Genomic DNA, 72089 nt, shown 5'->3' with positions numbered 1-72089 from the left:
TTTAGTCCCTGTAGTATCTTTGTATTTTATTGCTCAGGGAGGCATTTGTCCAGATGCAAGCACTGCAGCAAAGGGTCTCAGGTTCCAGGTCGCAGATTGTCTTGTTGTAGCCATGTGTTCCGGAAAACAAACTCACTCAGAAGGACAATGCAGATAGTGGAGTGCAGTTTATTACACCGGCGGGCCCAAGGCAGAGTCTCCTCTTAGCCAAGGACCCCGACCAGCATTTGTGAAAACCTTATATACCCTAAGTGTACGTGCCCAAACCCTCCTCCCCAAATTCCCTGAAACTAGTCTGAACAAAGGAAGAGAAAGATACAATCAAAGTTAACCCGTGATTCATATGCCTTAAGCCTAGGTAGTTGAGAGTGGACAATTATCAATAGGCCTGTGGTCATACCCCAATAAGCATAATAGAATTTATTATTCTATTTGGTTACACAGATAATTAGGGTATTCTTTAGGCAATGGAGAGTCTAGGTATGAGCCCTGGGGTTCTTCCATCCGGGGGGGTCTGGTTTTCCAGTTGGTATGTTGTTTCCATAGATACTGGGCATACAGATCAAAGTTCACAGTCCGGCCCAAGATGGAGTCCTGCTTTCAAGATGGAGCCTGTTCTGGTGTTTCCTCCTTCAGTCTCAAGCCCAGAAGATCAGGGCTGCATGCCTTTATTAAGGTCCAAGGGTGGAGTACTTTTTTGAAGTTCCCAGGGCTAAGGCTGGATTGGTCAATTCAAACCAACAAGATCAGGGTTGTGGTAAGCTTTGCAGTTGGAAGAGTCTTATCTAAGGAGGGCACATGGGGACAGAGCTTGAAGGCAAGGGAGACAATTGATCACCCCGGGCTTTGGAGAAATCATATTGGGAACTTACACTTACTTGTGACCATAAAGGTCATGTACTAGGCTTGAGGGAGGGCTGGTGTTGAAATCCCATGCTGGAGGGGTGGGCACACAAAATGATGCTGAGACAGCAATATTATGGAGTGCTGTGCTTAGTTGCTCAGTCGTGTCTGACTCTTTGCGACCCCATGGACTTTAGACTGTCAGGCTCCTCTGTCTGTGAGCATTCCCCAGGCAAGAATACTGGAGTGGGTTGCCATGCCCTCCTCTAGGGGACTTTCCCAACCCAGGTTTCCTGCATTGCAGGCAGATTCTTTATCATCTGAGCCACCAGGGACAGTGATAATTTTTGACACTCATATTACACCCTTGGAAATGAGTCATAAGACAACAGCCCCAAACCTTGGATTAACAGGCGCATAGCTTCCTCTTGATCCTCACATGAAAAAGAATATCAATCTTAAATAAAACAGTGCTAAGGTAAGTGTTGGAGAAGGCAATGGCAACCCACTCCAGTACTCTTGCCTGGAAAATCCCATGGATGGAGGAGCCTGGTAGGCTGCAGTCCATGGGGTTGCTAAGACTTGGACATGACTGAGCAACTTCACTTTCACTTTTCACTTTCATGCATTTGAGAAGGAAATGGCAACCCACTCCAGTGTTCTCGCCTGGAGAATCCCAGGGACAGAGGAGCCTAGTGGGCTGCCGTCTATGGGGTCACATAGAGTCGGACATGACTGAAGCGACTTAGCAGCAGCAAGGTAAGTGTTAGGACCATTAATGCTCTAAGTTCAGTGAAGAGCAAAAACAGTATGGAAGTTCTTTAAAAATTAAAAATAGAGTTGCCATATGATTCTGCAATCTCACTCCTGGTCATATATCTGGAGAAAATCATAATGTGAAAAGATACAAGCACCCCAGAACTGTTTACAGTAGCTAAGGCATAGAAGCAACTTAACTGTCCATTGACGCTTGAATGGATAAAGAATATGTGGTACAATGGAATATTACTCAGCCACCAAAACAAATGAAATAATGCCATTTGCAGCAATATGGGTGGATGTATAGATTATTATATTAAATGAACTAATTCAGAAAGAGAAAGACAAATATCATATGATATCGCATATATGGGTATAAGTGATAAAACCTTAAAAATGATACCTATTAACTTATTTACAAAACAGAAAGAGACTCACAGACTTAGAAAACAAGTTTATGATTACCAAAGGGGAAAGAGAGGGAGGAAGGACAAATTAGGAGTTTGGGATTAAAATATACACACTACCATATATAAAGGGCTTCCCTGGTGGCTCATATGGTAAAGAATCTACCGGCAATGAAGGAGACCTGAGTTTGATCCTTGGGTTAGGAAGATCCCCTGGAGGAGGAAATGACAACCCACTCCAGTATTCTTGCCTGGAGAATTCCATGGACAGAGGAGCCTTGTGAGTTACAGTCCATGGGATGGTAAAGGGTAGGGCTTGACTGAGTGACTATTACACACACACACACCATATATAAAATAGGTAAACAACAAGGTACTACTGTATAGCATAGGGAGCTATACTCAATCTCTTGTAATGGCCTATAATGGAAGAGAGTATAAAAAAAGAATATATATATTTATATATATATATGTATAACTGAATCACTGCTATACATTTGAAACTAACACAACATTGTAAATCAATGATAAGAGTTACAAAAACATTTTCATATAGAAATGTAACTAGCAGCAGCTGCTAAATGAGATGAATCTGAATTATTTGTTGATTGACTCCTTTAGGTAAATGATGGGAATATTTTTGGAATTTTGTCTCACTCCACTGAAACTCTGGCTCATTTTAGAAATTGTTAAAAAGATAATGCAAAATTTATTGTGATTGACATAAAAAGGGAAATGATTGAAAACTTGAATATTTGTCAAAAGATGGAAAATGACGATATAGCACTGAGGTACTATAATGTTGTTGAGCAATATTTGCAATTTGCATAATGTACAGACTTCTCTACAAGTTGCCTGAAGGGTTTGACAATAAATAGCATTTCTGTGTAAATCATTGTTTTAAAAAGGCAGAAAGAAAGGGAAGAACTGGACTATGTGGATATATGTAATAAACAGAGAATTGACAACCAAGTTTATTAGTCACAAAACTCATGGAAGTTGATGCAGTAATAGAGATCAGAACATTCAGTTCAGATTGGCTACACAAAGGGAATTGTTTGGAAGCACTATTTTAAAACTAGGAAAAATACAAGTTGGTGGAGTTCTAGAAAAGTAGTTCAGGAACGTGGGGAGAAATGCAGTTGGAGGAGCACACAAAGGGCAGGCCATAGATCCTGACCATTGCAGAGGCCAGGTGGTGGTGAGAGATGGCTGATAGCTGAGCATGAGGTTTAAGTGGATGGGATAGAATAATTATCATCTAACTAGAGGAAAGAATCAGAGAATAATTGTTGCAAATGACACCTGTGTTTTAGGAACTTGTCTATAATGTGGCACAATAGCATTTTCCTACTCAAAAGCATTCTAAGAAATGCAACTTTTAGAATTTTCTCTTCACCAAAAAAGCAACCCCTTGCAACATTTCCAGGTTACCTAGGAAATGTCACCAGGGATCACTTAAGCATTTAGGGAGGCTACAGCCATTGGTTCTTTCCATGAAACTTTCTCTTTGGGAAATCTCATTCGCTTTCCAATCTTCCTATAATTGCTTGATGGTCCATAAGCTCAGAATTAAATGTTTTGCTTTGATTTAAGAGGTCTTTGGGACACATGACAGAACTGAGAATGGTAGCTTTTGCCATTGACATCACAACTAAGGGATAATAGTTCAATAACTATTTTTAGAATAAATTGGAGAAGATCCGAAAGTAGATAGGACTTTGGGGGCACTACTAGCATTAATCACAAGGTTATTACTCGATGGTGCATGCACACCGGATAAGAGAAGGAGAAGGAGGTGGTAGAACATACACTCTATTGGGAGAAATGCACCATTTTGTATTCTCTTCAGTGTCCCGGTACATGAGATGCTATAATCCAGAGTCATTAAAAAGCAATCTTCTCTGGGATAAAAAAGAAACAATTGCGAATAAGTTGGTAGTGGACTTGGTGATGACCTTAATAGGAAAACCTTTTGTGATTAACCCATCATTTTCACTGTGTAAGGAGTAGCTACACTTGTTTAAAGGGCTTTTGAACTGTGGTATTGGAGAAGACTCTTGAGAGTCCCTTGGATTGCAAAGAGATCAAACCAGTCAATCCTAAAGGAAATCAATCCTAAATATTCACTGGAAGGACTGATGCTGAAGTTGAAGCTCCAATACTTTGGCCACCTGATATGAAGTAAAGAAAAGAAGGAAAAACCCTGATGCTGGGAATGATCAAGGGCAGGAGTAGAAGGGAGCAACAGAGGATGACATGGTTGGATGGCATCGCTGTCTCAATGGACTGAGTTTGAGCATACTCCAGGAGATAGTGAAGGACAGGGAAGCCTGCCTTGCTACAGTTCATGGAGTCGCAAAGAGTTTGACACAACTGAGTGACTGAACAGCAGCAGCAACAATGAAAGGGACAAAAGTGCTCACTGGAAGCCAATACGTAGGATTTTGTCTGCACCCAAAGGAATTCTCTATACCTTGCTGCTCATAGCCCAAAAGGTTGGAAGAAGCAGTAGCTGAGGTCTTCTGTATATCCTCTCTTGCTGTGGATAATAATAATCTAACCTACATTACTTTGCTCTGCTGAAATAGTCTCATGGTTTACTAACATGTTATAGTAATTGACAGACTGTTCATAAGATTGATAGAAAAAAACAGCTGTAATTTCCTTTTCTTCGAGGAGGCTTATATTTTCTCCTCTAGAATACAGATGAATGTTTTTTTTTTTTTTTTTCTTTTTTTACACATTTGAGCAGAAACACACTTCAGAGGTAATAAACAAGAGTGAAAGAAAGAACAAATCAGACCACTACCCTGGTTTTATTGGAACTGTTATTAGCATCATTCTGGGATTAGAGCAAGGTTCTTCGTGAGTAATTCCCATGGCATCTGCTTGGCTAAAAGAAAAAAGAAGTAATGTTTGGGAAGTAGCCATTCTGTGTTAACAAGACATGGGAAGAGAAACGTGTGTGACAATTTCTCTGTTTAATTAAATGTTTGGCACAATGTCGATTGAAGCATTTATGCCCTAATTTGTCCTTATTAGAGCCTTAGAAGAACTATTTTAGTGAGATTATCTTTTAAGGTATTTCTCATATTTGGGGGCCAGACTTGGAAACTGAGATAGCAAAGATTGAGTTAGGGAATTGGGAGTGGAAGAAGAAGGAAGGGGGACAAAGTGATAATCCCCACAGTCTTGGCACATGGCTGGATTGCACTTTTCCTCTTTGCTCCCCCTTAGATGTGAGCTCCTGGAGTGCAGGGACGATGCCCTTTGTATTGGCTCTCCAACCCCAGCCACAGCCCAGGCATAGATCAAACACTTAATGAATGCTCAGTGAGAGAGTGAGTAAGTGAATGTATGACTGTGTGAATGAAAAGGTGCCCTGCTAGCAAAAATCACAGGGCGCGTAGATTCAGTGAGAGTGGAGTTAGGAGGACTTGGTGGTACAGCCAGAAGAAAACAAGGTAATGAGAAAAATCTCTACATGTGTATATTAGTCTGGGTTTTAAACGCAAACCACTCTCACTTTAGGCAGGCTATCAGCTTTGCTGATGTAAATGTTAATCTCACTCAGAAACACCCTCACAGACATACCCAGAATAATGTTTAACTAAATATCTGGGCAGCTGTGGCTCAGTTGAGACATAAAATTAGCAATCACAAACTCTGGTTCTGGTATTATCAGAACCAAGGGACCTGACAAGGTCATGTGTACATTGCTGTATCTCCATTGAGAGACTGTATAAAACAAATAACATTTTGGTTTAAATTTAGTGACTACATTCACTGATTTAAAAAAGAGAAAGAGGAGTTGGACTGGGAGATCAGTCTATTCACTGAAATTCAATAAGTAGATTTCTATGGACAATTTGATTGACATGTTTGAAATGTGTGTGTATGTTTATGTGTGCATATGTGTAAAATTTATGTGATTTTTTTAAAAAAGTGTTGAACAGTTGGGTCTTTGGATGATTTCCTTAGGTGAGATTTAAAGCAGTGTCTTGATTCAAAAAGAAATATTTTTTCTTTTTGTTGGAAAAATAGCTTGAAACAAGTTCAATGCATTTCCCAAGGTCAATATTGACAATCAAGTGTTTTCTATCGGTGTGGGGTTGAATTGTCTTATTTTCTCCTTAATATTACAGATAACATCTTTTCCCACTTTGGTATTTCAGAAAACAATTACACTTATACTATTGACATACACCTTCAACACTGTGTCTTGTACCACTTTTGAGAATAATTTTGAGTTGGCTAACAAAGTTTTCTATCCTTAGGGTTTCCTTCCAAGGATATGGCACTTTTTAAAGCTGTATATGACATTGTCAGTGAAAATTTAATCTTGGAGAGGATGTATGGATTCAGCTAACATTTAATAATTTTTTTGCAACTGGTCCTGTGGGTATGTATACCCCAGTCTCTAGAACATACTCAGTTATTTGCTGCATTGCTTTAAAAAAAAGTTTTTCTTATGAAGAAGGCACTGAGAGAAGCAAAAATAAATAGCTCAATGCTTCATCATGGAGTTTACTCTGATAAAGACTCACATTTCAGATCAGATGAGGGAATATGACCAATTATCTCCACCCCACTATGAATAATCAAAGTCTTGTTCTCACCAAGATATGCAGTACCCTGAGTCCTAACACAGTGATTTTGCCACCTTTTGTACTTTACACAAATAAAATCATTCATAATGTACTTTGAGTCTGTCCTCTTTTGCTTGTATTATATTGAGAGATCTTTCCATGTTGTTGTAGACAACTATGATTTTTCAAACTTATTGCTGCATAATATTCTATTCTATAATATGAACATATACAGTATTCTATCCTTCAGTTGACATACATTTGCACTGTTCTCAGATCTTGGCTATTATGAATAAATTCTATTTTGAACATTTTTGGGCATGCTCCTTGGTGCACCTTTGCATATATTTTTGTTTAGTCTATGAATAGGAGAGAAATTGTTGGCTCCTGGGTACAAGCATTTCCAACTTCAATGGATAATATCAAACAGTTTTCAAAGTTACTTTATAATTTACATATCCTCCAAATGTGTATGAACATTCATGTGATGCCACAGACTAATTGTTATTATTTTCCTGCCTTTTTTCTTCATTTATTTTTTTGTTTGTTTCAGAAATTTAGCCCTTTCTGTGATGAGTAATGATATTTCCTTCTGGCTTCATTTGCATTTTCCTGGTGCTTAATGACTTTAATCATCATTTCATGAGTTTAATGATCATTTGGAAAGGAATCAATGCAGGATTCTGCTTAGTAAAGGAGGGAAGAGGGAGAGAATGCATGGAGAAGTCCAGCTTTCCTTGATCTACATGGTCAGTCTGCAGCAATCTTAATAGGAAGGATCTACGGCAGTAGATTACCCGATCTTTGTCACCTTCCTCCTATCCTTACCAGTGTTACACCCACTCCTAAACTCAAAACATTTTGACTTCCTCAATCAGTCCCAAGGACTTAGGTGTCTGAAATGACCAACAGTAACTGTTTTGACATATAAAACAAAAATCTTAGTTCCTTATTTATGTGGGGAAACCTGCATTTTATAGATCAGATCTTGTCAGTTCATTGTCAGGAATACCCTTGTTGTGCTTCCAAGTGAGCTACTAATCAGACAGGTATTTATTCTGCCAAAGAAAAAGTTGAGTTATTTCTGTGGGGTGATTTATCAGAGTCATGTGGGAATATTATGGATAGTCCATGACATACATTAAAATACATATTCTAGATAAATGCTTGAATCTCTCTTTTTATCTCCACCCTCTAAAAAATCTTGGACAAAAAAATATTATAGTTTGGTTTTAGAGAATGTTCACCACCCTCTCTCTACTAATACATGTTTACTTCAAATACGTTGCAAGGTAGTTAATTAGGTTTCAGCTTTTTTGCTCAGGATTTTCTAGGATGATCCTTAGTTAAGTTGATTGGATTCAAACTTTGATGTGCATTATCTCAATAGTACATATAGAGATCACAAATGTAGGGTGCCACAGTCCAGCTGTGTACATCATGAAGACTTTATAAACCCACTTACATTTTTCAAATTTATAATTTTAAAAATGGGGATAAGAACATTAAACATTTGAGTGTCTCAAGAGTTTAAATTAATTCAAGTGTGATACATAAGTTTACTACTTGGTATACAGCTGACATTCAATAAGTGGGAAGTATTATTCCTTAAACTGCTGCAACTAACATCATTACTAATCTCATTCATTCACAGTGTACTCTTTCTCATCTGGCTCTCTGGGTAACTTACAATGTCTAGGAAAATTGAACTCACATTGTCCATAGGAGATTTTTAGAAAAAGCAGCAAGTAGTATCAGTGAAGAAGGATGGAGTTAAGAAAGGAATTGGACCAGCAAAAACAAGGCAGACAACAAGATACAGGAAGAGAGAGGAATCAGAGGTGGAAGAGAGAGCTGATGAGAACATAGATTCTAAGGAATTGAAGAAGGACAAAGAAAGGCATTTGACAATTACAGTCCATTTATTTAGGCAATGTTGATCTCGGAAAATAAAGTGTCTAGGGCTAAAATAAATTCAGAACTTGATGCTAATTGAATCTACTTGTATGGCAACTGCCAGAGTTCAATGCTCATATATTGAGCATAAGAGTTATATCATCATCACATAATTTATTTAATCTTTACAATAACAGTTAAATTAGGAACAAAAGCTTTCTTTAAATTTGAAAAGAATATGTCCTCTCAAATAACCCCCCCTTTTTTTTTTTTTCCTTTTGGAGCCAGGTACTGTGGTAAATCTTTATACACATTCACTTACTCAATCATCATAGCAGTCTTGCCCAGGAAGCAACTGAGGCTCAACAATGATTATTTCTCTGCCCCAGCCATTATGGCCACGGGAGGCCATGGGTCCAGTGCTCCCATGCTCCTTTGGGAAAGACCACTGTTATTCTCTCTGAGAGTCACAGGAACCAAGATCTGAGCATGGCTGTACCATGGGCACATCATACTCCATGGGTGTTCCCTTCTTCATATATGAAATGTGAAACTTAGGTCTAGTGGCTTTTCAAGTGCTAAGCTTGCCAAACTCTGTGAGGTTATTAGCATCTGTGTATGGTTTTTAGAAATATGAATGATGAGGAGAAGAAGAAGAAGGGAGGAAGACATTAGGGAGAGGTTCTAGTGAGACATTAAGAGTGCTTAACATCTGTCATAAATTTTACATTTGTTCAAAAAGAAAGAAAGAGACCTGTCCCATTATCACTCCTAGGAATGTATCTCAACAAGAATGATATTGTTTATAATTATTTACAAATGTGTGGTGGGGGGGCATTTGAATGTGTCAATAATAAATTCTGATTTTCGCTTGTGAAAAAGATGAAGAATGATGAGAGGAAACCAGGCAATAGAGGGATGCTTTATTTGAGTTGAAGCTTGTTCTAATTTTGTTAGAATAAAGAAAATACAAGACACACAGAGCATAGATTTTTAAATAATTAACAATAATTTATTGTTTACAATATTATTAACTGTATTCCATTAATAATAATAAATTACATTTTTTATTGGTTTAGCAGAACTGAGCTTTTCAAGATGGAAAACAACATATTTTTCAAATGACTCTCTTGATCTTAATATTAGTTTTCACTACATATACACAATTGATAGCTTTTAATATTTTAAAATTGCCTATTAAGCATGTTTCAAAAACTTAAATGAACATAAATAACCCTACAAGTAAATTAATTGGTAATTTACTGTCTCTGTTTTTATTTCATCTAGACCTTTGGGCTTGATTGAGATTTAAAAAGCATCATTTCTTTCAGATGTTAATATTATTATTTTAATCTTGCAGATTCAAAACCAATTTATTTTCATGTAAAGTTAATTTAAACTTAATTAAAACCAGACTGTGCTCTATTCTGTAGCTATTACAGATTCCATTCACTGGTACATATCCTTTGGCATAGATTTTTTTTTTCTGGTTTTATGCTTTAAATTTATAATTTGTTCCTAAACTCTACAATATTTTCCCTATTTGCAAATAACTTGTAGAAAACTAAAATGGTAAGAAGTCTTTGTTTTTCTTGCATTCCAAGTACAGGAATTCATATCTTTGAGAGTATCATTAATTTTATGTTTCTTTCTCCTTAATGTGAATTTCATGGGCAGAAGAATTGTTTCTAGCACTACGGAAATATTTGTCTAATAGTAAGTTCACAATAATAGGTTTTAAATGAGTTGGTATTTTTTCTCTAAAAGCCCAATAATGACTAAATTTTTTCCCTTCCCCTCTTTTTCTTTTCTCCCTTCTCTTTCCTCCATATATTCATGAAGGAAACATTTTGCTCCCACTCTGTCCTGAGCCCTGCTAGAGGAAAGCTATAACAAGGTGAAGTAAGATACATTCCACCTGATGCTATCGCTCAGTGCAGTGGGGAGGCTTGAGGTCACTGCATTTCTAGACTTTATGTAAATGAGGTCTTTTCCTTCAGTATCCACTCCTCACTCCAGGGTTTGGAATTCGACTATTTATTAGATGCTTCCATAATCTGGAGTTTTGCTTCACAGATTTTGTCTCTAAATAAAGGACTTTTTCATTAAGTATACTGTTAATACCCCATTAAAATAAAAATAATAAATTTACTCTGTCACATATAATTTTGTTGAACTGTTAGTACTTCTTTGTAATACAGCAATTGGCTTGGCAGAATGTATGACACAATGATGGACTTCCCTGGTAACCCAGTGAGCTCAGTGGCAAAGAATCTGCCTGCAATGCAGGAGCCTCGGGAGACGCAGGTTTATCAATCCCTGGGTTGGGAAGATCCCCTGAAGGACGGCATAGCAATCCACCCCAATATTCCTGCCTGGAGAACATACTGTCTAGGTTGGTCATAACTGTTCTTCAAAGGAGCAGTGTCTTTTAATTTCATGGCAGCAGTCACCATCTGCAGTGATTTTGGAGCCCCCCAAAATGGTCTCTCACTGTTTCCATTGTTTCTCCATCTATTTGCCATGAAGTGATGAGGCCGGATGCCATGATCTTGGTTTTCTGAATGTTGAGTTTAAAGCCAACTTTTTCACTCTCCTCTTTCACTTTCATCAAGAGACTCTTCAGTTCTTCTTCGCTTTCTGCCATAAGGGTCATGTCATTTGCCTATCTGAGGTTATTGATATTTCTCCTGGCAATCTTGATTCCAGTTTGAGCTTCATCCAGCCCGGCATTTTGCATGATGTACTCTGCATATAAGTTAAATAATCAGGGTGACAATATACAGCCTTGATGTATTCCTTTCCCAATTTGAAACCAGTCTGTTTTTCCATGTTCAGTTCTAACTGTTGCTTCTTGACCTGCATACAGATAGGTGGGTTGGCAAGGCCTGTGAATTATTTCTATATTTATCCTAGAGTTGTTGTCCAATCGCTAAGTGGTGTCGGGCTCTTTGAGACCCCGCAGACTGCAGCACACCAGGCTTCTCTGTTCTTCACTATCTCCCAGAGTTTGCTCAAATTCACATCCACTGAGTCAGTGATGCTATCTAACCCTCTCATCCTCTGCTGTGCTCTTTTCCTTTTGCCTTCCATCTTTCCCAGTATCAGGGTCTTTTCCAATGAGTCAGCTCTTCGCATCAGGTGGCCAGAGTATTGGAGCTTCAGTTTTAGCATCAGTGCTTTCAATGAATATTCAGGGTTGATATCCTTTAAGATTGACTGGTTTGATCTCCTTGCAGTCCAAGGGACTCTTCAAGAGTTTTCTCCAACATCACATCTTGAAAGCATTAATTCTGGTGTTCAGCCTTTTTTATGATCCAACTCTTACATCCTTACATAGCTACTGGAAAAACCATAGTTTGACCATACGGACATTTGTCAGCAAATGGATATATCTGCTTTTTAATATGCTATCTAGGTTTTCCATAGCTTTCCTTCCAAGGAGTGTCTTTTAATTTCATGGCTGCAGTCACTGTCAGCAGTGATTTTGGAGCCCAAGAAAATAAAATCTGATACTGCTTCCATTTTTCCCGTTCCATTTGTCAAGAAGTGATGGGACTGGATGTCATGATCTTAGTTTTTTGAATGTTGAGTTTTAAACCAGCTTTTTCATTCTCCTCTTTCACCCTTATCAAGAGGCTCTTTAGTTCCTCTTCACTTTCTGCCATTACAGTGGTTATCATCTGGATATCTGAGGTTGTCAATATTTCTCCAGGCAATCTTGATTCCAGCTTGTGCTTCATCTATACCAGCATTTTGTATAATGTACTCTGTGTATAAATTAAACAAATATGGTGACAATATGCAGCTTTGTTGTATTCCTTTCCAAATTTTGAACCAGTCAGTTGTTCCATGTCCTCTTCTAACTGTTGCTTCTTGACGTGCATACAGATTTCTCAGAAGACAGGTAAATTGGTTTGGTATTCCCATCTCTTCAAATTTTCTGCAGTTTTTTTGTGATCCTCACAGTTAAAGGCTTTGGCATAGTCAATAAAGCAGAAATAGTTGTTTTTCTGGAATTCCCTTTCTTTCTCTATGATCCAGTGGATGCTGGCAATTTGATCTCTGGTTCCTCTGCCTTTTCTAAATCCAGCATATACTACTGGGAATTCTCAGTTCAGGTATTGCTGAAGCTTAGCTTTGAAGGATTTTGAACATAACCTAACTAGCATGCAGAATGAATGCATTGTACAGTAGTTAACTTGTTTGGCATTGCCCTTCTTTGGGATTGGAGTGAAAACTGACCTTTTGCAGTTCTGTAGCCACTGCTGAGTTTTCCAAATTTTCTGATATATTGAGTGGACCACTTTAGAAGCATCATCTTTTAGGATTTAAAATAGCTCAGCAGAATTCCATCACCTCCACTAACTTTGTTTGTAGTAGTGATTCCTAGGGCCCACTTCTCCTCACACTCCAGGATGTCTGGCTCTAGGTGAGTGACCACACCATCATGATTATTTGGGTCATTAAGACATTTTTTGTATAGTTCTGCTGTATATTCTTGCCACCTGTTCTTAATATCTTCTGCTTGTGTTAGATCTTTGCCATTTCTATTCTTTATGATGCCCATCTTTGCATGAAATGTTACCTTCAATCTTTCTTTGATGTCTTACAGTTTTTCAAGTCCAGGTCTTCTACCTTCTTATTTGGATTTATCCCTAGGTATTTTATTCTGTTCAATGTGATGGTAAGTGGGATAGTTTTCTTAATTTCTCTTTCTGATAGTTTGCTATTAGTGCTTAGAAACACAACATATTTTGTGTATTGATTTTTTATCCTGGAAACTTAACTGAATTTGTTTAGTAGGTGGAAAAATTTTTTGTTGGTGCTTTTAAGATTTCCTACATATAATATCATGTCATCTGCAAAAGTGAGAATTTTACTTCTTCCTTTCCAATTTGGATGTCTTTTATTTATTATTCTTGACTAATTGCTCTGGTTAGAACTTCCAATAATATGTTTAAATAAAAGTGGCCAGAGTGGACATCCCTGTTCTGTTCTTGATCTTAGAGAAAAAGCTTTTAGCTTTTCACCATTAAGTATGGTGTTAGCTCTTGTATTGTCACAGATGGCTTTTATTATGTTGAGATACATTTCTTTTGTACTGGCTTTGTTGAGAATTTGTGTCATACATAGGTGTCAATTTTGTCAAATGATTTTTGTACATCCATTGAAATGATTATACACTTTTCATGACTTATTTTTTTTAAACTGATATGTCATATTGACTGATTTGTGATGGCAAACCATTGTTGCATCCCAGAATAAAATTCCACTTGATTATAGTATAAGATCATCTTAATGTATTACTGAATTTGATTTGCTTATATTTTGTTGAGGATTTTTGTATTATGTTCATTGGAGGTATTGGCCTGCTGTCTTTGTCTGGTTTGGGTATTAGGATAAACTTGGCTTTGTAAGATGAATTTGGAAGACTTCCCTTCTCTTCAAATTCTTGAAAGAGTTTGAGAAGGATATGTGCTCTTTCAGTGTTTGGTAGAATTCACCAATGAAGCTCTCTGGTCCTAGAATTTGCTGTGTTGGGAGGTTTTGATTACTGATTCTGTCTATTCATATTTTCTATTTCATCATGATTCAATCTTATTTGGTTGTATGTTTCTAGGAATTTATACATTTCTTCTAGGATGTACAACTTGTTGGCATATAATTGTTAGTAGTACTATCTTATGATTTTCTGTATTTCTGTGATATTAGTTATAATATCACTTTCATTTATGATATATTTGACTTCATCTATTTTTTTTTTTTTTTTGGTGAGTTTAGCTAAAATTTTCCCAATTAAAAAAAATCCTTAGTTTTATTTATCTTTTTTATTATCATTTTAGCATCTATTTCATTAATTTCTTAGTTTCATTAATACCTAATATTAGTTATTGCCTTCCTTCTACCAATTTTGTTTTTGTTATTGTTGTTGTTTTTTCTTCTTTTCCTAGTTCCTTTAGGTGTGAGGTTAGGTCATTTATTAGAGAGTCTTCTTATTTTTTGAGGTGGGCATTTATTGCCATTAATTTATTTCTTGGAACTGCTTTTGTTGCATCCCATAAATTTTTTTGGCTGTTCTAAGATGGTAAAGTGAAAATCTTTTATATATCCTATGGATAGATAAGCAGGGCAAGGGCCAAGAAGTGATGGAGTGGGTAGTCATTCCCTTCTCCAGAGAATCTTTCCCATATGGGGTTCAAATCTGGGTCTCCTGAATTGCAGGCATTTACTTAACCATCTGAGCCACCAGGGATGATCTGAACAGATCTACATATATGTGTAAATTCTAACTGCCTTTCAAAACTTGAGAAACACTTTGTTTGCTCTATTACATAGCTTTATCTCATTTCATAGATGTGTTATTCAGCTCAGATTAAGAATCTGAGTATGCATAAAGGTTTTTGCAATACTTTTAGAGATTAAAGAAAAATATTTTTCAGTACCAACCATACACTACTTCAATTCACATTATTCTGGGCTCTTAACCCATCCAACAAGAAAATAAAATAAAATTTCAAAGACAATAAAGAAATAAAAGTTAGTAAAATTATCGTTGAACTTCCCAGGTGGCTCAGCGGTAAAGAATCTGCCTGTAATGCAGGAGACATGGGTTTGGAAGATCCCCTAGAGAAGGGAATGGCAACCCACTCTAGTATTATTGTGTAGGAAATCCTGTGGAGAGATGCCTGGTGGGCTACAGTTCATGGGGTTGCAAAAATGTAGGACATGACTTAGCAACTAAGTAACAACAACAAAATTGTCACTGTTCACAAATGATATGATAATGTACATAGAAAAAGCCTAAGAAATTCACAAATTTTAGAGCCAAGTAATTAACAAAATTTCAAATTGCAATGTCAGTATACAGAGTCCAGTTGTATTTCTGAATACCAAGAATAAATAACTGAAGTAGAAAAATGAAAAGGAATCCAATATCCTTACAAACCAAATAACAAACAAGAAACCCTAGGGAGTAAAATGTAGATGGGCAAAACCCAGACAGTGAGAACTGGAATATATTGCAGAGAGGCATTAAAGAAGACATAAATAAATAAAAAAGCATATTATGGTCATATGTTGGGTAACTTGAAATTTTTAGGAAGTGAATTCTTAGAAAACTTATTTACTGAATCAGTGCAATCTCTATCTAAATCCCAGATGACTACTAATCCTTTGTACAAATTAAACAAGCTGATTATAAAATATATGTGAAAATTCAAAGCCCCAAAATAACTAAAACAATTTTGGAAAATAGCAAATAAACTATCTGATTTTGTGACATCCTGTAGGGCTATAATAATCAAAAGAATGTAATACTGACATGAGGATAAAGAAATAGAAGAGATATGGACACATGGTCACATGTGGGTGTCCAGATAGACCCACATGTACATGGTCAATTGATTTTAAAGGCACTAAGGTCATTTGAATGGGAAAATACAGACTTTTAAATAACTCAAGCTAATGTATCTGGTTAATCACTTAGAGAAAAAAATGAAGGTGACTTCTAACAGACATACATTAAACTTGTCAAAAGATACATTATAGGCATAAAGGTGAAAGAAAAATTTTCTAGAGTAAATTATGAGATATTTTTTTAAATTTGGATGTAGGCAAGGATTTCTTGAGCTTCCCTGGGGGCTCTGTGTTAAAGAAACTGCCTGCCAATGCAAGAGACATGGGTTTGACCCTGGGTGGGGAAGATCCCTTGGAGAAGGAAATGACAACCCACTCCATATTCTTGCCTAGGAAATCCTATCAAAGAGGAGCATGGTGGGCTACAGTCCATGGGGTCACAAAAGCATTGAACACAACTTAGCGACTAAACAACAGCAACAAGGATTTCTTAGGCCCCAAAAGCACCAATACTTTTTTAAAATTTGTAAGTTCAACTTTGTAAATGTTAAAAAAACTTGCTGTTTCAAAGAGAATTTGGCAAAAAAAGGGCACAAACTTGTAAAATATATTTGCAAGAAATTTATACAGTATATGCAAGGCATTCAATAATAAAAGCCCAATTCAAAAAGCCAAATAAAAAGAGGAAAAGATTTCACCAGACAGAGATATGATATTCAAATGACCAAAAATAAGATGAAAGAATGTTGAGCATCATTTGTCATGAGGAAATTACAAATTAAAATCACAGCAAAATATCATTCCACATCCAATAGAGTGGCTAAAAAAAAAAAAAAAAAAGACTGACAATACCAAAAGTTGGTTAAGATTGGGAGTCAGTGGAATGCCTGTAAATTTCTGTCAAGAATGTAAAATGGTGCAGTAATTTTGAACAGGTTACCAGTGTTTTATAAAGTTAATAATAAATTTACCAGACAACACAGCAAGTTTATTCCCAGTTTTTAACCCAAAGAGAAACAAAAAATGTCTGCTCTAAGAGTTGTACAAAAATATTTACAGTAGCTTTATTTATAACATTATTATTTTTTTGAATGGAAAGACTCCAATACGTATTACTAGAAGAATGGGCAAACACACTGCTCTAGTGATACATGACTTGACAATAAGAATCAACAAAGTACTGATGCAAGCAACAAGCATGAATGTCAAAAGCATGGTTTTTAGTGAAAGAATCCAGCCACAAAAGCATATGTACTATGTCATTTCATGTACCTGAAACCCTGGTGGCTCAGACAGTAAAGCGTCTGCCTACAGTGTGGGAGGCCTGGGTTCGATCCCTGGGTTGGGAAGATCCCCTGGAGAAAGAAATGGACACCCATTCTAGTATTCTTGCCTGGAAAATCACATGGACAGAGGAGCCTGGTAGGCTATAATTCACGGGGTCACAAAGAGTCGGACACAACTGAGCGACTTCACTTTAGAATAATCAGAACCAAGCTGTGATAGTAAAAGTCAGATCATTGGCTCCTGACATTGAGGATGCAAGGACATAGACTGGAAAGAGGCTTGGGGAATTTTGAGGGTGAGGAAAATGTTTCAAATCTTGATCAGGGTGATAGCTACGTGGGTATACACATACATTTGGCAGAATGCATTAATCTCTATGTAGTAAAAATCTGTTGATTTTTATTCTATGTGAATTATATACATCAATTAAGTTAATAAAATATATATGTTATGTAGAAAATAGAAAAAGAGAGAATGCCCTACCATTGTGAGGTTATTGTAGATGATTAATTTTGAACTTTTTTCTGTATAAATCTATGTAAAGAATATCTATTACTTTTTTTTCTCTTACTGAACTTTGAAAAAAGTGTTCAAAATTATAAAATTTTCAGTGGTTACCAGATATATTTATGAATGTTCCCCTATTATACAACCAAGTTTTTCAACCACTGAGTACTGAGCACTTCACAGCTTTTTTTCTCTCATCAGATATGTGGATAGTCATGTATATTTTCATCCATTATTTGGGGGGAAAGTGAAATAAGTGGCCAGAAGCCAGGAATTATTATTTCCTCTACATGTGCTTGGTTCTTCCTTACATTTCTAGAGCCAATAAACAATAACACTCAAATCTTAAGATATTTTTATCAACCGTTTTGTAAAAATATGAAACATGTTTATTTATTGTTGCTGAAATTTCAATCTTTCTGTTACAAGATTACACTAACATTTTAACGTTCACTCAAAATTCTCCCTGTCTTTCTCAGGTCTGTAGTTTTATTTATATTGGGAAAAGGAATTCTTCTAGGGAAAAAATGATTGTGTCTATGACTGTTTAAGATGTTATCTTTACACATAGGAGGAAAAATGGTTCAGATATGTTTCTGGCTCACAGACTGAAGTTCCATGTGAATTGTTTCTTCATTAACTTTGGGGAAATAACAACAGTAACAACAAAAGATTTTGAGTTCTGAGTCGATTTACTCTAAAGATAAATTAATGGCTTATCATTGATTTTTTTTTTCAGAATAAGGTTATATAAAACTTAGACTGATGAAAATTAAAATATGTAACTTCAGAATTACCAAATAATAGTTCTTCAAAACATGAGTACATAACGTTGTGAGTTAAAATCGACCCTGTTGACATATAAGCATCAGTGAGGCCTTGTAAGACTTGAGAAAGGATTTGAAACCAAATATTATTTAAACTGCCTAATTTAATTAGTATTCAAGGAGCATCTGTGGTTTGAAGTTTTCAGTCTATATAAATAGACTTCTTTTGTATTTAACTGTAGATAAACATCTTTTATTGCCCAAGAGAATATATTCATTCCAAGGTTCTTTCTTTCTGCTTTGGATTCTGTATTTCTAGCCAGTTAGCTTTGCCTACAGGAATTGCATTAACATGGATATGTCTGGTTATGTAAGAGAAAAGATTTAGACTTGATTGAAAAATGGACTCTGCATGATAGATTTTCTGGTTTGATAAGCAAAGCAGCAGGAGTATACCACTGTAATAACGAACTTAGTGCTTTGCAATAAGACACACACCATGCCTAATTTACCAGTGCTGTGATAAAAAACGCATTCTACTTAATCAGATTTTGCAGTATTTTCAACTTACAGCTACGTTTACTATTTGAAACATATAGTACATACAATTTCTTACTTCCTTTCCTTCCTTTTTTTCTTTTGCTTTGCTTTCCTTTCTTTTATTTTCCCTTTCTCTTCTTTTAGTTCCTTTTTTCTTTTTTTCTGGTTAGCAAAGCTTTCTTTTTTGAAAGATACATTTGCTTTTTCATAATTGCTGATAAATAAATGTACTGCTAAATTTTACTATACAAAGCTATGCATTCTCTATACAAACTTTGGGAGACAGTGGAGGACAGAGGAGTCTGGCGTCCTGCAGTCCATGGGGTCACAAAGGGTCCATGGGATCACAAAGAGTCAGACATGAACAACAACAATAACAACAGTGCATTCTCTAACTCAGAGCTAATTAGCGACGGAGGAGCCTGGTAGGCTGCAGTCCATGGAGTCACCAAGAGTTGGACATGACTGAACGACTCCCTTTCACTTTTCACTTTCATGCATTGGAGAAGGAAATGGCAACCCACTCCAGTGTTCTTGCCTGGAGAATACCAGGGACAGGGGAGCCTGGTGGGCTGCCGTCTGTGGGATCACACAGAGTCAGACACAACGAAGCGACTTAGCAGCAGCAGCAGCAGCAGCTAGTGAAGCCACAGGAAATTTACTAGGAGTGCATTCCCCAGTTGCGTTCCTCTCTGTGTTTCACTTGACGCTTTCTGATTGGCATTCCAGTCTCCTAGATTCTTCCTTTAGTTCTTCAGTCGAATCATTTATACATATATATCTAATTTCTATCTTATCTCATGGAGCAGTGCAATGGTATATGATGAGCTATTTTAAAGTCAAAAAACTTTGAGAAATAATTACATAAACCACACATTTTATATTCTCTATTTAACTTTAACTATATTTATGAAAGTTTTAGCACCTATATAAATGCCTTTGTGTTATTTACTTATCTTTTCTGAATGTAAATTATAATCTTATGTAACATAGTTGATTTGAATTATAAAATGAGATATAGTTAATAAACAATGTGTTCCATAATAGTGACAAAATAATTAGAGCCTCTATATTAATAAATGACAAGTCACAGTAATTCATAAATGCTATCAAATATGTAATAATCTGGTTAAAGCATATAATGCAGTTGCTCACAGGGCCATTTTATTGGGCAGAAAAAGTGCAGTACAAATTTTGAATATGACAAGAAAATTTGAAGGCTAGCACTGTAGTTAATAGAATAATTTTTTGAAGATAACTACATCCTAATTCTCAGAATTTATGACTAAGTTACATAGAAAGGGAGAATTAAGGCAGCAGATGGAATTAAGCTTGCTCACTTGCTGATTTTAAAATAGAAGGATGATCCTGGATTTCTGAGTGGGCTCAGTGTAATCACAGGGGTCTTTGATGTGAATGTGGGAAGCTGAAGAAGAGGTAGAAGTTATGAGATTAGAGGATTTGACCCCCTACAGCTGGCTTTGAAGATAGAGGAAGGGTTTGAGGAGACAAGGAATGCAGGCGACCTCTAAGAACTGAGTAAGTTAAGAAAATGGATTCTTCTCTTGAGCCTCCAAAAGGGAATACAACCCTGCTGCCACCTTGGTTTGATCCCTGGGCTGAGATGATCCCCTGAAGAAGGGAACAGCTACCCACTCCAGTATTCTATAAAGAACTGTAAGATAATAAATTTGTGTTGATTTAAGCCAATAAATTTGTGGTAATGTGTTACAGGAGCAACTGAAAATACAAGCAAATTAAAAATATAAATATTAAGTGGACTATTATGAAATAGTGAAGAACAGGGAAGCCTGGCATGCTGAAGTCCATGGGATGGAAAAGAGTTGGATTGGACACAACTTTAGTGACTGAACAACAACAAAGAATGAAATAGAATTTATTCAATAGCTAAAAGTTGTGTTATGCAAATTTTCATAAAATTTGTTAGTGTTCTAACAGTTAATCTGAATTTAATTTAAAATTTAAATTTGATAAGTTACTTTGCATATAAAAAAGTTGTCTCAAGGTTTAAAGATAATCATGAGTAGCTGTGCTGTGCTTAGTTGCTCAGTCATGACTGACTCTTTGTGACCCCATGGACTGCAGCCCACCAGGCTCCTCTGTCCATGGAATTCTCCAGGCAAGAATACTAGAGTGAGTGGCCATTCCCTTCTCCAGAGATCTTCCCAATCCAGAGACTGACCCAGGTTGCCCATATTGCAGGCAGATTCTTTACCAGCTGAGCCACCAGGGAAATCCAGACAAATAGCTAACTTGCTCTACAATAAGTTATTTTAAAAATGGCTTTCTTCTGTGGCATTCAATTGTCAAAACATTTCAATATCATTCTTTATGAGATATTGAAAATCTGACATTAACTATTGGCTAAGTTTGGCAAGGTGTGGGCAAAAGTGACCTCGTTAGTCACACTGTAGTCACTGTGAAAAATTAATGAAATTATTCAGACCAAATTTCTCATAACTAATCATGTGACAAGTAAAGCAAAGAAGATTAAATTTTAGAAGTGGTTTTAACATTCTAATCTAGATGGTTTCAGGGGATCTATCTAATCACACAATTTTGTTTCATCAAATTCTAGCTGCTCCCTGAAAATTATCTTTGATAGGAAAAAAAATTTATATTATATATCTGAATTCTTGTTTTACTCCAATGTGCTGCTGGTTAAGATGGCTGTGGAGGATCTATGTCACAAGGTATGCTGTGACATCTAGAATTATCGGTAATATGTAAAGAAAATAAACTGCCCCTAGACTATAACATAACTCTATTGCTTAATAATAAGCCACTTTAAAAATATAACCACATATATATGCATTATATATATAATTTAAGATGGTGACTTGGGTATATCAACTGACTCATTGTGGTGTGTTATATTATATATATGATCTTGAATCCTTCTAGTAATAACTTTACTCTCAACACCACTAACCTTGGTATGATTCTGCACCTGTTCTTTTTCAGTCCCCTATTCTCTATATGCAACAAAACCCATTTCCAATCTCAGACCACTAATCTACCAGGTGATCTTTGGTTACTTTGAAAAGCAAATTAATGGATTGATTCAGTTTTGCTCTTAACAAGCCTCATCTATTTCTCTGCCTTCTCCTAACCCAACACAGATAAATTCAAAGTTGCTGGAACACTTGAAATCTTCCCTTGGAGGCAAAAGAGGGCAGAAAGCTCCAGGACACTGCAGAGGAACACTTAAACTTTGAAACGTTTCTATTTTTCCCAGTTGTGCATATATGTCTATTTACACTGTGTTTGCTTTAAGTCATAAAATGTAAAAATAAAAAACGCTTAAAAGACTTTGTTACAATTTCATTGGAAAATGGTAAACAATACATTTTGTAATACAAACTGAAGCAGAAAGCAAAGTTTAACCAGCATATTTTATTTGTCCATCCTGGAAAAAAAATAACTGAAATACTGTGACCTGTTTGTGTTATTTGGTTATTGTTAGGGGAGAAGGCAATGGCATCCCACTCCAGTACTTTTGCCTGGAAAAATCCCACGGACGGAGGAGCCTGGTAGGCTGCAGTCCATGGGGTCGCTGGGAGTCAGACACGACTGAGCGACTTCACTTTCACTTTTCACTTTCATGCATTGGAGAAGGAAATGGCAACCCACTCCAGTGTTCTTGCCTGGAGAATCCCAGGGACGAGGGAGCCTGGTGGGCTGCAGTCTATGGGGTCGCACAGAGTCGGACAGGACTGAAGCGACGCAGCAGCAGCAGCAGCAGCAGCAGCAGCAGCGGAAAGTTGAGCTGTTTGCCTGTTTATTTGCTTGTGGCAAAGTGCAACTGGATAACATCAGAACTTAACCAATCTTGTGTTTGTCAGAAATAATAGTCATCTTATCTTCTGGCCACTAGGAGAAAGTTTTTGACTGGAACATCTTTGATAAAGCTATTTACTTGGAAAATGGTATCTCAGGCTTAAAATTGTAGCAGAGGAACAGAATTACTGCTGTGCCTCTTTCAGTTATACTCCATGTTTCCAAGTCACATGTTTCCTGTAACAGTTTGAAGAAAGTTTTGAAGAACTGGCAGTTAAGCCATCTCTGTTCCATGTGCAAATGGATCTAACTCTGTTGCCCATGACTACAGTTGGAGTTATGTTCACTACATGAGATTTCCTAATGTTGGAGCCAGTTTTGATAATAGTGAAAATGTGGAGAGCTTCCACCATGGTCTAAAATTGATTTCCTAATAAAAATGGTGCTCTGGTCACATGTGGATAATCTGAGATGCTTAATAACAAATAAAAGCATCTGAAATTTTTCCTGCTCTGGTAAATGAGGTTAAGCCCTTTTCTTATGGGAGGCAGCTGTTGTCCTTCACCTCTGCCTCAATGTTACCCTGAATTATGCAAGCTGGCTGGAAAGTGGTGTGTCTGTGTCCCCACGATGGATGAGGACCCTTACCTGGAATCACTGCCATTGCCTGAGTTTATATTTTAAAAGAAATGGGAATCTGTTGAAGTTTCAGCAGAATGGCATTATTTACAAAGCAGAAACAGACTTACAGATATCGAAAATAAACATTGCTACCAAAGCAGGTAAGGATAGGTCAGGAGCTTGGGATGAACACACACACACACACACACACACACATACACAACTATATATAAGATGGATTACCAACAAGGACCTATTGTTCACTACAGGGAATCCTACTCAATATTTTGTGATAATCTACATAAGAAAAGAATTTGTAAAAGAATGAAGATATCTATATGTGTAACTGAATCACTTTATGCCTGAATCTAACAAAACATGGTCCATCAACCACAATCCAATAAAATTTAAAAAAAAAAAATTTGGGGGTCCATTCTTAATTTTTTCCTGCATAGGAAGCCAGCTCAAATACCAGATATAAAAATGTGAAAGGCTTGACTGAACTCCAGGTAAAAAGCAAGAAACAATTTTAAGAAGCTAGGGAAACATTCAGAACAATTTTATGGGAGTAATTATCACACTAAGCTTACTGGTGGGTGATTTTAGGCCTAGGAATTAGGCATTTGAGTAAAAGACAGAAAGGGATAGTGACACCAAACTGACACATTAAGGTATTTTATGTTTGCGTCTTCAGGAGTAAAAAGCTATCACAATTTCCATGTCTTGGCTATTATAAACAGTGCTGCGATGAACATTGGGGTACACGTGTCTCTTTCCCTTCTGGTTTCCTCAGTGTGTATGCCCAGCAGTGGGGTTGCTGGATCATAAGGCAGTTCTATTTCCAGTTTTTTAAGGAATCTCCACACTGTTCTCCATAGTGGCTGTACTAGTTTGCATTCCCACCAACAGTGTAAGAGGGTTCCCTTTTCTCCACACCCTCTCCAGCATTTATTATTTGTAGACTTTTGGATCGCAGCCATTCTGACTGGTGTGAAATGGTACCTCATAGTGGTTTTGATTTGCATTTCTCTGATAATGAGTGATGTTGAGCATCTTTTCATGTGTTTGTTAGCCATCTGTATGTCTTTTTTGGAGAAATGTCTATTTAGTTCTTTGGCCCATTTTTTGATTGGGTCGTTTATTTTTCTGGAGTTGAGCTGTAGGAGTTGCTTGTATATTTTTGAGATTAGTTGTTTGTCGGTTGCTTCATTTGCTATTATTTTCTCCCATTCTGAAGGCTGTCTTTTCACCTTGCTAATAGTTTCCTTTGATGTGCAGAAGCTTTTAAGGTTAATTAGGTCCCATTTGTTTATTTTTGTTTTTATTTCCAATATTCTGGGAGGTGGGTCATAGAGGATCCTGCTGTGATGTATGTCGGAGAGTGTTTTGCCTATGTTCTCCTCTAGGAGTTTTATAGTTTCTGGTCTTACGTTTAGATCTTTAATCCATTTTGAGTTTATTTTTGTGTATGGTGTTAGAAAGTGGTCCAGTTTCATTCTTTTACAAGTGGTTGACCAGATTTCCCAGCACCACTTGTTAAAGAGATTGTCTTTAATCCATTGTATATTCTTGCCTCCTTTGTCGAAGATAAGGTGTCCATATGTGCGTGGATTTATCTCTGGGCTTTCTATTTTATTCCATTGATCAATATTTCTGTCTTTGTGCCAGTACCATACTGTCTTGATAACTGTGGCTTTGTAGTAGAGCCTGAAGTCAGGTAGGTTGATTCCTCCAGTTCCATTCTTCTTTCTCAAGATCGCTTTGGCTATTCGAGGTTTTTTGTATTTCCATACAAATTGTGAAATTATTTGTTCTAGCTCTGTGAAGAATACTGTTGGTAGCTTGATAGGGATTGCGTTGAATCTATAAATTGCTTTGGGTAGTATACTCATTTTCACTATATTGATTCTTCCAATCCATGAACATGGTATATTTCTCCATCTATTAGTGTCCTCTTTGATTTCTTTCACCAGTGTTTTATAGTTTTCTATATATAGGTCTTTAGTTTCTTTAGGTAGATATATTCCTAAGTATTTTATTCTTTCCGTTGCAATAATTTATTTTTAAAATATTTATTGCATATCTGTATGATCCACGCACTTTTCCAGACAAGGAATATAGCAGTGAAGTCTCTGTCATCATGGACTTACTCTTTAGAGACTGGGAAACAAAATAAATAAAATATTATCTATAGGACCAAATAGTGTGAAACAAAATAGGAGAAAATACAGCTCAGTTCAGTTCAGTCGCTCAGTCATGTCCGACTCTTTGCGACCCCATGAATTGCAGCACGCCAGGCCTCCCTGTCCATCACCAACTCCCAGAGTTCACCCAGACTCACGTCCATCGAGTCAGTGATGCCATCCAGCCATCTCATCCTCTGTCGTCCCCTTTTCCTCATGCCCACAATCCCTTCCAGCATCAGAGTCTTTTCCAATGAGTCAACTTTTTGCATGAGGTGGCCAAAGTACTGGAGTTTCAGCTTTAGCATCATTCCTTCCAAAGAAATCCCAGGGCTGATCTCCTTCAGAATGGACTGGTTGGATCTCCTTGCAGTCCAAGGGACTCTCAAGAGTCTTCTTCAACACCACAGTTCAAAAGCATCAATGCTTCGGCGCTCAGCTTTCTTTATAGTCCAACTCTCACATCCATACATGACCACAGGAAAAACCATGGCCTTGACTAGACGAAACTTTGTTGGCAAAGTAATGTCTCTGCTTTTGAATATGCTATCTAGGTTGGTCATAACTTTCCTTCCAAGGAGTAAGTGTCTTTTAATTTCATGGTTTCAGTCACCATTTGCGTGATTTTGAGCCCCCCCAAAATAATGTCTGACACTGTTTCCACTGTTTCCCCATCTATTTCACATGAAGTGATCGGACCAGATGCCATGATCTTTGTTTTCTGAATGTGGAACTTTAAGCCAACTTTTTCACTCTCCTCTTTGACCTTCATCAAGAGGCTCTTTAGTTCCTCTTCACTTTCTGCCATAAGGGTGGAGTCATCTGCATATCTGAGGTTATTGATATTTCTCCCGGCAATCTTGATTCCAGCTTGTGTTTCTTCCAGTCCAGTGTTTCTCATGATGTACGCTGCATATAAGTTAAATAAGCAGGGTGACAATATACAGCCTTGACGTACTCCTTTTCCTATTTGGAACCAGTCTGTTGTTCCATGTCCAGTTCTAACTGTTGCTTCCTGACCTGCATACAAATTTCTCAAGAGGCAGATCAGGTGGTCTGGTATTCCCATCTCTTTCAGAATTTTCCACAGTTTATTGTGATCCACACAAAGGCTTTGACATAGTCAATAAAGCAGAAATAGATGTTTTTCTGGAACTCTCTTGCTTTTTTCATGATCCAGCGGATGCTGGCCATTTGATCTCTGGTTCCTCTGCCTTTTGTAAAACCAGCTTGAACATCAGGAAGTTCACGGTTCACATATTGCTGAAGCCTGGCTTGGAGAATTTGAGCATTACTTTACTAACATGTGAGATGAGTGCAATTGTGCGGTAGTTTGAGCATTCTTCGGCATTGCCTTTCTTTGGGATTGGAATGAAAACTGACCTTTTCCAGTCCTATGGCCACTGTTGAGTTTTCCAAATTTGCTGACATATTGAGTGCAGCACTTTCACAGCATCATCTTTCAGGATTTGAAATAGCTCAACTGGAATTCCATCACCTCCACTAGCTTTGTTCTAGTTGTAAACATATTATGGAGCAGTATGGGTGCTCTTTTTGAATGGAGATATAAAGAAAATCCTGGCTGATGAGGGATTCTTGGAGGAAACATCATGGGTATGGTACGTGGGGAAAATATCACAGAGGAAGAGCGGAGAGCTCTGTGCAAGATGACAGCTTCCCACATCAGAGACCATTTCACAATCCCACTCACTCTGCATTGAAGTCAAATAGCAGCACATGTCAGAGTGAAATTTGCCTGTGGATAACAAAAGCCATTGCCATAGGTGTGCCTATATCCCCTCCCTCCCGCCTCACTCCCATACCTATTCATGTTAACATTGGCAGAAACCAACACTATATTATAGAACAATTATCATTCAATTAAAAATAAATTAAAAAAGAAAAAATCCATTGCATATTATCATTTGAACTAGATATATTTAATATTTCTTTCTTCCTTTCTTTCAGCCAATAGCCATTTGTGATGATTCTTTTTTAAAGCATTAAACTAAATGAGAGTTCAGTCATTTATCTTCATGCCATAGTGATTTAACTACTGTTCGTATTTTGACATACTTTCGTGTGTTTTTAAAATACACATATACTTTTAAAATCACATGAGTAACATACTGAAGTGTCATATTAAAAATTAATATATTGCAAACAAATCCATAATTCATTTGTCCACTCTAATTACAATTTCTTCACTCCCAGAGGCAAATCATCATTATGAAATTAGTGTCTAGGCATCCAGCCTTTTTCAGATATACCTGCAAGTACACACATATACACACAGTTGAATCATTTCATGTGTGCTTTAACTTGGCATAGTGATAATGTACTCTTTACCTCATTCTACGGCTTTCTTCTTAGGAACAGTATCTCATCACACTGTATCAATGTTGAGACAAAATGTACTTCATCCCTTCATAGCTGCTGTGTAGTATTTTGTTTTAAAATGTTTACGTATGTGTTAAAGTGTGCACACATGAGAATTTATCTGTGTATGCAAGTCCATGTGTTTGTGTATAAGTATAGTATTTTATGTAGTACATGCATGTGTGCTCAGTCCCTCAATCATGTCCAACTCTTTATGACCTCTGTAGCCCACCAGGCTCCTCTGTCCATGTGATTTCCCAGAGGCAAGAACACTTGAGTGGGTCACTGTTTCCTTCTTCAGGGGATCTTTCCAACCCAGGGATAGAACTGGCATCAACCCCTGAGACTCTTGAATTTTCAAGGGGATTCTTTACTGCTGAGCCACCTGGGAAGCTCATTTTCTGCAGTGGCTCTGTCTCAGTAGATGAAGTATAATACGAAATGTTTTAATTATGTTTTAAATTTTCCTACACTGTCTTCAGATACTTTAGTTGCAATTTCCCTTCCTTATCAGTTAAAATTTCCCATGCATCCTATAATTTGCTGGCCAGTGTTACATATTAAAGTTCAGTTTGAAAGTTTAATATTATATTAAATTTAATCCTCACCCCTTTCCCATACTCAACATAAGCTTGATCTGAGACCCTGACTTCCTGAAATGGGAAATGAGAAGCTATCCTCTCCTCTATCAGGCCCTGGTTTCTTCCTCTTTGATGGCCCCTCAGTTTCTGCCAGGAGTGGATCACCCCAACGCACCTCTTGTGGCTGTGATCTCTTCACATGTTATATAGAATTAGAATAAGAGAAATATTAAAGGTATCTGATTCTTGAAATCTCATTTTAAAAAACTGACATCTCACATTAGTATTTCTCTTGATAGCAAAGAGATATTTTTAATTAAACTTCTTTATTGAAGGATAATTGCTTTACAGAATTCTGCTGTTTTCTGTCAAACCTCAACCTAAATCAGCCATAGGTATACATATATCCCCTCCCTTTTGAACCTCCCTCCCATATCCCTCCCCATTCCACCCCTCTAAGTTGATTCAGAGCTCCTGTTTGAGTTTCCTGAGCCATATAGCAAATTCCCATTGGCTATCTATTTTACATATGGTAATGTAAGCTTCCATGTTACTCTTTCCATACATCTCACCCTCTCCTCTCCTCTCCCCATGTCCATAAGTCTACTCTCTATGTCTGTTTTTCCACTGCTGCCCTGAAAATAAATTCTTCAGTACCATTTTCCTAGATTCCATATATATGCTTTAGAATACAATATTTATCTTTGTCTTTCTGACTCATTTTACTCTGTATAATAGGTTCTAGGTTCATCCACCTCACCAGAACTGACTCAAATGTGTCCCTTTTATGGCTGAGTAATATTCCATTGTGTATATGTACTACTACTTCTTTATCCATTCATCTGTCAATGGACATCTAGGTTGCTTCCATGTTGTAGCTATTGCAAATAGTGCTGCAATGAACAATGGGATACACTTGTCTTTTTGAATCCTGGTTTCCTCAGGATATATGCCTAGGAGTGAGATTGCTGGGTCATATGGTGGTTTTATTCCTAGCTTTTTAAGGAATCTCCATACTGTCTTCCATAGTGGCTGTATTAATTTATATTCCCACCAACAGTGCAAGAGCGTTCCCTTTTTTCCACACCCTCTCCAGCATTTATCGTTTGTAGAGTTTTTGATGATGGCCATTCTGACCAATGTGAGGTAATATCTCACTGTGGTTTTGATTTACATTTCTCTAATAATTAGCTATGTTGAGCATGTGTTTGTTAGCCATCTGTATGTCTTCTTTGGAGAAATGTTTGTTTAGGTCTTCTTTCCACTTTTTGATTGGGTTGTTTGCTTTTCTGGTACTGAGTTGTATGAGCTGCTTGTATATTTTGAAAATTAACCCTTTGTCAGTTGTTTCATTTGCTATTGTTTTCTCCCATTCTGAGGGTTGTTTGTTCACCTTGCTTATAGTTTCCTTTGGTGTGCAAAAGCTTTTAAGTTTAATCAGGTCCCACTTGTTTACTTTTGTTTTTATTTTCATTACTCTAGGAGGTGGGTCATAAAGGATTTTTCTTTGATTTACATCATAGAATGTTCTGCCTATGTTTTCCCCTAAGAGTTTTATAGTTTCTAGTCTTACATTTAGGCCTTTAATCCATTTTGAGTTTCTCTTTGTGTATGGTGTTAGGAAGTGTTCTAATTTCTTTCTTTTATATGTAGCTGTCCAATTTTCCCAGCACCATTTATTGAAGAGGCTGTCTTTGCCCCATAATGATCAAGGAATCAATCCAAGAGGAAGACATAACAATTGTAAATACCTATGCACCTAACAAAGAGCTTTTTAGAAATATATATATATATTAAAATTACCTTTTAGTCATATTTCTCTTATTGCTTTAGTGTCAACTATCAGGTTTTCCAAGGTAAGTGAATTTCTGAGAGATAAATTTTTATTGTAAATATAAAAGGCTGCATTACCATTTTGATCCTATCAGTCTCATTTACTCTGGCTTCACTTCTGTTTATCTTGCTGAGTTCAGCTCACCATCAACTGTCATGCAAAGAATGGGTAAAATAGTTTAAACTTCCAAGGAGAATCTTGAAAAAAAAAAAGTTTTATCTTTCTGGAAATAATCTACCCTATTCCTGAGCATTGATAGAAGTAGCATAATTTAAGAAACACAGAAATTGCAATGATAAAACAAAGTCTTTTTAAACTACACCTGTAGTGTTATGCAAAATATCCACAAATGACTTTTTAAATTAAGTGCCTAAAAGTTTTTATTTTTAAAAATCAGTTACTATTGGAGAGGAGTAGCACTTTAAGCTGTTATCTGCCACTAACACCAGTTCAATGCATGCCCTTATCTAGTCAGTTAACCTATAATGAACCACGAAGGGGAAGGAAGATTGAGGAAGGGACTGTTGGCTGTGAAAAGGCTGAATATATCAGTTCAGGATGCAATTGAACCCAAAGTATTGATAGGAAGGTGGCATGGGGAGAAAATAACACACACCATTTTACATGGAGACATCCCTGAGGTTTACTCTAAATAAACACACATAGTCACACAGCACATCAGGCAGTTGTGAATGTATCTGCTTGCAGATTAATTTATGTGTGTCTACACACATGCACAATCAATAGATAAATACATATATGAGTGATGAATCTAGGATTCATGCTTAATTTGAAAATGTATCAATGGACAACATCAACATGTGTAAAGTGCATTAAATCAAACAAGAATTTCATCAAAATGCCCTTATTAAAAGTCAGTTAGATGGGAGTTTGGGATTGACATGTATACACTGCTATATCTAAAATAGATAACCAACAGGGATTTAATGTATAGCACAGGGGACTCTGTTCAATACTCTGTTGAAAGTGAAAGTTGCTCAGTCGTGTCCAACTCTTTGCAACCCCATGGACTGTATAGTCCATGGAATTCTCCAAGCCAGAATACTGGAGTGGGTAGCCTTTCCCTTTTCTCAACCCAGGGATCTTCTTCCCAACCCAGGGATCGAACCCAGGTCTCCGCATTGCAGGGAGATTCTTTACCAGCTGAGCCACAAGGGAAGCCCAAGAATACTGGGTGGGTAGCCTATTGCTTCTCCAGCAGATCTTCCTGACCCAGGAATCGAACCAGGGTCTCCTGCATTGCAGGCAGATTCTTTACCAACTGAGCTATAAGGGAAGCTTTTTAATACTCTGTTACTAAATGGGAAAAAAAAAATTGAAAAAGAAGAGATGCAAGTATGTGTATGCCTGGATCACTCTGCTGTACACTTGAAACTAACACAATATTGTTAATCGACTATGGTCCAATATAAAATAAAAATTAAAAGAAAACAAACAAAAACAGTGAGGCACATCAAGCCACAATGAAAGAATATGGAATTCTTCTTTCTTTGGCCCTGGTCAAGGACACCTGACTGTGATATTATGTGTGATAACTGCACTTTACAAAGGATGTAAAATAGTGCCTGTGAAAAGTGAAGAAAAAGGTGAAAGTGTTAACTGTTTGGGCGAGTCAGACTGTTTATCACCCCATGAACTGTAGCCTGCCAGGTTTCTCAGTCCATGGAATTCTCCAGGCAAGAACACTGGAGTTGAGTACCCATTCCTTTCTCCAGGAGATCTTCCCTATCCAGGGACTGAACCCAGGTCTCCTGCATTGCATGCAGATTCTTCACCACCTGAGCCACCAGGGAAGCAAGCCCCAAAGCCTGTGGAAAGGACACTCAAAACAAGATTGAAGCAGACAACCTGGTATCTACACCCATCTTTTTCAACTACAGGGCCCATCCAAGGCAGAGCTTCCTCGAGCCTTGGCTCCTGTGAGGGAATCCTACAGCAGAACATGGTCAACATCTCAGGTAACACAGCAGATAGGATGCCCCAACCTCCCCACACTCTGTCCAGCAAATCTAAAGTATATTAAAATATGGTATTTCAGAAGGTCCTAAGAGACAGATGTCGGTGTTGGTTGTCCACAGTGGTAACTGCCCCACTAATGTACTTGCCGTTAGCTTGTCTCCTGTCCTGTGTCTGTTCCTGACTTCCTCACTTCGGTTTCCAGGAGTCAACACTCAAGTTAACTACAGACATCCAATTCCTTGTCTTAAGTTCTCTTTTTGGAGAAATCTAAACTAAGATGCTTGTGAAGTGGGTTATGGTTTTAGAAAATAATAGCAAATGAAGCAACTGACAAAGAATTAACCTCAAAAATATACAAGCAACTCCTGCAGCTCTATTCCAGAAAAATAAATGACCCAATCAAAAAATGGGCCAAAGAACTAAACAGACATTTCTCCAAAGAAGACATACAGATGGCTAACAAACACATTAAAAGATGCTCAACATCACTCATTATCAGAGAAATGCAAATCAAAACCACAATGAGGTACTATTTAACGCCAGTCAGAACGGCTGCTATCTAAAAGTCTACAAGTAATAAATGCTGGAGAGGGTGTGGAGAAAAGGGAACCTTCTTACACTGTTGGTGGGAATGCAAATTAGTACAGCCACTACGGAGAACAGTGTGGAGATTCCTTAAAAAACTGGAAATAGAACTGCCTTATGACCCAGCAATCCCACTGCTGGGCATACACATCGAGGAAACCGGAATTGAAAGAGACACGTGCACTCCAATGTTCATCGCAGCACTGCTCATAATAGCCAGGACATGGAAACAACCTAGATGTCTATCAGCAGACGAATGGATAAGAAAGCTGTGGTACATATACACAATGGAATATTACTCAGCCATTGAAAAAATACATTTGAATCAGTTCTAATGAGATGGATGAAACTGGAGCCTATTATACAAAGTGAAGTAAGCCAGAAAGAAAAACACCAATACAGTATACTAACGCATATATATGGAATTTAGAAAGATGGTAACGATAACCCTGTATGCGAGACATAAAAAGAGACACAGATGTATAGAACAGTCTTTTGGACTCTGTGGGAGAGGGTGAGGGTGGGATGATTTGGGAGAATGGCATTGAAACATGTATAATATCATATGTGAAACAAATTGCCAGTCCAGGTTCGATGCATGATACAGGATGCTTGGGGCTGGTGCACTGGGATGACCCAGAGGGATGGTGTGGGGAGGGAGTGGGAGGGGGTTCAGGATGGGGAATACATGTACACCCATGGTGGATTCATGTCAATGTATGTCAAAACCAATACAATACTGTAAAGTAATTAGCCTCCATTTAAAATAAATAAATTTATATTTTAAAAGAAGATAGAGAAAAAAAAACTGAAAATGGAAATAGAAAAGTTAGCAACATGGCACAATTGAACTTACCTAAAAACAGAATGCAAAGAAATAGAGGAAAACAACAGAATGGGAAAGACTAGAGATCTCTTCAAAAAAATTAGAGATACCAAGGGAACATTTCATACAAAGATGGGCTCGATAAAGGACAGAAATGGTATGTACCTAACAGAAACAGAAGATATTAAGAAGAGGTGCCAAGAATACACAGAAGAATTCTACAAAAAAGATCTTCATGACCAAGATAATCACGATCATATGAACATGCACCTAGAGCTAGACACCCTGGAATGTGAAGTCAAGTGGGCCTTAGGAAGCATCACTATGAACAAAGCTAGTGGAGGTGATGGAAGTCCAGTGGAGCTATTTTAAATCCTAAAAGATGATGATGTGAAAGTGTTGCACTCAATATGCCAGCAAATTTGGAAAACAGCAGTGGCCACAGGACTGGAAAAGGTCAGTTTTCATTCTAATCCCAAAGAAAGGCAATGCCAAAGAATGCTCAAACTACCTCACAATTGCACTCATCTCACATGTTAGTAAAGTAATGCTCAAAATTCTCCAAGCCAGGCTTCAGCACTACATGAACCGTGAACTTCCAGATGTTCAAGCTGGTTTTAAAAAGGCAGAGGAACCAGAGATTAAATTGCCAACATCCGCTGGATCACCAAAAAAGCAAAAGAGTTCCAGAAAAACATCTGTTTCTGCTTTATTGACTCTGCCAAAGCCTTTGACTGTGTGGATCACAATAAGCTGTGGAAAATTCTGAAAGAGATGGGAATACCAGACCACCTGACCTGCCTCTTGAGAAACCTGTATGCAGGTCAGGAAGCAACAGTTAGAACTGGACATGGAACAACAGACTGGTTCCAAATAGGAAAAGGAGTACATCAAGGCTGTATATTATTTAACTTATATGCAGAGTACATCATGAGAAACACTGGGCTGGAAGAAGCACAAGCTGGAATCAAGATTGCTGGGAGAAATATCAATAGCTTCAGATATGCAGATGATGCCACTGTTATGGCAGAAAGTGAAGAGGAACTAAAAAGATTCCTGATGAAAGTGAAAGAGGAGAGTGAAAAAGTTGGCTTAAAGCTCAACATTCAGAAAATGAAGATCATGGCATCTGGTCCCATCACTTCGTGGGAAATAGATGGGGAAACAGTGTCAGACTTTATTTTTGGGCTCCAAAATCACTGCAGATGGTGATTGCAGCCATGAAATTAAAAGACACTTACTCCTTGAAGGGAAAGTTATGACCAACCTAGATAGCATATTAAAAAGCGGAGGTATTACTTTCCCAACAAAGGTCCATCTATCAAGGCTATGGTTTTTCCTGTGGTCATGTATGGATGTGAGAGTTGGACTGTGAAGAAAGCTGAGCACCAAAGAATTGATGCTTTTGAACTGTGGTGTTGGAGAATACTCTTGCGGGTCCCTCGGACTGCAAGGAGATCCAAACAGTCCATCCTAAAGGAGATCAGTCCTGGGTGTTCTTTGGAAGGACTGATGCTGAAGCTGAAACTCCAATACTTTGGCCACCTCATGTGAAGAGTTGACTCATTGGAAAAGACCCTGATGTTGGGAGGGATTGGGGGCAGGAGGAGAAGGGGATGACAGAGGATGAGATGGCTGGATGGCATTACTGACTCGATGCACATGAGTTTGGGTGAACTCCGGGAATTGGTGATGGACAGGAAGGCCTTGCGTGCTGCGATTCATGGGGTCGGACATGACTGAGTGACTGAACTGAACTGAAAAAACAGAAACAGACTCACATACAGAAAACAGAAAACAGATTTGTGATTGCCAAGCAAGAGGGAGATGGGATGAGAGAGGGGTGGGTTGAGAGGGATTAGCAGATGCAAACCACTATATAGAGAATAAATAAACATGAATGTCCTATTGTATAGCACAGAAAATTATATACAATATCCTGAAATAAACCGTAAAGGAAAATAACTTTAAAAGACTGTATCATAAGAAAAGATTCTGATGCTGGGAAAGATTGAAAGCAAAAAGAAAAGGAGGCAGCAGAGGATGAGATGGTTAGATAGCATCATTGACTCAATGGACATAAACCTGAGCAAACTCCTGGAGATGCTGAAGGACAGGGCAATCTCAAATGTCACAGTCCATGAGGTGGCAAAGAGTTGAAAATGACTTAGCAGCTGAACAACAACTATATATGTATATATAGGTATAACTAAATCACTTTGCTGTACAGCACAAATTAACACAGCATTGGAAGTCTGTAGGCTACAGTCTATGGTAGGCTACAGTCAATGGGGTTGCAAAGAGTCGGACATGACTGAGAAACTTCACTTTCACTTTTGTAAATGAACTATACTTCAATTTAAAAAGAAGAAAATTAGCGACAATGTCATCAGCCCATGTTTGAAGTTTCATGAGGGAAAAAGGACTAGACTTTATTTCTATGATCCTTTCAAGAAAAGACAGTAACAAAGGTCTGTGTGTGTGTGTGTGTGTGTGTGTAGGTACTTCAGAATGGTGACTATTTGTTCAAGAAAGAAACAAATACTAATAATCAAATGTATTGCACTGTACTGCTAGAAAAAAATTGCACTCTCCAAGGCTGTTTTATGCCAACTTGGAGCAGAAACCCAAAACAAAGCAACTACTAAAATAGAAAATTGTTCTTAAAGAATTCTTTAAAAGAAACAAATCAATTATTTCCATTTTTACCTTCTTCAATAAAGCAAACTATAAACAACTAGATTAGTTGATTATGATGTAGACTTTAAAAAAAATAAGAACATTTCTTACAGATAAAATTTTAGGGAGCTATTTCTTTTTCAGTTTTTATCAGAAACCAGTGAAAAGAAACCCATTATTCATAATATTTCCATCTAAAATAGAAAAGTTATTAAATTTGAATCATACTACTGACTTAAATGACTTCTAGGGGTAAATGTCAAGGAGGTGCCAATTTTTGATTAAAATAGTTATACAATATTTAAATAGAAAATAATATTTGATATATGTGGTATTTTATAGACTTCCCCACATACCTTAAAATACCCTCATTCAGAAAAAATCCTGGGTCAACAAGGAGCATTTAAATCTATTTGAATGTTTATATAGTTTGAATAATAATTAATAGTACTGTAAAAATTAATTTATCTGGATGAGTATTTAGGTTAATATACACCTGTGTTGTTCTTAGGTTTTGAGAATTTAGCTTTCATGAGATTTTTTAAGAGTTTTTGTTCACTTAGAATCAGATAATCATTTTAAATTACATTTAATTTTACCACATAAACGTTCTCATTTGGTCATAACTGAGCATCTCATTAGCAAAGACACTATTTAATGTCCTCATGTGGGCTGTAAAATGTATAGTAAGCTGGTTAGAAAGTCCAGAGACAAACTATATTTTTGTGTTGTTATTTTTGGCTAATACTAATCATCTTTTGGTAGGAAGCATGATGATTTATGGGATTTTTAATAGCAACCTGATGATTTATGTGATTTTAATAATAGCCTATTGAGAAGTAATTCATGCTCTGTACAATTTACCTCATTAATGTGTACAATTCAATGGTTTATACTATATACACAAGATTGGATAACCACTAATTTTAGAACATTTATATTGTTTTTAAAAGAAACTCCATACCCATTAGCAGTCACTCCTAATTCTTTCCCAGACTCCAGCCGCAGCCCTAGGCAAAAACTAATCCCCATTCTGTGTCTATGGAGTTCATTATTCTGCACATTTCATATAAAAAGAATCATAAAATATATGAAAATGTGTGCAATATATGATCTTTTGTGACTGACTTCATTTACTTAGCATATTGTTTTTTTAATCAGGCTTATTATGTCTTAGCTTTAATCAGTATTTAATTTCTTTTTGTTGCTGAATAATATATGGTTGTATGGATACATTACATTTTGGTTATTCATTCATCATTTGATGAACATTTGGGCTTTTTTTCTAAAATAGGAGGGAATTATGAGATTTGAGGCTACACTTAATGATTCTATAAACATTGTGCACAAGCTTTTTAAAATTTATTTATTTTTAATTGAAGGATAATTGCTTCACAATATTGTGCTGGTTTCACCATACATCAACATGAATCAGTCATAGGTATACATACTGTAAGGACATATATTTCCATTTCTTTTTGGCATATATCTAGTAATGTAATTATTAGATCATATGGTAACTCTCTTCATAACTTCCTGAAGAACTACCTGACTGTCTTCAGGCTGAGGTAATTCCTTCTGCTGCTGCTGCTGCTGCTAAGTCGCTTCAGTCATGTTCGACTCTGTGCGACCCCATAGACAGTGGCCCACCAGGCTCCCCTGTCCCTGGGATTCTCCAGGCAAGAACACTGGAGTGGGTAATTCCTTCTACTTCTAGTTTATTGAGAATTTTATTATGAAAAGGTGTTGAATTTTGCCAGTTTTTTTCTCTAAACCAATTGAAATAATCATATGGTTTCTATTCTTTACTATATGAGTGAGTGAAGTGAGTGAAGTTGATCAGTTGTGTCCAACTCCTTGCAACCCCATGAACTGTAGCCTACCAGGCTCCTCCATCCATGGGATTTTCCAGGCAAGAGTACTGGAGTGGGTTGCCATTTCCTTCTTTACTATATGGACATGGTTAATTAAGTTTTAGATATTCAGTGAAACTTACATTCCTGGAATAAATCCCAATTAATCATGTATAATCTTAACTCCTAGTACTTTAGAATGTTATCTCATTTGAATAGGACTCACTGAAGATGTAATTAGTAAAGTGAGATCATATTGGAGTAGTGAAGTGAAGTCACTCAGTCGTGTCCGACTCTTTGTGACCCCATGGACTGTAGCCGACCAAGGTCCTCTGTCCATGGGATTTTCCAGGCAATAGTACTGGAGTGGATTGCCATTTCCTTCTCCAGGGGATCTTCCCAACCCAGGGATTGAACCCAGGTCTCCCGCATTGTAGACAGACGCTTTACCGTCTGAGCCACCAGGGAAGTCCCCTATTGGAGTAGAATAGTCCCTTAATCCAGTAAAACTGTGTTCTTAAAGAAGAAGAGAGATACATGAAAAGAAGATGACAAGGTGATGACGGAGGCAGAGACTGGAATAATGCATCTACAAGCCAATGAAGGACAAGGATTGCTGACAGACACCAGAAGCTAGAGGCAGTGAGAAAGAATTCAGTCCTACAGGTTTTAGAGAGATCATGGTTCTGACACATGTTTATTTCATATTTTTAGCCTCTAAATTATTTGAAAATAATTTTGTTTTGTTTAATTTAGTTGATTTACAATATTGTGTTAATTTTACATGTACAGCATAATGATCCAATATTTTTGCATATTGTATTTCATTATAAGTTACTGCAAGATATTGGGTATAATGCTCCACACTATATGGTAAATCCTTGTTGCTTATCCATTTTACGTATAGTAGTTTTTATCTATTACTCATGGGCCCCTAATTTGTCCTGACACCCCTCCCTCTTCTTTTCTGGTAACCATAAGCTTGCTTTCTATATCTCTGAGTTTATTTCTGTTTTGTATATACATTTATTTGTATTATTTTTTAGATTCCATATATAAGTGATATCGTATGGCATTTGCCTTTCTCTATCTGACATTTCACTAAGAGTAATACACTCTAACTTTCTGTGGTTTTAAGACAGGGTTTGTTACAGCAGCCGTAAGAAACTGATGCACTTTGTGCACTATAATTAATCATCATCTTGCTGCTTTAAAATTTTTCTCTTTATTTTTGGCTTTCAGCAGGAAAACCATGATGTGTCTCTATGTGGCTATCTTTGTGTTTTTACTACTTGTAGTTTGTTTTCTTGGATGTGTAGGTTAATGTTTTTCATCATCTTTGGGACATTGCAGTCATTATTTCTTTCAATATTTTTTCCTGCTCCATTCTTTTTCTCTTCTTGTACTTCTCTTACATATATGTCAATGATATCTAATATTTCTATGAGACTCTATTTATCCTTCATTCTTTTTTCTGTGTTTTTTCAGATTCCATAATCTCTATTGATCTTTCTTTAAGTGTCCTCACTTTTCTGCCAGTTCTAACCTACTTTTCAGCCCCACTCTAATGAAGTTTGTACTTTGCTTATTGAGTCCCTGGCATTTCCATTTTGTCTCTTCTGTAACTTCTAACTCTCTATTGGTATTCATTATGAGACATTGTCATTACACATGCATGGGCTTTAATTATTTGAACACATGACCATTCTGAAGGGTTTTTCTTATAAATCCTGTATCTGGGCCCTCGTACAGTTTTTGTTAGCCACAGTATTTCTTGTGTAGCAATCACACATTTCCATTTCTATGCATGTCTTTCCCTGCCTCTTCAAGCATGGAAGCTCAGCTATATAGGCACTCTGGGACAAAGGTAATTGGGACGCTGTGTTCTCAGTCTACCATGCCTCAGGGAGAGTTTCTGCTCTATGTGTAGGGGCTGGGTGAAGGAAGAAAGTCCTCCATTTCTCAGTCACCCTTGCTAGAAATTTAGACTCTGTAACTCAGCAATGGAGCTAATGAAAAATTCTTATAGCTTACTTCTCCTAATTGGACTCCATATTCCTTGATTGGGAACTGAGGGGAGAGAGAGACCTGACTTACTGGCCACACACATGAACCCATGCACATGGGAAGATGAGAAATGAAGACAGAGCACTGTGGCTCAAAAAACAGACTCTCATTGGTGTTACTGAGATTGAGTAAAGTTTCTTCAGTAAATGGTTCTTCCTTTGCCGTATGTCGGTAGGACGATTTCTGAAAACTTTAAATGGTTGGGCTTTAACAGTGCATGCTAAGTCACTGTAGTTGTGTCCAGCCCTTTGCAACCCTATGGACTGTAGCCCACCAGACTCCTCTATCCATAGGATTCTCCTGGCAAGAATACTGGAGCGGGTTGCCATGCTCTCCTCCAGCGGATCTTCCTGACCCAGGGCTCGAACCCATGTCTCTTATGTCTCCTGCATAGGCAGGTGGATTCTTTACCCATGGGAAGCCCAAAGTGGACGTGTTAGTCCCACAGTCATGTACCACTCTTTTCAACCCCAAGGACTGTTAAACAGTAGCTATTTTTAGTTCACAGAAACCAGGTCTGTGGAGCCTTTCTCACCAACCCACTAGAAAAGGAATGCTCCTGATAGGAAAGTTCTGTTATTGAAGTGTGACCTACACTAAGACTTTTGTTCACAATGTAACCCAAGTACCTATAATAGCATAGCATATAGAAGCCTTAAATAAACCTGTGGAAGGAAAAAAAGAAGAAGAGGAGTGAGGGAGAAAGGAGAAACAGAAAGATGTTGGAAAAATTTTTGAAAATACTTGTATTTATGTTTGGGTAGTTCCTGGAAAACAAATCATGAGAATAAAATTTTGTGTTTGAAGTCGTATCATATGAATCAGATCCTAATTTTATTTTATTAACTAAATTAACTCATTAACTAAATTAATTAAATATTGTAGTTAACAAATAATGCAGTCCCAGTAGAGTTTTTATTCTGTTTGTATGTGTTTCAACTTAAAAGATAAATTTATACTAAATCACTCACATAGTATTAACATGTAATAAAAATAAATACACATCTAAAAATAAATACAAGAACATTCTGTAACTATAACGACATGTACTAAGAACCATGAATAATTGGATAAGAAGTTACCCTGCTTAGTTGATGTTAAATGACTATTGAGCCAACTTGACAATTACTGTTGACTTTTTTATATCGCACCAGTCATGCAGACAACAAAAGCTCAGTTTTGAAAATTCTATACTATTGTAATTAATTTTTTCTTTATTTTATGAATGACATTTTCCTTCTGTTACTTTTTAATATAATGAATAGCAATCAATGCAAAGAAATAGAGAAAAACAATAATGGGAAAGACTAGAGATCTCTTCAAGAAAATTAGAAATACCAAGGGAACATTTCATGCAAAGAATGGCTCAATAAATGACACAAATGGTAGGGACCTAACAGAAGCAGAAGATATTAAGAAGAGGTGGCAAGAATACACAGAAGAGCTGTACAAAAAGATCTTCACAACCCAGATAATCACGATGGTGTGATCACTGACCTAGAGCCAGACATCCTGGAATGTGAAGTCAAGTGGGCCTTAGGAAGCATCACTATGAACAAAGCTAGTGGAGGTGATGGAATTTCAGTTAAGCTATTTCAAATCCTGAAAGATGATGCTGTGAAAGTGTTGCACTCAATATGCCAGCAAATTTGGAAAACTCAGCAGTGGCCACAGGACTGGAAAATGTCAGTTTTCATTCCAATCCCAAAGAAAGGCAATGCCAAAGAATGCTCAAACTACTGCACAATTGCACTCATCTCACATGCTAGTAAAGTAATGCTCAAAATTCTCCAAGCCAGGCTTCAACAATATGTGAAGTGTGAACTCCAGATGTTCAAGCTGGTTTTAGAAAAGGTAGAGGAACCAGGGATCAAATTGCCAACATCCGCTGGATCATGGAAAAAGCAAGAGAGTTCCAGAAAAACGTCTATTTCTGTTTAATTGACTGTGCCAAAGCCTTTGACTGTGTGGATCACAATAAACTGTGGAAAATTCTTCAAGAGATGGGAATACCAGACCACCTGACCTGCCTCTTGAGAAACCTGTATGCAGGTCAGGAAGCAACAGTTAGAACTGGACATGGAACAACAGACTGGTTCCAAATAGGAAAAGGAGTATGTCAGGTCTGCATATTGTCACCCTGCTTATTTAACTTATATGCAGAGTACATAATGAGAAATGCTGGGCTGGAGGAAGCACAAGCTGGAATCAAGATTGCTGGGAGAAATATCAATAACCTCAGATATGCAGATGACACCACCCTTGTGGCTGAAAGTGAAGAAGAACTAAAGAGCCACTTGATGAAATTGAAAGAGAAGAGTGAAAAAGTTGGCTTAAAGCTCAACATTCAGAAAACGAAGATCATGGCATCCAGTCTCATCCCTTCATGGCAAATTGATGGGGAAACAGTGAAAACAGTGGCTGACTTTATTTTTCTGGGCTCCAATATCACTGCAGATGGTGATTGCAGCCATGAAATTAAAAGACGCTTACTCCTTTGAAGGAACGTATGACCAACCTAGACAGCATATTGAAAAGCAGAGACATTACTTTGCCAGCAAAGGTCCATCTAGTCAAGGCTATGGTTTTTCCAGTGGTCATGTATGGATGTGAGAGTTGGAATATAAAGAAAGCTGAGCGCTGAAGAACTGATGCTTTTGAACTGTGGTGTTGGAGAAGACTCTTGAGAGTCCCTTGGACTGCAATGAGATCCAACCAGTCCATCTTAAAGGGATCAGTCCTGGGTGTTAATTGGAAGGCCTGATTTTGAAGCTGAAACCCCAATACTTTGGCCACCTGATGGGAAGAGCTGATACATTTGAAAAGATCCTGATGCTGGGAAAGATTGTGGGCAGGAGGAGAAGGGGATGACAGAGGATGAGATGGTTGGATGGCATCACCGACTCAATGGACATGGGTTTGGGTGGTCTCCTCGAGTTGGTGATGGACAGAGAGGCCTGGAGTGCTATGGTTCATGGGGTTGCAAACAGTCGGACACAACTGAGCTACTGAACTGAATATATCAATCCCTCCCACACTTAAGCTGGTTTGTTAAATCCCTATAGTTGCATCCTTCTTGTGCCCTAGGAAAGTGGTGCAGATGACAAATTCTCATATTTGAAACTTTGTTTTTCAATAAAGCTAAACTGTCACCCTCATCAAGCTGAAGTCTCAGAAAATGACTCATCAATTATATGCTCCACAACTGCTGTAATACCATATGTTTCTATGCCAATTGGCCTAAATTGATTTTAAAAGCCATTACAAAAAAAAAAAAAAAGTTTAAAGGCAGTTGAGTATTCATAATAAAGCTTTGCTGAAATATAGGAAGTAGGAACTGATCAAACATAGATACATTAACTTCTTGGGATTAAATAAGTGCTCAACTAAACTTACACCTCAACTTTGCATTTAATTTTAAATTTCAGATATCCATTATTATTTGTTTACTCAAACAAGGGATTCCCTACTGGCTCAGATGGTAAAGAATCTGCCTGCAGTGCAGGATTCAATCCATGGGTCAGGAAGATCCCCTGAAGAAGGGAATGACTACCCACTCCAGTATTCTTACCTGGAGAATTCCCCAGACAAAGGAGCTTGGCGGGCTACAGTCCATGGGGTTGCAAAGAATTAGATATGACGGAGCAACTAACACTTCTCAATTAGAAGCATTTTAAAATATATGTAAACAGTCAGCTGAATCATTGAAGAAAAACAGTCAAACTTTTGAGTTACTATAAAAAAAACTAGAAATTTGACTGAACTCTCGGTTTTAAACTGAATTGTTAAAGCAGCTCAAGTGACCCATATGTTCTATATTCACACATGTGTCTTGTGCTGGCAAACTGTTAACTGTCAAGCCCACCACAAGTTTGTCAGGATCTCCCCATCAAGTTGTCTCCATTGATTTCCAACATATTTTATGATTTCATGGGATTGAAAATCAAGAGGCCTTCAACTTGAAGGGAGTGTTCCAGACCTTTTCTGAGCAACTTCAAACCAATCAATCCTTTCATCCTTTTAAATTTCATCCACCACCAGTTCACTGTATCATTTTCTTCTTTTATAAAGAGCAAGATGATAGAGCAACCACCATGACAAAGTGACAGATCCACGAGCAACTTGAATCAAAAGAATGAAGGATATTTTTAAGAAAGCCTACAGCCATCTGCTGAAATGTAGAAGAAGATAAGGTGCCTTTAATGTGTTCAAAGCTAAGAAATTGTTCCAGGATTAATTTGAAGAAGTAATGTATATTTACAGCCTGATATGCAGTTTTTGAAAGTCAGGGGATGTAAGGAAGTGATTTACTGAAAATGAAAGTCTTGCTGTCTGCTTAAAATCTTTCCCACTAAAACAGTTGTGTATTAAAATGAGGGCATTGTAGACTTAACCCAGAAATAGCTACTTGCTCACTGATTCATGCAAAAGAAGCCACAGTTTATGATGAATGAAGATAAGCCACACATATTTATAAGCATTTATACAAAATTCTACATTTCCTATAACAAAAAGCAAAAAGTTGTGGGGAATTATAAAAACTATTAATAACACAAATCTTTCTACTAATACATATAATGCTAAAGGCAATTGTAAAGGTTCAACACCAAATCTTAAAGGAGAAGTGTAAAATATAAATTTAATGTATTCTTCTAATTAACTAATTTTAGTATAAAAATTAATCTTTTCAGTTTTCTCTACTTTACTGCAAACTTTCTTCACTTTTTAGATAAATATCTACTGACTACTGATGTTTTATTGACAAAACATTGTATATTTTTCTACTTCACAATTTAACAACTTTGAACAATATAATTGGATAGTCTAATGAAGGGGGAAAAATAGCATAGTCATCTTACTACTACTACTACTAAGTCACTTCAGTCATGTCCGACTCTGTGCGACCCCATAGACGGCAGCCCACCAGGCTCCGCCATCCCTGGGATTCTCCAGGCAAGAACACTGGAGTGGGTTGCCATTTCCTTCTCCAGTGCATGAAAGGGAAAAGTCAAAGTGAAGTCGCTCAGTCGTGTCCAACTCTAAGCGACCCCATGGACTGCAGCCCACCAGGCTCCTCCGTCCATGGGATTTTCCGGGCAACAGTACTGGAGTGGGGTGCCATTGTACCAATTCCCATTTCCCAAACTCATTTATCTATTTGTATTATTATGGACAATTTGTTTTATTAACTATTTTTATTGTTATTTATAATTCTATATTATTTGCCTAAACAATAAATAATAATTGAAATTTTTTTTTGTTCTATCAACTTTTGGTATTCCCTTAAGTTCCAGACTTTCTAAAATGAATATATTTATTTCCCTACCCTTCTGTCAACTTTTTCTCAACTTTCTTAAATCTTTCACTGTCTATTCTATTATATCCTTAATATTAAATTATCATGGCTATTGTTAACAATTTAACTGTCAAGACTATTAAGAAAACTATACTATTTATGCTGTATGACATGACAAATGTCAAATGACAAATCGCATTTTCCCATTTTGTCAATGGATTTATTCTATGAGTTAAAAACTAGAAATATGAATCACTGCACCCCAAACATTGATCTAAGACTACATTTCTTCCCCTATGGAAACAAAGATATAACCCATACGTCACTTGAAGGAGCAATTTCCTTAGGATCAAGATAAAATTTCTTTAAGCCCTATCAGTAGTTTGTGGTGGATTCATTTTGATATTTGGCAAAACCAATACAATTATGTAAAGTTTAAAAATAAAATAAAATTAAAAAATAAATAAATAAAATAATATACAATAAAAAATAAAATAAAATAAAATTATGGTGCATTTAAGTTTACTTCACAAATGGTTCCATGGTTTCTGGTATAGTTTTTGTTCCTTGAACTTTCTAACTGCCTTTCTTTCATTTCCTTTTTGATTATAAATAATTGTTTACTATATACAAAAAACTTAACCTAATCCCATCTGTCTTAATAATATCTTCTATCACATATGGTCCAATTTCTGACTCCTCTCTTGTATTTTCTTCACCAACCTACCTTAGGTGCCGTCTCAGCTCACTGCACAACTATTACTGCAGAGCAAATTTCTCACACTTCTAGATTAATCTCTCTGATTCCCAAGCTTCATGTCTTCCTCCTACTCATTTCCCTCCTCTTATAAATTGAGTGTATTCTCAATTTGCCTCTTAAGAAAAGAATGGAATGTAAGTTTTTTTTGCAGACAAAGTTGTCATTAGTTTGCAGTCACATCTTTTGGACAATTAGTTTGGGTAAGTCTTTTAAGTTCAAAATCAATCCCCTTGAAAATTATAAAGGCCTTTTCCTTTCTCAGTTTGAATATAATTTCCATCTCTTTGAGCCATAGAACTTTATCACAATTTCAAAGATAGCTGAAAATGTTTTATTGGGAAGAAAACTAATAACAATTTATATTATATAATTGGAGTTCTGGCACTGTTAGGAGTATTCTGTTAAGTTCTTTCATTCCCATGGAACAATAAATTACATTTTCTTGAAGAATCTCAAAGCAAAACTTGTATGGAGTGTTGGGCATCCCTAGAAGTAACAGCTGAGTTTGATCAGTTGGCCAGAGCATGGTCAAGTTATATATAATGTTGTAAATTTATGAAATAACAAATCCATTTTGTTTTGTGGCATAGCACCGAATTTTCAGATAACCAACAAAAACTTTCGTTTCTCTAGTGGTCTCACCATCTCAGTGCAATCTTTCATTTTCTTCTCCTTTTCTGGAAGTGTAAGCTACTTAATAGTAATGTCAAAAACTCCACCTTTGTGCACCACTGCTAAATCAAATCTTGGAGACAGAGTTTTGGGTGAAGCAGAAAAGAAAAGTTTTATTGTTTTTCCAGGCAAAGGGAGACAGTGTGGGCTAATGCCCTTAAAATGCTATGTTCCAACCTGGGGGAATTTGATGAGGAATTGTACAGCAATGGTTCAAGGGACAGGATTGCTGATAAAGGTTAGGGTATATAAAGGGCCTGCGTACCTTTAATCTGGCCTCAGGTGATCTCTTGATGAGTTTATGCGGTTTTCAAGATTATCAAGCTGTGCCCTTCTCTCTGTCATGAAGAATGCTTTATCAAGTAGTTTATATCTTCTATTTATTGGGACTTAGAGTTCTGCAGAAGGGCTCAAAGATATTGCTATGTGTATCCCTTGAAGAGAACCAGGACCCTGCCCCAGGTGTGCACTTTTGTTTCTTGGCTGCCCCTCCCTTGTCTCTGCATCTCCTCTCTTCTCTGATTTGAACCTGCCCTTTGAAACTCAGGGAAGGTCACAGAGGCAGAAGCTGATTTCCTATAAAGAAGAAATGGGAGACAAAAAGACTTCCATGCCCAGAAGCCCCAAAGTGCCCTGCTCAGTTTTAGTAGCTTAGTAATTTTTTTCAATCTAAAGAAAAAAAAAAAGAATCTCTTTTTAGTACTGAGAAGTATTTTTCTTATTACTTTCTGGTTGTTTCTCAACCAATATCGACTTACATCATCATCCATACCCTTGTTTTATCTTTCTCAATTTCTGAAACTCCTATCAAGTAAGGGTGGAACTTCTGGTTGATCCTTCAAGTAACTTGTAATTTCTACTTTTCCCTTCTCTTATTTTTTTTTTTTTCATTTTAGTAGGTATTTTATATCCTTATATGCAGAGTACATGATGTGAAATGCCAGACTGGATGAAGCACAAGCTGAATCAAGGTGGCCGGGAGAAATATCAATAACCTCAGATATGCAGATGACACCACCCTTATGGCAGAAAGTGAAGAACTAAAGAGCCTCTTGATGAAAGTGAAAGAGGAGAGTAAAAAAGTTGGCTTAAAGTTCAACATTCAGAAAATTAAGATCATGGCATCTGGTCCATTACTTCATGGCAAATAGATGGGGAAACAGTGGAAACAGTGACTGACTTTATTTTTCTGGGCTCCAAAATCACTGCAGATGGTGATTGCAGCCATGAAATTAAAAGATGCTTACTCCTTGGAAGAAAGTTATGACCAACCTAGACAGCATATTAAAAATCAGAGACATCACTTTGCCAACAAAGGTCCATCTAGTCAAGGCTACGGTTTTTCCAGTGGTCATGTATGGATGTGAGAGTTGGACTGTGAAGAAGGCTGAGCACCAAAGAATTGATGCTTTTGAACTGTGGTGTTGGAGAAGACTCTTGAGAGTCCCTTGGACTGCAAGGAGATCCAACCAGTCCATTCTGAAGGAGATCAGCCCTGGGATTTCTTTGGAAGGAATGATGCTAAAGCTGAAACTCCAATACTTTGGCCACCTCATGAGAAGAGTTGACTCATTTGAAAAGACCCTGATGCTGGGAAAGATTGAGGGCAGGAGGAGAAGGAGACAGCAGAGGATGAGATGGTTGGATGGCATCACCGACTCGATGGGCAGGGGTTTGGGTGGACTCCAGAAGTTGGTGATGGACAGGGAGGCCTGGTGTGCTGCAGTTCACAGGGTTGCAGAGTCACACACAACTGAGTGACTGAACTAAACTGAACAGATATGCAGATGACACACCCTTATGGCAGAAAGTGAAGAGGAACTGAAGAGCCTCTTGATGAAAGTGAGAGAAGAGAGTGAAAAGGCTGTCTTACAACTCAACATTAAAAAAACTAAGATCATGGCATCTGGTTCCATCACTTCATGGCAAATAGATGGGGAAACAATGGAGACAGTAAGAGAATTTATTTTCTTGGGCTCCAAAATCAGTGCAGATGGTGACTGCAGCCATGAAATTAAAAGACGCTTACTCCTTGGAAGGAAAATTTTGACCAACCTATACAGCATATTAAAAAGCAGAGACATTACTTTGCTCACAAAGGACCATCTAGTCAAATATACGGTTTTTCCAATAGTCATTTATGGATGTGAGAGTTGGACTATAAAGAGAGCTGAGTGCAAAAAAATTGATGCTTTTGAACTGTGGTGTTGGAGAAGACTCTTGAGAGTCCCTCGGACTGCAAGGAGATCCAACCAGTCAATCCTAAAGGAAATCAGTCCTGAATATTCATTGAAAGGACTGATGCTGAAGCTAAAACTCCAATATTTTGGCCATCTGATGAGGAGAATTTACTCCTTGGAAAAGACCCTGATGCTGGAAAAGATTGAAGGCGGGAGGAGAAGGGGACAACAGAAAATGAGATGGTTGGATGGCACCACAAACTCGATGGACATGAGTTTGAGTAAGCTCCAGGAGTTGGTGATGGACAGGGAAGCCTGGTGTGCTGCAGTCGATGAGTTTCCAAAGAGTTGGACATGACTGCGTGACTGAACTGAACTGAACTTATATACTTATCCCAGATTTATATTCTAGATTTTGCATTATAGCCTATATTTTTATCTCATTTTCATTTTTCTTAACAGTTTGCTTTTGTTTTCCAAATGGAATATTTTCTCTTACTATTAAATATTATACTATAAAATATAATACCATATTTTAATATTTTCTCTTAAATATATTTACTTTCATGTTAATTGCACTCATATTTTCAAGGTCTATTTTTCTATTCATTTTCATCTTTTTTCTATACTACTTATTTTCTATGTCGGATACTGTTTAGTTTTTTGTCTTCTTTTATTTAAGAATGGAGAATTAAGTTAATTTCTATTAATGTGACTTCCACATGAATAGCTCTATCAGAATGAGAATGTTGACTTTTAGTTGGTGTGGACTATGGCTCCCATATGCCCTAAAAAGGAAGAATTTACTTCAGCTGGCAATATTCACATCAGAAGTTTTGCGAATTATTTTAGTTGCAATTCCTATGAATGATTGCTGGTCTTTAAGAGACTCTCTGGATGGGGAGAGTCAGGGTTGTGGAGGGGTACAGACTGACTCTGCTTCTGCACCGACAGACTTTCCCTATGCCCTGCTCCTGCCCATCCCAACTCCCACCCCTTAGGCCGCTTCTTGTTGCCTTTGTTCATGGGGCTTCATTGACAGTTCTCCCGGAGTTTTGGTTCCCTAAACCCTTTAGAACTCTCATACCCATGCACCAAGAAGAAATTAGCATGCCTTTTCTGATATCCTGCTCCAAGTGGATAATCTGAATATAATTATAATGATGCATCAGACAGGCTAAACCCAAAGGATATTCTACAAATTAACTGGCCAGTGTTTATCAGATGTGAAAATGACTTGAAAGTCAAAAACTGAGGAACTCTTCCAGATTAAAAAGTACATTTTGGACACATGACAACAAAAAAGAAAGTGTAATCCTGGATGAAGGGAAGAGTAGCTATAAAAGACATTATCAGGACAAATGATAGTTGAATGTGGATTTGCATTAGATCAGAGTTTTACATCCATGTTAAATTTTTGGATTCCCAATTTTTGTAACTGTATAATTGCTTTTGAAAAGACTTTTCTTGTTCTTTGGAAAAGCAAAGAAAAAAAACTTTAGGGATAAAAGGACATGGCATTTAAAATGTATTCTAATAAAGTTCAGGAGAAAAAAAATCAAATGAAAAATCTGATAAATCTGGTGAAAGATTTAAAGGAGTTTTCTATCATGTTTCTTTGAAATTATGTCAAAATTTAAAAGTTCCAAAAAATTTTAGACTTCAGTGGAGTTTCTCATTCACTTTTATTGTGACTGAAATCTAGATGTTGACAGTAAATTACATCTGGTGGGGGAAAAAAAAGCAGCAGCAACAACAACAAAACCACATCTATGGACCACATAAAGCCCATGTAGCTCTGTTAAAAAAGGAAAGTATTAGAAGGATTTTAGAGTTCTTCTTTCTATATATTTTCAAATTATAATAACAAGCAAGTCTAATAAACTGAAACAATTCCCTTTAGAGCTCTTAGTCACTTAGGTTTACTTGTGTTATATCTGGCTGTAACCTGATTTATCTCACTATTATGTGTATACCTATGAAAGAAAGCATCTTGCTTACATGCTTATACTTTGGATTTTGTGATCTATGTAAAGTAAGTACAAAAAAACAAATTTAAATAAGCACAAAGTTATTTTGACCTGAAAGTGGTAATCTTACATTTTATTATAGACATAAAACAATTCCTAATAATAATTATCTCTGTTATACAGAGATTAACTGGCTCTCATATACACAATGCTCTTCCCTCATCTTCTTCTATAGATAAGAATCCACATTCCAAAATTACTCCCTTCTAGATGTTGCCAGTTCTACTTTTTTCCATGCCTTCCTTAAGTGAATGTGACTTCTTTCCATGCCTCAGCTTTTGAACGTCCAATGTCTTACACCAATGACAAGTACTGTAAATTATTCCTGAATTTCCTTCCTTTTCCTCCTGCCTTTTTGAATACTTAAATTATCTAATATAAATAAATGTAAACAAATCTAAGAGATCAGTTTATACAAATGCATATTATAAACAAATAATCCACACTACATAAAAGTAGATCAGCTGGTTTCCCAGATCCAATTTCCAAAAATTTCCACTTATTCTCATCACACTGGTGCCTCTCATTAAGTCATTCCCTTCTTTTACCAGTCTCATACATTAATAAAACATGTATTGTTTTTTATTTTCTTTTAAGGGCAAATTTAATTTAAAACCAAAGCATGTTCAGTGCTATAAGGTCTGACACTTTCATTGAGATATAATTTACATACTATAAAATTCACCCATTTAAGTATACAATTCAGTGGGTTTTAGTATATTCACACAGATGTGAAATCATTGTAACTTTTGTGTTATAGCCAGTTTTATAGCAGCCTTTTGTGTTACAGCCATCCTAGTGGATGTGAGGTAACATCTCACTGAGGTTTTGAATTATATTTCTGATGACTAAAGATGCTGAATATCTTTTCATGTGCTTTTCTATTTTTTCCATTTCTAATCTTTCTAATTTTCCATTTAGGTCCTTTGCTTTTTCTTAAAGTGAGTTAGAGTTATTTGTCTTTTTATTATTTAGTTGTAAGAATTTTTTATATATTATTAATATAAGTCCCTTATCAAATATACAATTTACACATATTTTCTCCTATTCAATAGCTTATTTTTGACTTTCTTGATAGTATAATATCCAGCACAAAAGTTTATAATTTTGAACTAATCTAATCTATCTATTCTTCTCTGTTTACTTTTTTTGTTTATGGTGATGTGGGGATGGATATCTGACTCTATGCATTTATTAAAATTCATAGACCTTTACATTACAATCAACTTTAGTATGTGCAAATTAATAGGTAAATGTTTTATATATAATGACAGCCAGTTTTCTCACTTTCAGGGAAAGAAGTGACAAATAAGTGAGGCAGAAGACAAGAATGAACCCTATATTACCAGTTGGAAATGTCAGTAGAATCTTGTGCTTATTTTATTTACATAGACACTCCTAGTGATGCATGGTAAGTATGTACATGTGTGATTCAGCATACATACATATATTTCCTAAATCTGTTCACTGAGATGACCTAGAAATCATGACACCCCAATAGTAACAGGCACAGGTACTGCCTGAATTATGGTTTCTGATTACCATTGCTCAATAAAAGAAATCCAGCTGCTTGACAAAACACTGCTTTTAGAGCAAAAGCAGGGAACATGCAGATGAATGGTGAGAATCTTATAGTGTCAGAAAGTAAAGAAAAATTCAAAAAAGAATATGAGAAAAATATGCACACATCTATAGGACATAGAAGCCAACCTGAAAGAGCTCCCAATGGCTTAAAACTGGATGCTTTTCTTCATCCTGGGTCTGTGGAATATGATTTTCTCAATTATCTTCAAGTGACAAATGAGCTGGGGGAAGAAGTTACACATGGACCAAAATAGCCACATTAGCTCTAGATGAAGCACAGAACCTCCCTCTTCTCTGTTTTTGCCCCTACTCCAGCAACTGGTGTTATTTGTAATGATGAAATCTCTATTAGCCTGAATCCCTAATTTACCTATGATGTACATATAAGATGAGCAAGAAATACATCTTTATGTTAAGTCATTGGCATCTTAGAGCTATTTGTTACTGCAGTATAATCTACATTCTAATGCAAAGACTAAGGATTAATGAACAATTATAATAGTGGATAAATTCAGGTAATGCTGGCCCTGAGACTTAAGTACAGAGATCACTTCTTCATTGGTAATAATTCCCAATGCAAAAATCTCTTTTTGTGATCCTATACTACAGTGAAATATCTACTAGGGGTTAGAACAATAAGAGATGGAAGAAATGAAAAAGAGCAAAAAAGAACTATGAGAAGGGAGATCCTTTTCTGAAAATCTCATAGATAGAGACAGTATGAAGTAAATGTGGTTTAATATGGAAAAGTTCTACCATGAACAAAACAGAAGACAACCTACAGACTAGGAGGAAATATTTGCAGACAATGAGACAAAAAAGGGACTAAATTCCAAGATATACAAAGAACTCATACAGCTTAATATTAAAAAAAAAAAAAAACAGTAGAAGACGATCAACAGGAATATGAAGAGATACTCAGTGTTACTCATTATTCAGTTCAGTTCAGTTCAGTCGCTCAGTCGTGTCTGACTCTTTGAGACCTCATGAACCACAGCACACCAGGCCTCCCTGTCCATCACCAACTCCCGGAGTCCACTCAAACCCATGTCCATTGAGTCAGTGATGCCATCCAACCATCTCATCCTCTGTCATCCCTTTCTCTTCCAGCCCTCAATCTTTCCCAGCATCAGGGTCTTCAAATGAGTCAGCTCTTTGCATCAGGTGGCCAAAGTATTGGAGTTTCAGCTTCAACATCAGTCCTTTCAGTGAAAACCCAGGACTGATCTCCTTTGGGATGGATTGGTTGGATTTCCTTGCAGTCCAAAGGACTCTCGAGAGTCTTCTCCAACAACACAGTTCAAAAGCATCAATTCTTCAGCACTCAGCTTTCTTTATAGTCCAACTCTCACATCCATACATGACCACTGGAAAAACCATTGCCTTGACTAGATGGACCTTTGTCGACAAAGTGATGTCTCTGCTTTTTAATATGCTGTCTACGTTGGTCATAACTTTCCTTCCAAGGAGTAAGCATCTTTCAATTTCATGGCTGCAATCACCATCTGCAGAGATTTTGGATTTATTAGAGAAATGTAAATCAAAAGTACAATGAGGTATCACCTCAAACAAGTCAGAAATGCAGTTATTAAAAGTCTTTAAATAGTAAATGATGGAGAGGTTATGGAGAACAGAATGGAGACTCCTTTAAAAACTAAAAATAAGTTACCATATGATCCTTCAACTCCACTCCTGGACATATACCTGGAGGAAGCTCTAATTTGAAAAGATACATGCATACCAATATTTATAGCAGCATTATTTACAATAGTCAAAACACGAAGTCAATCTAAATGCCCATTGACAGATGAATGGAAAAGGAAGAAAGTGGTACATATATACAATGGAATATTAAAAGGCAGAGACATCACTTTGCTGAGAAAGGTCCATTTAGTCAAAGCTATGGTTTTTCCAGAAGTAATGTGCAGATGTGAGAATTGAACAATAAAGAAGGCTGAGTGCCAAAGAACTGATGCTTTCAAATTGTGGTGCTGGAAAGATGCGTGAGAGTTTCTTGGACTTCAAGGAAATCAAACCAGTCAATACTAAAAGAAATCAACCTTGAATATTCATTGGACGGACTGATGCTGAAACAGAAGCTCCAATACTTTGGCAACCTGATGCGTGGAGCTGACTCATTGGAAAAGACCCTGATAATGTGAAAGACTGAAGGCAGGAGGAGAAGGAGGTGACAGAGGATGACATGGTTGAATGGCATCACCGACTCAGTGGATGGGAATTTGAGCAAACTCCAGGAAGGACAGGGAAGCCTGGTGTACTGCAGTCCATGGGGTCACAAAGAGTCAAACACAGCTTAGCAAGTGAACATTTGTTCAGGTATTAAAAAAAGAACAAAATAATGCCAATTGCAGCAATATGGATGGGCCTAGAAATTACCATATTAAGTGAGGTAAATCAGAGAAAGACAAATGTCATATGTTATCACTTATATGAGGAATCTAAAAAATTATACAAATGAAATTATTTACAAAACAGAAATAGACTCAAATACAGAAAATAAACTTATGGTTACCAATGGGGAAAGCAGTGTGGTGGGGGAAGGGGATAAATTAGGATTTTGGGATTAGCATATGAACACAACTCTATATAAAATAAACAACAAAGACTTACTGTATAGCACAGGGAACTATATTCAATATCTTATAATAACATAATAGAAAAGAATCTTAAAAATATATATATTAAAATATATTAATATACATATAATTGAATCACTTTGCTGTACTTCTGAAACTAACACAATGTTGTAAATTAATTATACTTCAATAAAAAATCTGTTGTACTAGAAATTCCTATAATTTCATACTTTCAATATATGGTTTCACCTACCTGTGATTTGCCATATTCTCTCCAGTGTGTTGCTTCATTATTTATAGCTCATGAACGGGATTAGGATCAGAGAATGCATGACTTTGACTGTTAGGCAAAGGCACTTAATCTTCATTCTTGAACACAAGAGGGATGTCTTGGAGAGTTTTGAGCAGTGGAGCAAAGTTATAAGCAGTATCAGAGAGAGAGTCATTTAGTTAGGAACAGAACATATTGAAGATGGTGGGGATGGAAAACAGAAATGTCAGGGCATTAAAAAATTCCTACTTGAGTATTTTTACCTCCAGATTCTTACTATGGCTTTTTTTTTGGGGGGGGGAGGATATTAATGCAACAAACTACTGCACAATTGCACTCATCTCACACGCTAGTAAAGTAATGCTCAAAATTCTCCAAACCAGGCTTCAGCAATACGTGAACTGCAAACTTCCTGATGTTCAAGCTGGTTTTAGAAAAGGCAGAGGAACCAGAGATCAAATTGCCAACATCCTCTGGATCATCGGAAAAGCAAGAGAGTTCCAGAAAAACATCTAAATCTGCTTTATTGTCTATGCCAAAGCCTTTGACTGTGTGGATCACAATAAACTGTGGAAAATTCTGAAAGAGATGGGAATACCAGACCACCTGATCTGCCTCTTGAGAAACCTGTATGCAGGTCAGGAAGCAACAGTTAGAACTGGACATGGAACAACAGACTGGTTCCAAATAGGAAAAGGAGTATGTCAAGGCTGTATATTGTCACCCTGCTTATTTAACTTCTATGCAGAGTACACCATGAGAAACGCTGGGCTGGAAGAAGCACAAGCTGGAATCAAGATTGTTGGGAGAAATATCAATAACCTCAGATATACAGATGACACCACTCTTATGGCAGAAAGTGAAGAAGAACTAAAGAGCCTCTTGATGAAAGTGAAAGAGGAGAGTGAAAAAGTTGGCTTAAAGCTCAACATTCAGAAAACCAAGATCATGGCATCTGGTCCCATCACTTCATGGCAAATAGATGGGGAAACAATGGAAACAGTGTCAGACTTTATTTTTCTGGGCTCCAAAATCACTGCAGATGGTGATTGCAGCCATGAAATTAAAAGATGCGTACTCCTTGGGAAAAAAGCTATGAGCAGCCTAGATAGCATACTAAAAAACAGAGACATTACTTTGTCAACAAAGGTCCGTCTAGTCAAGGCTATGGTTTTTCCAGTGGTCATGTATGGATGTGAGAGTTGGACTATAAAGAAAGCTGAGCACCGAAGAATTGATGCTTTTGAACTGTATTGTTGGAGAAGACTCTTGAGATTCCCTTGGACTGCAAGGAAATCCAACCAGTCCATCCCAAAGGAGATCAGTCCTGGGTTTTCACTGGAAGGACTGATGTTGAAGCTGAAACTCCAATACTTTGGCCACCTGATGCGAAGAGCTGACTCATTGGAAAAGACCCTGATGCTAGTCAGGAAAAGAAGGGGATGACAGAGGATGAGATGATTGGATGGCATCACTGACTTGGTGGACATGGGTTTGGGTGGACTCTGGGAGTTGGTGATGGACAGGGAGGCCTGGCATGCTACAGTTCATGAGGTCGCAAAGAGTCAGACATGACTGAGTGACTGAATTGAACTGAACTGAACTGATTAATACAATATACTCACTTTAGGTTTTGTGGGTCATAATTAGGCAAACATAAACTTTCTGATTCATAAGACAAATTTTTAGGTTGTTTATAAGCTCATTGCTGGAAATTTGACAGACTTTTTACCAAGTTTCTGTCAAACTCAGAAAAGTAAAACATTAGGATACATACCAGAGAGGCTGTAAGTTAAGTAATATTTTCTTGTCTGTTACCTGTAGGGTTTTTAAAGTTTTGGGGATGTTCCTTCCAAAAAAATTTGTAAAAGTAGTCATACATTTTTCTTTCTGATTGAAATATTAATTATTTAATAATATAATATTCATGGACCTTGACAGTAACTAAAATTTTCTGTTTTCTTATTATTTCAGAGAATCAAGTTTAATTTTTTTTTTCTTCTTCTGGTCATAGCCTGTTTTCTAAGATACAAATGGGAAAAGAAAGCACAAAAGTCATGTCAAGAAGGGAAATGGGGGGGAATAGAGATAAGAAATTGATCCAATTTAGGAAGCTGGAAATTGTGCTACACAAGTTCATACACATATGGAAACTCTGTTCTCCTGTTGTTAATGGAGTACTCCTTCTGTAACTGCAACAGAAGTAACCAGCACTGAAGGAAAATAAAATGGCACTTGACATTTGTTGCGATATATAGTAAGTGCCTGAGGCATGGCAGATTCACCTTCCTAAGAGAGTTCATGTGCGGAAGTGACTACCCTAGATAAGAATGAACAGAAGTTAGCCTTAGATATGACAACTTGAAATGCAGTACTCAGCACTTTATCAGAAGTGGAGATGTGAATATAATGGAAAGATGCATTCATGCAATAAATGAAGATGTTAAGAAAACCTTACAGTGTGTGAAGTTTTTATTCACCTGACTGGTTTCTTCTTCCTATATCAATGAATTGACTTTTGGACTCCTGAATAGTTATTTTAAGTGCTATAGATAAAAATCTTAAAAAATTGTCGAGTTTTGCTCAGCTTATAAATTCCCCAGTCTTATTTTTAGTTTTAATATTATGTGTTGATTCTCTGTAGTGATAAATATTATCATACTGAAATTGATAAATAATCTTATTTCATGAGAGTGAGCAGGTATTAATTTGGAGAGCAGGCCTTGTGTTTGTTGATTTTCACTGATATGAAAAGGAAGCATATTTATAAAAAATATAATTAGCAAACTATGAGCCATCTGTTTTTGTAAATAAAATTTGCCATTTGCCAGGGGAAGGCAATGAGGCAGAGTTATGCAAAGGCAAAGTGGAATCCTGTCTTTATCTGAAATTGTGATACTTTGTTGTAGATTTTGCAGTAGTTTTGTTTTTAAAAATACTGTATTGTGCTCTTAAATTAATAACTGAGTTTATGGACCCTCTCCCTTCCTTAAGGTTTGTATTTGAGAGAAATGTTTCACTGATCTTACACAGTTAGTGCATCTAGATGTGTACATGTGTACCTGTGTGTGTGTGTGTGCATTTGTTCATAGTGGTGAATGAAGACAGAAAAGTAAGGGAAGCATTAGAGAATCATATTGCTTAATGTGATGTTTTTCTTTTAAATGGTCAAGAGACTACATTATGGAACAACTCTAATTACATTGTTTGACAGTGTTTAGTATTGGTCATGAATTGAGGGTGGGACAAGTGATGCATGTACAAGCTCGGGATTCTTCTCCTGGTCTGGACGTTAATCTTTGTCATTATACAAAGTGATTCTGAGATCAGCTAAGCAATCTTCTAACCTGACAGCTCTGGAGCCAACCAGCCCCAGATAGCTTTTGCCCAGCTCACATCATGGAGGTTTTTGAGGCTGAGGTGGATGTACTGGTGATTTCTAGCAGACAATGAAGAAAGATTTCATGTCAATTCTCCCCAAATTCTTCTGCAATGTAGAAGAGGAGTGCACTCTTCTCAGTTTATTCTATGAGCCACAGTTCAGTTCAGTTCAGTTGCTCAGTCCTGTCTGATTCTTTGTGACCCCATGAATTGCAGCACACCAGGCCTCCCTGTCCATCACCAACTCCCGGAGTTCATTCAAACACACGTCCATCGAGTCGGTGTTGCCATTCAGCCATCTCATCCTCTGTCGTCCCCTTTTCTTCCTGCCCTCAATCCCTCCCAGCATCAGAGTCTTTTCCAATGAGTCAACTCTTCTCATGAGGTGGCCAAAGTACTGGAGTTTCAGCTTTAGTATCATTCCTTTCAAAGAACACCCAGGACTGATCTGCTTTAGGGACTGGTTGGATCTCCCTGCAGTCCAAGGGACTCTCAAGAGTCTTCTCCAACATCACAGTTCAAAAGCATCAATTTTTGGCACTCAGCTTTCTTCACAGTCCAACTCTCACATCCATATATGACCACTGGAAAAACCATAGCCTTGACTAGATGGACCTTTGCTGGCAAAGTAATGTCTCTGCTTTTCAATATGCTATCTAGGTTGGTCATAACTTTTCTTCTAAGGAGTAAGCGTCTTTTAATTTCATGGCTGCAGTCACCATCTGCAGTGATTTTGGACCCCCCCCCAAAAAAAGTCTGACACTATTTCCACTGTTTCCCCATCTATTTCCCATGAAGTGATGGGAATAGATGCCATGATCTTTGTTTTCTGAATGTTGAGCTTTAAGCCAACTTTTTCACTCTCCTCTTTCACTTTCATCAAGAGGATGGTGTCATCTGCATATCTGAGGTTATTGATATTTCTCCCAGCAATCTTGATTCCAGCTCGTGCTTCCTCCAGCCCAGCGTTTCTCATGATGTATTCTGCATATAAGTTAAATAAGCAGGGTGACAATATACAGCCTTGACGTACTCCTTTTCCTATTTGGAACCAGTCTGTTATTCCATGTCCAGTTCTAACTGTTGCTTCCTGACCTGCATATAGGTTTCTCAAGAGGCAGGTCAGGTAGTCTGGTATTCCCATCGTTTTCAGAATTTTCCACAGTTTATTGTGATCCACACAGTCAAAGGCTTTGGCATAGACAATAAAGCAGATTTAGATGTTTTTCTGGAACTCTCTTGCTTTTCCGATGATCCAGAGGATGTTGGCAATTTGATCTCTGGTTCCTCTGCCTTTTCTAAAACCAGCTTGAACATCTGGAAGTTCATGGTTCACGTATTGCTGAAGCCTGGTTTGGAGAATTTTGAGCATTACTTTACTAGCGTGTGAGATGAGTGCAATTGTTCAGTAGTTTGAGCATTCTTTGGCATTGCTTTTCTTTGGGATTGGAATGAAAACTGACCTTTTCCAGTCCTGTGTCCACTGCTGAGTTTTCCAAATTTGCTGGCATATTGAGTGCAGCACTAACACAGCATCATCTTTCAGGATTTGGAATAGCTCAATTGAAATTCTATCACCTCCACTAGCTTTGTTCATAGTGATGCTTTCTAAGGCCCACTTGACTTCCCATTCCAGGATGTCTGGCTTTAGGTGAGTGATCGTGATTATCTTGATCATGAAGATCTTTTTTGTACAGTTCTTCTGTGTATTCTTGCCACCTGTTCTTAATATCTTTTGCTTCTGTTAGGTCCATACCATTTCTGTCCTTTATTGAGCCCATCTTTGCATGAAATGTTCCTTTGGTATCTCTAATTTTCATGAAGCAATCTCTAGTCTTTCCCATTCTGTTGTTTTCCTCTATTTCTTTGCATTGATCGCTGAGGAAGGCTTTCTTATCTCCTCTTGCTATTCTTTGGAACTCTGCATTCAGATGCTTATATCTTTCCTTTTCTCCTTTGCTTTTCATTTCCTTAATGTAAAAATTAAGATAAAGATAACAGAAGATAACAATAGTACAGATATGTAAACTTTATAAAAGCAAAAATTCTCAACAAAATGGTATGAAAATGAATCACGAAATACATGAAAAAAATTATACAATATGACCAGGTAGGATTTATTCTAGTAATACAACAGTGGTTAAAATCTGAAAATCAATCAATGTAAAAAACAATATTAATAATTAAAAAATAAGATTCTGCATGAATCTCCTGATGACACAAAATGAGATTTTACAAAATCCAAGCTCTTTCAGAATATAAACACTTTACAAACTGAAAATAGAAGGATTTCCCTAGTCTAATAAAGGACAAAGAAAAACCAAAGAAAATATTGTAACTAGTGGTCAAGACAGAATATTTTCCTTCTAAGATGAGAAACAAGGCAAAAATATCAGCTCTCACCATCTCTATTCAATTTTGTGTTAGAAGTTCTCTCCTGGGCAATTAGGCAAGTAAAAGACATACAAACTATATAGAGTGGAAAGAGAAAAATAATATTTGCAGATGACATGACTTTATATACACAAAAAATTTTAACTCCAATTAAAAAAAAACTATTAGAATTAATGAATGAATTCACCAAGGAATACAGGATCAATAAACCAAAATCCACTGTATTTCTACAGATTAGTAATGAACAATCCCCAAATGAGATTAAGAAAACTATTCTTAATTAACTCTTCCCTCACCCCACTATTCCCTTTGGTAACTGTAAGTTTGTTTTCTATGTCTGTTTTCTGAGTCTGTTTCTGTTTTGTAAATATGTCCATTTTTATCATTTTTTAAATATTCCATATATAGATGATATCATATGATATTTGTCTGACTTACTTCAATTAATAAGATAATCTCTAGATAAATTAGGAGTTTGGGATTAACATACATACACCACTATACATAAAATAATTGAACAAGGACCTACTCTATAGCACAGGGAACTATACTCAGTATGTTGTAATAAACTATAATGGAAAAGAATATGAAAAAGAATATATACATATAAAACTGGATTACTTTGTTGTACACTAGAACAAAACACAACATTGTAAATGAACTGTACTTCAATTAAAAATTATAATGTAATGTAAAAATGATATAATATTGGGTTGGCCAAAAAGTAACACCTTACAGAAAAACCTGAAAAAACTTTTTGGCCAACTCAATGTAACATAAAAGAAAACAATTCCATTTACAGCACATCAGAAAAGTAAAATACTTATAACTAAACTTAAAAGAAGCACAAGACTTATACACCCAAAAGTACAAAATATAATGGAAAGAAATTAAAGAAGACCTAAATAAATGTAAAGATATTCCATATTCATCAACTAGAGGATTATTGTTGTTAAGATAATAATACTCCTTCAAATGATCTACAGATTCAATAAAATTTTTATCATCAAAATTGTCTTTTCTGCAGGAATTGAAGAGCTTACCTTAAAACTATTTAGAGATTCAATGGATGCAGAACAGTACAAAAAATATGAAAAGAAGAAAAAGTTGAAGGCTTCAGACTTCTAATTTCAAAAGTCACTAGAGAAGTAGTCAACAGAGTGTAATACTAGCTTAAGACTAGGTTTATAGATCAATGGAAAAGAATTGAGAGTCTAGAAATAAACATAGTTCTTAGTAAATTGATTTTCAACAACAGGCCAAGACAATTCAGCAGAAACAATTGTCTTTTTAACAATTGCTGGGACAACTGGACATTAACTTGCAAAAAAGTGAATTTAGGTCCCTATCTCACACTACGTATAAAAATTAACTTAAATGATCAAAGAACTAAATGTAAAAGCCCAAACTGTAAAACTCATAGAAGGACGCATAGGAGTAAATCTTTGTGACCCATATTAAGAACTGAGTTCTCTGATATGACACCAAAACACAAGTGACCAAGAAAAAATTGAATACTTCAAAGCTAAAACGTTTTGTGCTGCAGATAAATATCATTAAGAAAGTGAAAAAGTACTTCACAGGATGGGAGAAAATATTTGCAAATCATGTATCCCTAAAGATACTTATATCCAGAATATAAAAAGAACTATTACAACCAAATGGTTTTTTAAAAAGATAAATAACCCACTTCAAAAATGAAATAAGGATCTGAATATTTCCAGAGAAAATACACAAAGGACAAATAATTACATGAAAATATGCTCAACGTAATTAGTTTCTACAAAAATGCAAATCAAAATTGCAATGAGGTAACACTTAAAACACACTAAGATGGACAAAGTTTAAAAGATAGACAATAAACAAGCATTTATGATGATGCATAGAAACTTTAATCCTTATATATTGCTGGTGAGAATGTAAACAGTACAGTCATTTTGGAAAATGACTTTTTCTATTTCTTGAAATCTAGTCACAGAATTCCCATATAACCAAGGCACTCCACATCTAGGTGTATGCTCCCTAATCAAAAAAGAAAGAAAGAAAACTTAATAACCACTACATAAATGTTCACAGCAGTATTATTCATTTCAGCCAAAACTTGAAAACAACAAAAAAATCTATACACTGATAAATGGCTAAAAAATGTAGTATACCCATAGAATTGAATTTATTTAACTATAAGTAGGGTTGGAGTATGGATACATGCTATAGCATAGATGGATGTTGAAACCTTGTGCTAAACAGAGGAACCCAGTCATACAAGTCCATGTATCAATATTAGCTCATTCCACTTATATATATGGCATTCCCCAAGGGCTTCCCATGTGCTGCTAGTAGTGAAGAATCCGTCTGACAATGCAGAAGACTCAAGAGGCGTGGATTCAATCCCTGACTCAGGAAAATCCCCTGGAGTAGGAAATGGCAACCCACTCCAGTATTCTTGCCTGGAAAATTCCATGGACAGAAGAGCTTTTGGGGCTATGATGCTAAAGCTGAAACTCCAGTACTTTGGCCACCTCATGCGAAGAGTTGACTCATTGGAAAAGACTCTGATGCTGGGAGGGATTGGGGGCAGGAGGAGAAGGGGACGACAAAGGATGAGATGGCTGGATGGCATCACTGACTCGATGGACTTGAATCTGAGTGAACTCCTGGAGTTGGTGATGGACAGGGAGGCCTGGCGTGCTGCAATTCATGGGGTCACAAAGAATCAGACCCAGCTGAGCAACTGAACTGAACTGAACTGATACTACATGGGGCAGCAAAGAGTAGGACCTGACTGAGAGACTGAATACACACAAGTAGGCAAATTCTTCAGTATAGAAAGTAAACTAGCAATTGCCAAGGGATAGGACGTGGAGTTTTTGATGCTTTTGAACTGTGATGTTGGAGAAGACTCTTGAGAGTCCCTTGATCTGCAAGCAGATCAAACCAGTCAATCATAATGGAAATCAGTCCTGAATATTCATTGAAAGGACTGATGCTGAAGCTGACACTCCAATACTTTGACCACCTGATGCGAAGAGCTAACTCATTTGAAAAGACTCCAATGCTAGGAAGATTGAAGGCAGGAGGAGAAGGGGATGACAGAGGATGGGATGGTTGGATGGCATCACCAACTCAATGGACATGAGTTTGAGCAAGCTTCAGGAGTTGATGGTGGACAGGGAAGCCTGGCGTGCTGCAGTCCATGGGGTCAGAGTCGGATACGACTGAGCGACTGAACTGAACTGAACTAGGGTAGGGAGAGGTTGGTTAGTGACTGCTACTGGGTGTAGGTTTTCAAGGAGGCAATGAAAGTATATAATTAGATAATGTTGATGGATGTATCACTTTGTAAAATACTAAATACCTCTCAATTGTGAATTTTATCATGATAAAGCCCTTTTAAAAAAAAAGAAAAGAGACAAATGATTAGAAATGAATAGTAACAAAAGGTAATGAGTACCTATTTTTTAGTTTGATAAACTTTTTTATTGAGATAAAATTCACATACAATAGTAGTCACTCCATATTCATTGTCACCATCACCCCCAGATGCTGGAATCCACTGATGTAGTTTCTTTTTCTATGGATTTGTCTATTCTCAGTTCAGTTCAGTCACTCAGTTGTGTCCAACTCTTTGTGACTCCATGGACTGCAGCACGCCAGGCCTCCCTGTCCATCACCAACTCCTGGAGTTTACTCAAACTCATGTCCATCGAGTCAGTGATGCCATCTAACCATCTCATGATCTTCTCCTTCTGCCTTCAATATTTCCCAGCATCAGGGTCTTTTCAAATGAGTCAGTTCTTAGCATCAGGTGGCCAAGGTATTGCAGTTTCAGCCTCAGCATCAGTCTTTCCAATGAATATTCAGGACTGATTTCCTTTAGGATGGACTGGTTGGATCTCCTTGCTGTCCAAGGGACTCTCAAGAGTTTTTACGGCCTTTTGTGTCTGGCTTCTTTCACTTGGCATAATGTTTTTAAACTAACTCTATTTCTAAAATAACTGTTGTAAGTAAAATATTCCGACTTCTGGTCAAAATAAAAGTAAATGTATGTCATTTTATGTAATTTGGAAAACATGGAAAACATTACATCTGACCATAAAAGGACATCTATTATTTTACAATCAGTGAAAATTCTTTGCTAGTAAATATAGAACTAAATTCTCACAAAATGTTACTTTTATAACAAATGAAATGCTATAACATATATATTTCTGTTGTTTTTCTTTGAAGATTGCATCATGAGTATTTTCTCAAACATTCAATTATTTTATGTCTGTCTCTATTTTTATATAATTGGCAGAGAATAAAAATTATTTTATGATCTAAAATGGTTAGTTTTAAAATGTGTACTGCATCATGCTATTTCTACTGAAAGTCACTGATGGGCCACTTCTGCAATGTCTTATCCTCAGAAGCTTAACACAATGTTTTATTCTCTTCTGAATGTTTAGGTATCTAATCATATGTATAATCAAAGAGTTATTTCCTGAACTTTTTTAAAATATATTTTTCTAGTTCAATCTTGATTCTAGTAGCCAAAATTTCAGTTGATAAACCTACTACTGGGGCTTCCCTGGTGGCTCAGCAGTAAAGAATCCACCTGGCAATGCAGGAGACAGAGGTTTGATCCCTGAGTTGCTAAGACCCTCTGGAGAAGGAAATGGCAACTTACTCCAGTATTCTTGCTGGGAAATCTCAGTGACAGAGAAGCCTGGCTGGCTACCGTCTATGGGGTCACAAAGTGTCAGATACAACTCAGTGACTAAACAACAACAAATCTATGACTAAATAGGTTCTAAAATGACTTATATTAGTAAGAAGAGAGGTTGAAAGAAAATAATCCCCTGTCTTGTAATTGCTCTTTTTCTTTAATGAAACTGTTCTTTCATCAATATAAAATGTAAGTCAGAACAAAAGCTAAAATATTCAAAATACAAAATAGTTTTCTTCTAACTGCATGTGGTATTGCTGCCAGAGAAGTCCTCAGAACTGCATCTCCTGCTTAAAATCATTGGTTCTCCATTGCCTTTAGACAAAATGATTGCTTTTTAAAGGTTTTTAAAACACAGCATCTTCCCTGTTGCTGTGTGTGTTGGGTTATGATATATCTTGTATACTGTTACAGTATGGTATGTTTCAAATAACTTTGAAAATATCATTTCTTGTTAGAGTGTAAGAAAAAAATAGATCTCCTTGAGAATAGGGCTTTTTGAGAACACTGTATGATACACAAGTTTCCATTGCATTCTCAAAATGTAATTAAAGAGCTCTGATTCTGACTAAGCTCAAACCATGAAATACTTGTGAAGTGATTTAAAGGACTTTGGGCTCCCCTAGTGGCTTAGACTGTAAAGAATCTGCCTGCAATGCAGGAGACCTGGGTTCGATCCCTGGGTTGGGAGGATCTCCCAGAGAAGGGAATGGCTACCCACTCCAGTATTCTTGCTTGGAGAATCCCATGGTCAGAGGAGCCTGGCTACAGTCCATGGGGTCACGGTGGGACATGACTGAGCGACCAACACTTTCACTTTCACTTAAAGGACTTTAACAAGTAAATATTAGATTGAATGTCTCACAAAAAACTCTAGAGTTTGAAAAAGTATATAAATCCACCATTTTAGGTACTTTTTTTTTTTTAATGTAATTTTTAAAAGCAGAAGGCATGGGAAGTGATCCATCCAGCTTTCTACCTAGGGACATTTTCTTGGGTGGGCACCTGGAGGTGGAGCTCAAGGAAGGAATGGCTATCTCATTAACACAGTGAAGGAGTGAAAAAATCTCTCTGAGTGAGAAACTGCCAAGGCAAAGCCTTTCAAGAGTGAGGTGTCAACATGATTGGTGGTGCTGAGAAGGGAACCTCAAAAGTATGAGTGTAAATTCTGCCCAAGTCCATGGTCAATACCTGGGCTGCACGAGATTGTAGAGAAACTCATTAAAGACTGGAAGACTGGTAGATACTAGCTTGGTAAACTGAGAGCTAAAATAAATTATATGTCAACAAATACTGGAGTAATATTAATATCATGGTTAGGATTTACCCTAAATATAGATAACTTGGTAAAAACTTGTAGCATCAAGGGTGTCAGCTGAAATTCTAAGAAGTCTTAATTCTAGAAGTTATATCTATATCCTTAGGGTACGGGTAAAACTAAAATAAGCCTATCATTAAAAAGCATAAGCCAGGCTTAGATGAGATCACAGTGATCTGATGATAAATTTTTCACTTTTCACAATTAAACTCAACACTCTTTTGAGAAAAATAGCACAATCCAGGACCTCTCCAATGTATCATCTACAAGGTCTTGCTGCTGCTGCTGCTGCTAAGTCGCTTCAGTCGTGTCCGACTCTGTGCGATCCCATAGACTACAGCCCACCAGGCTCCCCCGTCCCTGGGATTCTCCAGACAAGAACACTGGAGTGGGTTGCCATTTCCTTCTCCAATGCATGAAAGTGAAAAGTGAAAGGGAAGTCGCTCAGTCGTGTCCGACTCTTAGTGACCCCCATGGACTGCAGCCTACCAGGCTCCTCCATCCGTGGGATTTTCCAGGCAAGAGTACTGGAGTGGGGTGCCATTGCCTTCTCCACTACACGGTCCTATATATAGTAAAATATATATATAGATGTGCTTAGAGAAAAAATAATCTTGACCAATATTTTCACGTATTATAAGATAAAAGTATTGAATGCTTACCTCAAATCAAACATCTAAGCTTCTGCCTTAAGAAACTAGAAAAGGAAGATAAAAATCAAGCAGAAGGAAGAAAAATATATTTACTGCCCGGGATTCTGTTTTTAAATACAAGAAAAGTCACAGTTATAGATTAGCTTCCTTCACATATTCTCTTCTTGTTTAGGGTGCAAAACAGCAAATAGGTATATTAATATTTTTAAGGTGTAGATAATGACTCTTAGAGGACAAGGGAATAGCCTTTGTCAGATGATCTGTAGAATTAATTTTATAAGAACAGCCAAAGCTAATTGCTAATTTGGTGGCCATTTCAGCCTCAAAAGCCAATTAAACTGCACAGTCTGAGCACTATCAGGGCTGCATAATTACCTTCATAATTGATACTTCTGATATTGAATCACAGCACCAGTGCAGAGGACTTGGTAGGAATCATGGGACCATGTAGTCCTTTGATATCCAAATCCATGCTTCAGTAATTCTTTCAAATGGCCATTTGTCCTCTAGGTAGATATTAGATATTTCAGTAGTGTACAGGGAAAAAAAGTTTCTAACTCTGGTTTCTAATCAGAATCTGTTTCAGAGTTGACTCTCAAGTATATATTCCAAAAGAGAAGATATTTAAGTGAACTATTACTTTTCTATTAGTGTCATAAATTGAATAATTATTTTTTAAAGTGGTGGTATTATTCAACTTTAGTTATTACCATGTACTCTTACTAGAGAGTGTTTCATATGGTTTGGACTTAAAAGAGAAAGTTAAATTTAGGAATCAATCTTTGTATAGTATTTTAAAATTCACTGTGCATTTTCACAGATAGCCTATTCAGTATCAGGTTATTCAAAAAATCAAAAAAATTGAGGTTGACAAAAGTAAAGGGATTTCTTTTAATAAGTTGGAACTTAAATGGAGTTTTCAGAAAAAAATGCTGCACTATTCTAGTACACCATCCTTCTGGTTCTCAGGAGATAAAACCTTCAATATTTATGGATATCTTTTTTAAAACTTTCATTATTTATTTAAGTATAAAAACAAAATTTAAAATTAACAACCAGGGGAATAGAAGAGTCATACAACCCAGCAGTCCCACCACTGGGCATACACCCCAAGGAAACCAGAATTGAAAGAAACACATGTATCCCAGTGTTCACTGCAGCACTATTTATAATAGCTAAGACATGGAAGCAACTTAGATGTCCATCAGCAGATGAATGGATAAGGAAGTTGTGGTACATATACATAATGGAATATTACGTGGCTATAAAAAGGAACTCATTTGAGTCAGTTCTAATGAGGTGAATGAAACTGGAGCCTATTATACAGAGTGAAGTAAGTCAGAAAAAGGAAGACAAATACTGTATATTAATGCATATATATATATAATTTATAAAGATGGTACCAATGATCCCACATGCAGGGTAGCAAAGGAAATACAGATGTAAAGAACAGACTTTTGGACTCAGTGGGAGAAGGCGAGGATGGGATGATTTGAGAGAATAGCATTGAAACATGTACATTACCATTTGGAAGATAGATGGCCAGTGCAAGTTCAATGCATGAAGCAGGGCACCCAAGGCCGGTGCTCTGGAACAACCCAGAAGGATATGGTGGGAAGGGAGGTGGGAGGGGGTTCAGGATGGGGGGGCACATGTATACCTGTGGCCAATTCATATTGATAGGTGGCAAAAACCATCAAAAAATAAAATTTACAACCAGTAATTTTTTTGTTTGGTGTCTCTGAACTGGGCTGTAAATGATGTTCTCTAGTTATGTGTCTATCGATGTTGCTATTTTAAATATTCAGCCCATAAATAGGATTGTTGATTGTACATATGTAATAACCATCACTGCTCATAATGTGCTCTGAGACTAGCTGGTATGGGACCAGTTAAATGACTGTGTGACTCAGGCTGGAGAGTATCCCACCAAGCAATTTATGTCCACTGGGAATTCATTTCTGTCGACTGAGTGACATTTTCCTTTGTTTGCTTCACTTGTTTCTGTGGATTGTAAAAAGTAATTAGTTATATATGCTGGTTCTTTGTAGACACAGCTGAGTGAAAAGTTAGGGATAGAGGACAGTAAGTCTACTCAGCCAGACTGATAATCTAATAGTGGTGAACAAGAGGAGTCAGTTTCACGTAAATTTAAATAAATCAAATAGCACTGGAATATAAAGAATATATGGGATTTTACCGGGACTTTTAATGCTTCTTTATCATATTACAAGGCTAATTATGTTACATGTTTATTAAATACTGATATTACAATAAGGATAATGTTAAATGTATATACAATGTTAAGAAAACTTGTCCAATATATGAAATAAGGCTAAAGGAATTGGTATGTCCATTCAGTGTTCTATTAGTGCATTGTTTAACAAGTATTGTTAATATACAAGAATTATTTAATTTTCAAAGAATGTTTTTGACTTCGCTACCCAAGACTTTGCGAAGGTATATGTTAATTTACCTTCTCTTCCCTGGTGGCTCAGATAGTAAAGAATCTTCCTGCAATGCTGGAGACCTGGGTTCAGCCCCAGGGTTGGGAAGATCTCCTGGAGGAGGGCATGGCAACCCACTCCAGTATTCTTGCCTGGAGAATCCTAAGGGACAGAAGAGCCTGGTAGGCTACAATCCATGGGGTTGTAAAGAGTCGGACATAACTGAGCAACTTTGGACACAACTGAGCAACTAAGCATGGTACGGATGTTAATTTACAGAATTGTAACTTCTAGAAGTACAAGTGATTTCTATCTAGGCTAAAAAAAAATTACAGTTCTTTATTTTATTGGCCTAGAGGACATTAGTTTGCTTTAGATCTAGTCTAGAAATCTTATTATAACCTTCTTTTAAAAAATGATTAAAAATACCCATTTCCTCAAATGGTCTTGAGTCTGCTTTACCATACATAGCGGTTTCCCACCAATGAGTAGGAAGAATCTTTGGCATTCTATGTATCAGCAGAGTTTTATATTTCATTCTTGAATTTTACACTGACAACATAAATATATGCTTGGTCCAACTGGTACGCTCAAATAATTTAGGGAATAGAACAGACTCCACGGCTGTTTTCCATGGATCTTTCAGATTTAAAATGAAACCGCTTTCTCCTTCTCTCTCCCTAATTTATGTGTATTTAATCTCCAAAATATTTAGCAATCTTTTTATGAACACAAAACTATGAAGGGACATATTTATCACTTACATTTCTTGGTGGAATCCAATAGTTTATTTCTTGAGAATATTATATGCAGTAAAAGGATACTCATGTGGAAGGAAACAATGGTAGCAGTCAGCTAAATGACACATATTCCTTTCTTCTGAGAAGGAGCAGAGACATTTGTCACCCTTGGTTCAGACACTTCCAGAGGGAGCTTCAGAATATTTATCATGAGGAATAATCTACACCCAGAACAGTGCATTGCTCTGGCAATGACCGATGCCTCAAGAAATTTGGAGCACTTGCCGGCTGCCACTTGAGCTTTTTATTTATGAACTTGGTGCTCTTTAAAAGTGAGAACAAAGCAACTCACCACAATTTCTCACTTTCCTGAAGATAAAGAATGCTGCCTGCCACTGATTGTAAATTTAAAGGTATATTTCTTTATTAACTTTACAGTTTCACTGAGTGGTATTTTTCCTGATTGTTAAAAAGGAAGATAACTTTTTTTTTTTAAGTGAAAGTTAAAAAGCAGATCTTTTCCATTCATTGATAGAGGGAAATGAGTGCCACTTATGTTCTGAAGAAAGTTATTTTCATGGGCTACATTATAGAAATAACTGTGAAGTCTTTTGTTACTGCTTTTAATAATGCAATACAAACTGGTGGGCCAAGCAATTCACATGGTACGTGCCAATGACTTTGACAACGGTTCTGTTGGTTGCTGTGGGTA

Source organism: Bos javanicus, chromosome 8 (assembly GCF_032452875.1).
Source record: "Bos javanicus breed banteng chromosome 8, ARS-OSU_banteng_1.0, whole genome shotgun sequence".
NCBI lineage: Eukaryota > Metazoa > Chordata > Mammalia > Artiodactyla > Bovidae > Bos > Bos javanicus.
The sequence above is the reverse complement of the archived record's forward strand: the minus strand, read 5'-3'. Positions refer to the sequence as shown.